This window comes from Clupea harengus, chromosome 25 (genome assembly GCF_900700415.2).
Source record: "Clupea harengus chromosome 25, Ch_v2.0.2, whole genome shotgun sequence".
NCBI lineage: Eukaryota > Metazoa > Chordata > Actinopteri > Clupeiformes > Clupeidae > Clupea > Clupea harengus.
The window spans coordinates 9,441,752-9,502,699 of record NC_045176.1 but is presented as its reverse complement, the minus strand read 5'-3'; the positions used below and the strand labels follow the sequence as shown (position 1 = coordinate 9,502,699).

General features: G+C 42.1%; 5 protein-coding genes and 1 long non-coding RNA gene across 8 annotated transcripts in view; 1 reads left to right on the top strand and 5 right to left on the bottom strand.

Moving 5' to 3' along the window:
* Positions 1-487: 487 nt before the first annotated feature.
* urod (uroporphyrinogen decarboxylase) lies at positions 488-5,748 on the bottom strand. Its single transcript, XM_012828006.3, has 10 exons — positions 5,589-5,748; positions 4,632-4,744; positions 4,285-4,364; positions 4,049-4,111; positions 3,612-3,809; positions 2,993-3,154; positions 2,448-2,585; positions 1,889-1,989; positions 1,617-1,683; positions 488-1,019 (listed from the first exon to the last, which is right to left on the bottom strand). Exons 1-10 carry the CDS (start codon positions 5,603-5,605, stop codon positions 855-857), a joined length of 1,104 nt encoding a protein of 367 aa, XP_012683460.1. The 5' UTR covers positions 5,606-5,748; the 3' UTR covers positions 488-854.
* A 1,873-nt stretch (positions 5,749-7,621) lies between these two features.
* Positions 7,622-18,483, bottom strand: lyn (LYN proto-oncogene, Src family tyrosine kinase). Of its 2 annotated transcripts, none has more exons than XM_031562815.2 (13): positions 18,334-18,483; positions 14,793-14,866; positions 14,364-14,415; positions 14,153-14,258; positions 13,922-14,020; positions 13,723-13,826; positions 13,211-13,360; positions 12,909-13,061; positions 10,872-11,054; positions 10,686-10,762; positions 10,071-10,224; positions 9,804-9,935; positions 7,622-9,166 (listed from the first exon to the last, which is right to left on the bottom strand). In XM_031562815.2, exons 2-13 carry the CDS (start codon positions 14,859-14,861, stop codon positions 8,964-8,966), a joined length of 1,482 nt encoding a protein of 493 aa, XP_031418675.1. In that variant the 5' UTR covers positions 14,862-14,866; positions 18,334-18,483; the 3' UTR covers positions 7,622-8,963. The 2 variants fall into 2 exon arrangements, with proteins under 2 accessions (XP_031418675.1, XP_012683286.1); XM_012827832.3 differs by having other exon boundaries at positions 14,733-14,866; positions 18,334-18,482.
* A 784-nt stretch (positions 18,484-19,267) lies between these two features.
* Positions 19,268-32,877, bottom strand: tgs1 (trimethylguanosine synthase 1). 2 transcript variants are annotated; one of them, XM_031562814.1, is made up of 13 exons: positions 32,556-32,877; positions 32,375-32,442; positions 32,079-32,224; positions 31,125-31,881; positions 29,229-29,368; positions 28,900-28,988; positions 28,336-28,510; positions 26,484-26,913; positions 25,983-26,147; positions 21,684-21,827; positions 21,085-21,301; positions 20,805-20,883; positions 19,268-19,542 (listed from the first exon to the last, which is right to left on the bottom strand). In XM_031562814.1, the coding sequence occupies exons 1-13, from the start codon at positions 32,663-32,665 to the stop codon at positions 19,429-19,431; spliced, it is 2,634 nt and encodes an 877-aa protein (XP_031418674.1). In that variant the 5' UTR covers positions 32,666-32,877; the 3' UTR covers positions 19,268-19,428. The 2 variants fall into 2 exon arrangements, with proteins under 2 accessions (XP_031418674.1, XP_012683298.2); XM_012827844.2 differs by having other exon boundaries at positions 28,900-28,986; positions 29,242-29,368; positions 32,556-32,876.
* A 36-nt stretch (positions 32,878-32,913) lies between these two features.
* On the top strand, positions 32,914-38,448 carry tmem68 (transmembrane protein 68). The gene is made up of 8 exons (XM_012828007.3): positions 32,914-33,027; positions 33,685-33,739; positions 34,362-34,759; positions 35,077-35,244; positions 35,970-36,163; positions 36,259-36,319; positions 36,421-36,560; positions 36,648-38,448. The coding sequence occupies exons 3-8, from the start codon at positions 34,432-34,434 to the stop codon at positions 36,750-36,752; spliced, it is 996 nt and encodes a 331-aa protein (XP_012683461.1). The 5' UTR covers positions 32,914-33,027; positions 33,685-33,739; positions 34,362-34,431; the 3' UTR covers positions 36,753-38,448.
* Positions 38,449-41,909: 3,461 nt separating this feature from the next.
* Positions 41,910-42,415, bottom strand: LOC122128834. The gene is made up of 3 exons (XR_006151644.1): positions 42,372-42,415; positions 42,036-42,127; positions 41,910-41,947 (listed from the first exon to the last, which is right to left on the bottom strand). It is a non-coding gene; the product is annotated as an uncharacterized LOC122128834 (long non-coding RNA).
* An 8,614-nt stretch (positions 42,416-51,029) lies between these two features.
* Positions 51,030-60,948, bottom strand: part of xkr4 (XK related 4) — a 36,217-nt gene continuing 26,298 nt past the window's right edge. The window contains exon 3 of the mRNA XM_012827886.3: positions 51,030-54,226. Within this exon, the coding sequence (XP_012683340.1) occupies positions 53,247-54,226 (980 nt within the window). The 3' untranslated portion in view covers positions 51,030-53,246. The remainder of the gene's footprint in view (positions 54,227-60,948) is intronic.

Genomic DNA, 60,948 nt, shown 5'->3' with positions numbered 1-60,948 from the left:
AGACTGACTAAAGCGTGCTTTTCCTGGAATCAAAATAAAGTGATCAAAGGGCTGCTTAAAGAGGAACCAAACCAATCAGCAGCACAGAGCTTTGCATTAGACTAAAACCATCACCCTCCCCATCTCTAATTCCACCTCATGTGTGTGTTTTTGTGGAATCCCATCCCTACTAGAAAGACAAAAAAATACAAAAACAACTGCATTTTGAGATTTGCTCATCTAGGATGCTTAGAGCCTCCAGGGGAAAAACACCAGTTGGGATTAATGTCTGAATTCCACTTAAGGAAAGACATAGAAATGGAAATAATCATCATGAAAATTTCATTTTAACAGTATGTTATAAACCCTTTAATCATTAACCCTTCATTTTCATTTCAAAAGTGTTATTTTTTTTCTCAACCCAAAACCCAGATAAATTAAAATGATGGAAGATTACATCTTATCTTCATCCAGCGAATGTATTATTCTACTCCAAAACAGTCCGACCTCCATAAAACAACAGCTCTTTATTTGCATTTAGAAATCATCCAGCATTATATACACACATACACACATGATCACATATCCTAGTGCTGAAATATATCAATAGTTGTAGCAGTTGCTTGACCAATGAGTCATAAAAAGACAATATGTTATCACCTCCCGTCACAAACAGCTTATCACCTCCTCCTTCCTTGTTCACAGCCAAGACAAAATGCAGATTATAATTGGGCTAGCAGTTAGCATGCTAGCCTTGGTTAGCGCTACGCTACATAGCCTGGTATGGAGCTGTTGTGTGAACTCATTGGCCTTAGTTTTCTGTTTATTCAACCTATGTGATGGATGGATGTTATTGGATGGATGGAGGGAAGAGTTCACTTGAGCTTGAGGAGTTGACGGGAATGGCTATGGACGGCTTCCACGAAGGCACCCACACTCTCAGGGTCCATGTCTGGGTAGAGACCGTGGCCCAAGTTGGCGATGTAGCCTCGCGTGCCGAACCCTTCCAGCATCTTCTTCACGATCTCTGATATACGCTCCTGAGACACAGAAGAGACAGTTAGGCCTGACTCGCGTCACCACAGCGCGATTACATTCAGATGGCCTGTGTGAAAACTCAGAGCCATGTCTCCATTAGAAAACAAAAAAGCCTCACAAGAAGACTTTGATCGCTTGGGAAGTTGGCTTCTCTGTGTGCGTAAATGTCTATACCAATGAGTCAGGGAAAGGAATAGAATCCTACATCTGCCACTGTGAAGAACAGCAACTGCGCTGTCCAAGCGCGTTGAAACACTTCGCAATTGGCCACCGGGGGGCTTAGCTAGGCCTCACCGAGTTCCGGGAATCATGTTTTAAATGCAGAAAAAAAAAAAAGCCCTTCTTGAACTTTCTGAGAACCTCATCAACTGACTCTGACGTGGAGTGAATCAAACTGCAGTCATGAGCAGATGGATTTGATTCAGAGGACCTTCTGCTCCCCCCCCCCCCCACCCCCCAGACACACTAAATAAATCAACTGATCTATGTACACCCCCACCATGTTTGTGACTCATTGAGTTCATTGCTACAAAACCTAGCATTTTCCAGACGACACAGTGCTATACTTTTTTCCCAATAATGACAACAGTAATCCTCACCTTCGGGGCGTAGAGAGCACAGGGGTCCATGTTGCCTTGGAGACTAACTTTGCCATCAGTCCTCAACCTGCGTAGGGACAGGAAATGTTCATTAGCTAATGCTAATGCTCAGCATGGACTCAGTGAAAAACAATGAGGAGGCAATGGAGAGCGTTCATCACTGCCCCGAGGGGGAAATTAACCCATCCCTCATGGCTAGACGGCAGCTCAGGAGCGTGAGAGAGGCTCCATCCATTACGGTTAGGCAAACAGGGGGAGGGGGGAAATCTCACCGTGCCGACTGTGGGTCAATGGTCCAGTCCAAACCCACAACCTCATAATGAGACTGGGAAAGATCCTCCAAGGCATAATGTCCATCCTTGGCAAACACAATCTAAAGCATGTGAAGAGGAGACAAAGAGTGAGTCGATGGGGTGTACAACAGAACAAAGAGTCTACAGGAACAACGCTACAAAAAAGTGTGAGAGGGTGATTTATGCCTGGAATATGTCACAGACATGGAGGTAGTAGTGTCATAAATGAACTAATGGAAACAAATGGTAAAGCAAATTTATGAATGAGAACAAATGTGCCGTGTAGAGATGATTGTTGCGAGGACAACTATCCTTAACTTTTCACACAAACAAGCTACATACTGCCATCTGCTGGTGTAAAATAAAACTACAAGAATGACTAAGCTCTGTTCAGTACTTAGCACTTTGAACACCCTCCTTTGTCCATTATTCTTATTTAAAGCAACAGCATTTGAATTTTTGTCAGGGATAATAGGTTAACAAAATTCATTTTGATACTCAGTTTATAAGTAAAAGCTTTGAACGTGAAAGTTCTTACCATGGGCACTTTCTCAAGGCCAGAATCCTTCAAACGTTCCTTCACCCTCTTAGAGATGTCTCTGAGGTACGGTAGGGAAAACTCCCCAAACTCCACCGGCCCCAAGCAACCAGCATGGGAGTCAAACACCTGCAAGGCCTGAAGCAATACAGAACAAAGGTCCTCTGTGCTTAGGAACAGTGCTTGTATGCATCTAAATCTCTTAATGACACCAGCAGTTCAGAATATATAAAATTGTTCTCAAATATTCATTACAATGAGCACAGTCAAACATAACCATTACATTTTAGATAACTTTCCTTAAAACCTCTAACACCTGGATAACGTAATCATCAACACTGTCACATCACTGAATATCTAATGAATTATGAATTCTGATAGGGTATGACATCTGTCATGACATGTTTATGACACGGGCACGTTACGACACCCTATAACTGAGGGGTCAAGTGAAGTATAACCCAAAGGAGAGCCAGTGTCTCCTTAGCGAACGCATGAGCCTGGCGTTTGTGAACTCCAGGTGTTCCCCTCCTCCCCCTGCTTGCCTGTGCCCCTGCGGCCACCTGGCCCACCAGGTACTCCACGATGACATCTGTGAGCTGCTTCAGCAGCCGATGGCTGGCCTCGGGGTGCCGATAGAGCCAGCGCTTGGCCTTGGAGTGGGTGGGGGAGCCTCCGCCCTCGATCATGTAGGCCATCAGGGTCCACTGCACGGGAACAAACACAGACAACAGCATCATGTGTACTGACGCCCATTTAATTGCTCACTGAATTAGGCCATTAAGGTTTTGGTCCAATCAGGTGCATGATCAGAGTTTTCCCACCTTCAACTATTACAACTAACCCTGTTTAGACACCCTACTGCCTGTACTGTTGCTTAGAAACAGTACTACTCCACAAATAAATTAGATTTCTACATACTACGTTTTCACTGTGTCTGAGAAAGGTATGGGCAATATAGATTTCTTTAATTTATTGAAATGTATTGTTCTGTTCTCATTGTTCTTTTCTTGGTTTCTGGTTGGGCATAGACAACTGTAAAATGGTCCAAACTCTCCAACTTCACTTTCAAGTGACTACAAGCAACATTGCTGATATTTTTTCTGAGGTCTGGTTGGTACTGATGACGGACAACAAATGTGGGTGTTGAGAGATGCCACTCACCGGAGCTCCAGTGAAACCGATGAGGGGCACCTTGCCCTCCAGCCGGTGGCGTGTGAGTGTGATGGCCTTGAAGACGTAGCCCAGCTCAGCATGCACGTCCACCTTGCTCCTCAAAGTCTGGAGGTCCTCTGGCTCCTTCAGAGGCTCTGGGAAAGTAGGCCCTTTGCCTGGAACCATCTGAACATCCATACCCAAGGCCTAGAAGAATGGATATGCGAAACATACACAGACACACAGAGAGATGTTAGGTACTGACACATACTGTAAATCTGCTTGAGTCTATAGTGTCGGTGAGTAATCATTAGACCACACTTGTGAGGCATTGGTTAATGCGTGGCGCAGTATTAAGCCGTTGCTCTATGAAAACAGGGCCATGTGCATGATTACCCTGTTAACAATGACTAATGGGGGATTCAGACGACTCCATCATTCCTTACCTGGGGAATAACGAGGATGTCGGAGAAAATAATGGCGGCATCAAATGGGAAACGTCTGAGAGGCTAAAAGTAGAAAACAGAAATGAGGTTTTTTTTAATGAATACAGTGTAGTGCCTTCAACCATCTGGAGCCCATGACTCCAGTGTTCAGAGAGAGCTCCATCTCCTGAGTCAAAGAGCATCAAACACAATTTGATCAAGTCCCGAGGTGAAGTAGTACATAATACTGTCCTTACCTGCAGGGTGAGCTCACAGCAAGCTTCAGGTGAACGGCATGTCTCAAAGAAGTCTTTACCAGCCCGTGCTTCTCTGAACTCTGTACAAATAAACTATGTGTGAGAAATACAACAGTAGCACAGAGGAAAGAAGAGAGGCATTCTGATCCACTATTTTCTGCCAACACACAATTCCTACAGGCCTAACTGCAATGCAGTAATTCCAAATCCTAAACCTAATCTAGTTTTGCATAGTAAATTCACTCCATCTGAGAATTCTACATTGCTATACCCAAGCATTGCTGCTAGGTAGTCTTTAGGTCTTCATTTGATAAGAGGGACAGAGGGACATGACAGCTTTAGGCTACCTGGTAAATACCGGCCAGCTTGTCTCATACACCAGACAGGGACATGCTCAACCTCTTCACCAGCCGCTGCACGTAGAAATGTGTCATTCTTCAGTTCAGGAAAGTCTTTGGGTCTATGAAACCAAATATAAAACGTTTCAAACAGGTTGTGGTGGAGAAATATCCCAGGACTAGAACACTTCCCTCCTGGTATGACAGCCATTTCTGATACAATTAAGATACCACTCCCTTTTCTTTATCAAGACAGTTGCTCTTGTTAGCAGCAAGTGAACATCATAGATAAGCCTTGGTGCTGTCTCCTAAAACAGACCAACGGTTCCCTCTGCTTCGGTAATGATAATGTAGTGTGCGACCAAGAGTATAAGGCAGTTAGGATAGGTATGTGATTGTACATTAATATATAACGGTACTCACACCAATGTAAAAACGTGAAATTGATTGTCTGATACCATGGTAGTTTAATAGTCGATGCTGTGGTATAATGTTGTATACAGTCTAGCCTATACCTTACTAGGTGCAAGGGTGTCACTAGTTACTTTTAGCTGTAGGTGCAATGAACTATCGTTAAACGTCTAACCACCTAGCCAGTCATAGCATATCATCTGGTGATCTTTGTGAAAAATAATGAACTATAATCTTGATCGTGCGTTCAATAATGGTAGGAAACATTGCAGCGTTATCTAACGTTAACTGACTTGTTTCGCAACAAGATCGTAACATTAGCAGGCTGACTAGCATGCCAAGATCAAACATTACTTGCTTCTCATTAACTTAGCTATCGTAACCTGGCATTGGAAAATGAACAGTGTTTTAAGAGAAGAGTATGTCATTTCTAAATAATGTAACGTTACAGGTCCTCGACAGATGGATGTTGTACAGAATGTTTTGTTTAACATAACTACCAGCTACCTCAATGTACTGTTTCAAAACAATCAAAATAATATCATAATAACTCACATAATATGATTATTCATGACCAATGGAAAACTGTAGTTTGACACGCAGAACTGTCAACTGTCCACAACGAAGGCACTCTCTAACTGCCTTACTGCAACTTGAATGAGCCTATGGAGCGAACGTGTCTTATAACGATATGAACTTCTCCGGGCGCGGCCATCTTTGGCAGGTCACATGACATTAACATTCAATGAAAGGGCGGGGGTTAGAGAAAACTTAAACGTAACTGCACCATGAAAGGTGTTTTTTGAGTTTTTGAGTAAACTAAATTATATGATTGTGATGGAACACACGTTGCATTTCTACGTCGTGAAATGGGAAGCCCATATCCTCCAGCCCCCACCCATGAGCGTGAGTCTCATTTTCATTTGAGGACCATTGGAGTCATTATTCAAAAGAGTTAACACAATTTACTACATTCTCACCCATTAGATTTGATCAAACAAGAGAGCTCAGACTCAGATGGTGTTGGAAAAGGCTTTCCTGCCTGATGGGTGCAAATGAGCAGAACAGTTCTATTTACTCACACACCTTCCTATCCCCAGTAGTTACAAAAAAAACCAGTTGGTACATTGAAGTAGGCCATTTCTAGTCCTCCTTAGGTCGTGTTTAGTTTAGTTTGCTTGGTGGCAAATGAAATCAATGATTCACAAATTCAGAGTTAGTGAATTATATAAAAATCTACAGTTTCTTAGCTTATGATGTCCATCTGCTGTCTGCTGTATTTTCTTATTTCCTGCTAACATAATGAACACATATGCTACAGCACACAGGCCGTAGCCATAATCATCATGCCGAGCGCAAATAGCAACTCAACTGTGGGCATATGATAAAGACATTAAGACAACAATTATTTTCAACATGTGAATTTTAGAAATACATTGCATCAACAAACTGCAAAATGAACAAAGGCAAAACGTTTTTAACAGTTTAAGGCCACTTTAAAAACATGCTGCCAGTGCGCTACTCACAGGAATTGTGAGATATATTTGGTATAGGGCAGCTAGATTTGGGAATGTCATTGGGTATAAGAAAGGCTAAGCCTGTCCAGTGGGAAGCTCACCCATCTCCAGGCTTCTGTACATTTTGCAACAGGAGAACATTCCGAAACTCGAGCTTTCATTGTTTGCTTACAGGCTAGAACATATAATACAGGTGTGTGTGTGTTTAAGAGGGGACTATTGACTAAAATTTAATTTAATAAAAAAATAAAACCAGAAACTGTGGTTAAAGGTGCCATAGAATGCAAAACTGAATTAACATTTGCATAAATAAGGAGTTCTGTGCATGGAACTGACACACCGTGAATCTCAAACACTTGTGTCGTCCTTCACATGCAAATCCCTTATATGCAAAAGAGGATGGTAAAACGGGCCAATTCCAACAATCCTGTGTGGTAACTGTGGTTTCTCATTAATATTTATGCCCCCAATCTGAACATACTCATGCCCCTTTTAGCCCAGGCAATATGGATCTGCACAGCTTCAGCAGTTCTACAGGTGTTGTGAACATATTATTATGATAGTGTATACCCCTGTCCTGTTATAAATTACGGCATTTGTACACCTTTATTACCTTATATGTATATGTATGGGGGCGACAGGGGGGCGACAGGAGGTAGAGAAGTCGGTTGCTAGTTTGATTCTCTGTCGAAGCGTCCTTGAGCAAGACACTGAACCCCTAATTGCTCCTGATGTGCAGTGTGCCATCAGTGTAAATGTAAAATGTGTATACATCCTTGTAAGTCGCTTTGGATAAAAGCGTCTGCGAAATGTAAATGTAATATATATATATGCAGATTTCTCAAAACTTCACTAGATAAGTCGCAAAACCGCAGAAATATCTCACAGGTACTGTTTCACAACTATAGTAATAGTAATACTATAGTTCCGTAAATTTTCACTCAGAATAAGATTTGCAACAAACTTTTTGTCTATTATTGCCAGTAATGTAATCATTCAAGAATAAGTCTGGAATAAGACTTTTGTGTATAGTGTCCTTATGGTGTAATATAGGAATGAATTAACATGATGTTAGATTTTACAGTGCTGTACATTTTAATTAATTTAATTTCCGAAATGTATTAAACATCAGCAAAAATCGAATTGTTAGATAAACAGTTAGACAAACTAGCTCCTGCAGTTTTCTGCTTGTAGCAAAGCATCTCTGATGTATTCACCTAAACAAAATTACACTGAACCCTAGACCCAAGAGCTTAAATCAGGTTAATCAACTTACATAAAATAAAATCATTACAGTTACAGTACAGTACTATAGTACAAGACATACACAGACATGTACCGAGGCATAAAGTTCAAGGCCTAATAGGACAGTGATGATATATATTATGTACATTTCACTCTACACACAGTAAAAAATGACATGTTTACAAAGTGCTATTAATTCAATTACATATTAAACAATACGTTTAAATATGTGTGAGTGAAACTAAATTAATACAAGCTGAATTAACTTCCTTTAAGACCAATACACCAATAGCTGTCATGCAAACATGACTATTTTTAATATATACTTACAGCTACATTATGCAGGTTTTTACTTTTTTTTTAAGGAAAGTTCAATTGACAGCTAGTTTGCAAAACATCCCAACATTAATTTTGAAGATACATGGTTATCTGAAGGAGACATAAACACACCTGGCCTTCCCGTTGGCTGCCCAGGCTATTCTGGTTCAGGTTGAAACATTTTAAAGCATTATGTCACTGATTAAACTGTCAAAATCCCATTAGCACATCAGTTAGCAAGCTAGATAGCGCCAATTGTGCTGTTGTTGGCGTTTGCAGTGCAAGTCTGTTGGCTGTTAGCTTTTTATTTCAATATGTTCTTAGCCATACCTCTGCTATGTCTCCTTAACTTTGCATACTGCAGCATTTGTAGAACTAAAGCTGCCATTCACAGTTTGAAGGTGACAAATATGCTTAAGAAGTCATTGGAAAACTCATTAAAGTCTTACCTCTCATATAAAAATGTAGCTAATGAATATGATGCTGTGTATTCAGATTTTATTTTTTGTTCTAGGCAAAGATGACAATACCATCGATCCACAGTCTTTTGGGAGTGATGTTCCACAGATGCTTTCAAGGTTGGTCTGGAACAAGGCACTATTTCTCACTTGTGTCCTGAGGGCTTTGCAACGACCACACATACAGACTCCAGAAAATCTTCAATTTGAAGAACAAGAGACAATATATTAAAGCTTGATTTTGAAAAAAACAAACAAGCAGCTGTATCGGCACCCACAAAGCTCTCAACACCTCTTGTCACGTTCGGGTCATGTTTGTTCTTTTCAGTCTGGGTGGGTTATTCTTGCCCCTTCTAGAGAGTTCCGCTGCCCTGAAGCTCCACTCCTCCTCACTAAGGCTGCTGCTGGTACTGCCCCTCAGTGGCTGTGTAGAAGTCATCCAGAACACTCTGCATGTAGTCGAAGGTGGGCCGGTCGTCAGGCTTGTCCTTCCAACAGGTCATCATGATCTCATAGAGCTCGGCTGGGCAGTTCTCGGGTTTGGGCATACGGTAACCTCTTTGCATAGATGTCATGACCTCTCCATTACTCATGCCTGTGGATGTGATGTGGCAGAATTACTACACTAATAAGATGACAATATTATGGACATTCCCTGTAATTATGCATATTCCCTTTCCTGTGTCAAAACAAAGTACACGGCAGTAATATAATTCACCAGCAGGTGGCAATATTTCTCTGGAAAGAATTTGCAGCCTTGTGATCTCATAAAAGGTTCTTATAAAATATGCTGTAACACAACCACCTGCCCCTCAAATCTAAATTTCTGATGAAAACAAAAAATGTGGAAACTGCTAAATCTTTTAAAGTTCGTGAACAAACTGTTCTCTGTATACAAATATCAGGGAACAGAAATACAAGATCTTCACAAAATGACTACGTCCCAAAAAGACATGTTCATTATTCCTTCTAAATAATATAATCTTTTATTTAAAATGTGATAAAGCTTGCACTCTTTTAATAGCACAAAATTTAAAGAGTCATCTAGACCATGTCAGGTTCAATGGAAATGTAGGGAAAATCTACATCATACCACATTCACATTGAAAGCCTTTATCGTCATTGTATTTGCATACAAGGAAATTTGGGATGGTTAATAATACCATTCCAATATATTTAATGCAAAAAAAAAGATGTTGAATATTATTCAAATGTTCTTAAAATGGTATTACCTGGGTAGGGGATCTTTCCAAATGTAATGATTTCGTACAGGAGGACGCCAAATGACCACATGTCAGACTTGATTGTGAAGGAGCCATAGTTAATGGCCTCAGGTGCTGTCCACTTAATGGGGAACTTGGCTCCTGACAGAGGGGAGAAAATGATCTGTGTCTACTGCTTCTCATATCTGTATAAACATGTGTCACTTATCATTATCAAATATAGAAAGCAGAAGGGAAGCCATGAAAGAAATCCATGTATGGGTATGGAGATTATACCTTCTCTGGCAGTATACTGGTCATCCTCTATTACCCTGGCCAGACCGAAATCAGCTATTTTACAGAGCAGGCTGTCCGAAACCAACACATTGGCAGCCCTCAGGTCCCGATGGATGTAGTTCTTCTTCTCAATGTAAGCCATGCCTTCAGCAATCTGAGACCACAGGAGCAGAAGCAGAGACACATTGTCACATTCCCCTCATAATGCACTGGTTCCTTTTTAACAGGTGAACTAAAAAGTGAAAATGAAAATGTCGGCTTCTCTCAATGTCACTTTTTGACTAAATGTAAACCCAACATGCGGATAATATTAATTCTAGTTTTTACTACTTCTTCCCCTAAATCTTAAATGTGTGAAATGTTTCGATTATCAAAGGAAAGAAAGGAAAGAAAATACATATACAATAATGCTAAAATACACGAATAACTAAACTCTATTGTGCCTGCATGACTGAGTTTGTTACACAACAGGTTTTAATAGACCAACTGCTGAAGTTCTTGTTTCCTCTTTCCATTCAACCACTGGAAAAAATGACAACTGCTATTTTTTGTCACGTAACAGACATCCAAGATCAGAACGTAGGATAAAAAGTTTAAAAGAAGACATTTTTCTACCTGAGCAGAGAAGTCTATGAGCTTAGGCAACTGTTGTTTGCAGCCAGTATCACTTTTTAAGAAATCCAAAAGGCTCCCTTTAAAAAGAGTAAAAAATAAATGAAAAATTACAAAGCATGAACAAATCCACACAAAAATGGGCTTTCAATAGGTCCGCACATTGCAGTATGAAAGGGTTGTAATTACCATTGGACATATACTCAGTGATGATGTAGATAGGCTGGATTTTGGTGACCACGGCGTAGAGGCGCACCAGTCGTTCGTGCTGCAGAGTCTTCATCAGGTTGGCTTCCTCCATGAAGGCCTCTACAGACATGGTGCCTTGCTTTAGGGTCTTCACCGCCACTTTAGTGCTGTTATTGTAATATGCTGAAAGCACAAGAGAGAGAAAGTTTGACAGTTTATTTCACTCCCCAGTTTAAGTCTGTATGACATGCAAGGCATGCAACTGCTGCATGATCATACCTACAGTAGAATTTAAAAGAAAAGTCTTACTTCAGCACACTTTCATATGACCTCAGCACATTTTCATATCAGGACACACTGACAAAAACCTTGACTGACAACAAAACTACGTACATCTATTCATTTTGTGGCCAGAATTTTGTTCTTGTGGCCAGCACTCCATACTGAAAATGGCAGTCTGGCTGTTGATGAGCTCAGCTCTTAACAAGAAACCCAACACTTCTGTGAAACGTTTCCCAGTCGTTTGCTGCTGTTTGTCAGAGCTGTGACAATGGGAATTTCTTATGAATTGAAGAGAAATGAACTCATATAGAAAGAGCTCACTTCTCCTTTGGCTAACACTTCATCTCAGGTAGAGAAGGCCATGTGAGAAGGGACGATAAGAGACAGGCTGGACCGCCTGCTGTGGCTAGGTCCCAGGGTGAAGTGGGAATTGAGAGCATGGCTCATCCGTGACATTTGTGCTTTCAAAGGCTATCACTTTAGAGAGGTCGTCATTCTTTTGGGGCTTTCACAGTTTTGAAGCACGGAACAATTTTCCAAAGTTCAGAGCAAATGATGAATGCTCTGCTTCGGTATGACCGAGAGGAACCCTATGGGCAAACAACCTCCAGGTTTACCTCTCACAGTATTTCATGAATGCTACTTTTCAGCTACTCAAAGTAGAAATCATTAAAAGATGTGTAGAATCCATGGGCAAACTGAGAAGGGCCCATTTCATTTTATTGTGCCCAGTAGTACTCTACATTAACATCCACTGCTGCAGGTTTAGGGAAAACTCCCTTCTGACAACAAAAATGACATACTGCAGCTATTCAACGCTTACGCCTTAGGCATACATGAGAAGGGACAGGGACAAGGAAACATCGGCCTAAATGCTCAACTCGAATTTCAGCATCAAATCACATGGATGCCTTCATTTCTCTTCTCTTCTCTGCCCTACACAAGACTGTATAGGCTTTTGTGGACAGTGCCAGGTAAACAGACAACAAAAGTAATTCATCAGATTTATTAAAGAAGTTATTACTTAGTGCCAATGTTACTGATTTGGAACCCAGAAGGAGACAGTTCATCTCACTAAAGGTAGAGTGGTATTTTCCAAGCATGGTCAGATATGATTTAACTTTTTCCCTGGCTTCATGATAGGCAAAGCAGTGCGGGTCCATTAAACATGAGAGAGGAAAAACCACTGGTGAGACATAACAAGCAAAGCCAGGAGCTCAATAGAAGGAAATGTTTATTGTCGAGTGGAGTCTCTTGGTTGCTACGCTGCTCGTTGCCGCTCAAGTCAGTCGGGTCAGGGGAAGCTGAAGGAAACGGCTTGAATGTGCGAGGCCTCCCACAACATTTGTATATTTGCAAAAAAAAAGCCTGACAGCTTCCTGCAATTCATCAGTTCTCACCACAGCATGGGGGTAGTATGAAGAGAAGCAAAAATCGCATGCAAATCTGGCCTTAGATGCATCAACATTTCCGCCACTGATCTAGTGGATAAGGCCCATGCTATCAATCCTCACTATAAAGTGCTCATTGATGCTGGCAAATCCCGACTGGAGCAGGAAGTGACAGCATTTGAATACAGCTGTCTGTCTGCTCCATTGTGTGAAAGTTCAAAGCATAGGGTGTGAGCATGCAGTTTGGCCAGTCCACGTGGCCTTTTAAAGTACCTTTACACTTATGGTGCCCACAGAACTTTGAAAGGCACACGAATCAACAAACTAAACACTCAACCGAAAAGTCAATGATTTCCTTCCTTACCCATCCACACCTCCCCAAACTGCCCAGCTCCGAGTTTCTTCACCATCTTGATTGATTCCTTGGAGATTTCCCAAGCATCTTTATCCCATGGTTTCTGAGCTTTGGGTTTATCGCAGGACTTCTCCAGCTTCCGACATAGTCCATCCGATTGCTCTGTAATGGGAGCACATCAACAATCTCAAGCCTACTGATCAATGACATGGAGCGCAACAGTGATCAATCTATCTTCACTAGCTTCATAAACATTGATGAAAACATATGGTACAATAAATAAGTCAGCATTCATTGCTTATTAATCTTACTGTGGTAATGTTTTATCATGCTGCCAATATCTGTGAAGGTGATTTTAGGAGAGATGTAATGGCCTCCGTTATCCAGGCTGCGGATCTTGTAGTGCTTGACTGCATCCATGCCCTGGCTGTCCACGTCTCTGATGGAGAGGGAATAACTTCCTGTCCAGAAGGAAGTGGGATGCAAACAATTAATCATTATGTGACATTAGATACAAATCAAGGTTATTTACTTAAATAAGTAGATAGCCCATTAAGAGATGATATCGATCCATGATAACACCCTACAACCATAAGCACTGTTATTACACAGATGGAGATCTGTGTATTTTGACTCCTCCATCCTCTACACCACGCTCCTCAGACCACATCATTTAACAAAACATGGCCACACAGGGCACTTTACTTGGATTGCTCCACATTCAGTGTAACTACAAAACACAAAGATGGAATAGCACTAGTGATGTAATGTAACCATTGTAAAATCAAAATGGCCGAGGACTGCATGGCTCCAAAGCACCTACCCTTTGAGGTTTCACTCTCGCGGATGAGGTAAGCTCCTGGTCTGTTTGCCGGGGCCAGAAGTTGCCTTTCTGCGTCCTTTCTCGTGAGGTCCTTAAAGAACCATCTTTTGAATTGAAAAAAAACAAAATTTAAAATGCTTTATTGAAACCCAAAGGTGGACAACAGTGATGAAGGGCAAGCTGTAAGTTACACACTTACTCTTCGGTTTCCATGGTGTCCGCTTGTGCAACATAATTGGACGGGATGAAGCCCTCTTTTCTGGTGGCTATAGAGGCAGCCTTCCACCACTCTCCATGTCTACAAAAACAGGCAGTGGCTTGGTGTCATTTCAACCCTTGTGTGGTCTTTACGCATATTCTTTGGGTTGTTTTGACTAATTTGAAGACATTCGAGAGACTTTGAGTGTAGTCGCATGCATTGTGTACTCACTCCTCAAGTACCCGCAGTTTTTCTCCCTTTTTAAAGCCCAGATCGTCTGCATGTATAGCCTCATATGGATACAAGGCTATGACTATTTTATCCCTCTCCTTTTGTTCTGTTTGGGTGAAGACAGATTTGTTATGCATGTGCAATGCAATGCAATGCACTGTTGCTCATGAATGAGGAAATCATGTGACAAATCTAAAATGGACAAACCCACCTTCTATCTGGAAAACCTGACCAGGTAGCAAGCCAGATGCGGCAGGATCATTCTGAAAGGAAATGTGCTATGTTACACGGCTACAGAGGAATCATTAACTGCACTGTTGTGGACAGCACAAAAGCCAGTATTGTAGACAGGGAGATACCGTACTTCATATCATTTTGTTAGACGCAAATTTAACCACAAGACTTACACATCAACATGCAGCCTTGTTGTAATGCGTGTGACATACATGCTTGAGACACAATGACATACATACCAAACCAACATAAACATTATATTGATTCGCTAGTTAAATGTAACGCAGCCTGAGGAACTAATGGGAACATGCTGATTTTGTGTCTTATCCTGTTTACTACTACTTACTATAGTCTGTGGCTTACTGGAGGTGGGATCTCTCACATAAACAGTTTGGTCAGTACGTACTGGCTGGTGTGTCTTATCAATCACGCCACCATTCTGGCCCTCTGTCAGCTTGGATTTTTTACAACCCATGATTCCTGAGGAAGGAGGGAAAACAAATACATTCAGTTGCAAGTACCTAACAAACAGATCTAGGATGTTATCCTAAAGCAGGACATAGGCACATAGGCAGGAGCAAAGGTTTCAAACCCTTGGTCATGACCCTCAGCTAAGTGCAGTAGCCTATATAAGATGTAGCATATGGTTAGCTTGGCTCCACCTAACTATTGCTGCCAGCTCAGTTTTAGTTGGAGTGCATGTAGATGTGGATCTACCAGGCAACTCTATGGCAGTGGTTCCCAAAGGTGGATCTACCAGGCAACTCTATGGCAGTGGTTCCTAAAGGTGGATCTACAAGGCAACTCTATGGCAGTGGTTCCTAAAGGTGGATCTACCAGGCAACTCTATGGCAGTGGTTCCTAAAGGTGGATCTACCAGGCAACTCTATGGTAGTGGTTCCTAAAGGTGGATCTACCAGGCAACTCTCAGGCAGCAGATATAAAATACAAACTTCTTTGAGTATCATCTACTTGTTTAGTAGAAGGTTGTAAAGATAGTAATTCGGCTTAAGTTTTATAGTTTACTGTAAATATTATATGTATAATATTGTATTGTCCTTTTATTGGGCATGTGTTTGGCACTTTGACACTTAATGTGAAGATATCGGCCTGACTCTCATATGGTTCCTAAAGATTTTACTGCAGGCCCCTATTTGACAGTGAAAAAATCTGAGAGCCTCTGCCTCCTGCAGGGGCCACCCCTCACTCTGGGAACCACTGCCCTACGGTATCCAGTAATGGAACACATTTAGAGATATCTGTATGGCATGCATGAACTACCCCTGTGGAATATACTATGGCTAAATGATTATTAAATGTTTGATTATTAATTATGTTATTGCTAGTTTTTCCTCAAGATATTGTAATTGTGATTTTCAACTTATACATAGGTACAGAGAAATCACGCCACCATAGACTGGCTCAGGCTTTTCCGCCTTTATGGTTCACAAGCCGGGTTCACAATCGTTCAAAGTCCTCATTATCACAATGCTGGTCTTGTTCCTTCAGTCTAATGACACACGAGATGAATCAACACTTAGAGCATGGCCCTCTGTTAAACTATACAATATAATGTCTATGCTAAATTATATATATTGAACTTGGATTACATACACACAAGTGTGATAGATCATGTGAAATGAGTGCAGGGTAAATACAACAGTTTAAAAAAAATCTTCTGGCTAGTCAATTACCTGTCTCTTCCCAGCCAACGTAAGCAATGATTAAAAGCTACAAGCTTCTTTAGAATGTAGCTATTTGTATCATTCTAAGGTTGTTGACTTCCGTTCTTTGGTAAAACACAATATTAAACAATATAAAAAAAAAAACAACAGAGGAAGTTTTTGCAATACACAATCATGCTAGTTCTAGGGGGCCCTTGCACATGTTGTAAATTATAAGCAGCAATGCTAACTTTTACAGATATATTGTTTCGAGTTTAATTAAGGTGTTGTTTTACCAATGAAAATATGGCAGAGAAACGAAGTCAGCAGAAAAAAAAAACTTGACTAGCTGGTTTGATGTATTTATGCACCTGAGAGTGCAATATGCCGGTCACTCTTATTACTCTCTTTTGTACCCTGCTCAGGCATGTCTTATTGGGTTTAATCAGGCAATGGAGCATGAGATCCCTCTGTTCTCCATCAGGCCTGTGGATGCTGGCAATGAGGCATGATTTGCAAGCGGAGTTGTACTTATCTTATTTATTTTATTTTATTGTATTTTTGTTTTTATTGATAATTTTTTTATTTGTATGTATATATTTGATTCCTATTACCTTGCTGCTATTACACCTGAATTTCCCTAACGAGATTAATACAAGTTTATTTTATCTCATGATGTCCCTCAGTTCTCTATCAGGCCTGTTAATGCTGGGAAATGTCTTCATCATTAATCATTGATCTAATGCAATGCTGATTACTTGGGACTGCAACAACCCTGAAGGCAGTAAACACTGTAGATGACAGCTACTCTCAAAGTATCCGCTGGTCAACAAAACGCTACAAAAAACACCCCCTTCATGTTGCAGCTTGACTGATATCTTTCCATACTGTTTTTAGGTTAATCTTGCTGCATATTGACCTTGGTATGGTGGAACTGTGTAACTATTATTTCCTCATTCCTCATACTTGAGGAAATGTTTAACAGTTAAACTTTCTGGACAATTAAGGTTTACAACTGCAGCTTCCTGGTAGGATCACAATCCACAATCTCTTCACAATGTGAACGCGCACGCACACACACCTCAACCCAAACAAGCACACACAGAGAGCCCACTCCTGTCTAATCCAACATTAATTCTGTAATGATCTATTTCACCTGACATTCTCTAAGCTTTTCATTCTTACCTACATATCTATGTGTGTCCCTATCCCTGACTATCTTACCTACATATCTATGCATATCCCTATCTGAGGGCATAGCATAATAAAATAATAATAAAACACTAAGCAAAAAAGCACTTAAACAACAAGAGCCCTTCGCCTTGCACAGGGCTTCTGCTTTGAGAGCCTCTAGCTGTTGGATCACACCTTATGTATTCTGTATTTTTAGATGAAATTCAGGGGAATAGAGCTGGGCAAAGGGCAGTTCAGAACATGAAGTGTGTGCAAGATGTGGCTACACTTCCTCCTTTGACCAGCCAGAAGCCTTAACCAACACAGGAAGCTTAGGAGTGGTCTGCATTAGTCTGCGACAACCACACACAGTACACAGCAAGGTAACTAACATTTGCAATCAAAACCACTCAGCACTCAAGGACTTATAACAAATATAAAAGTATGTTTAAGACGTAACAAATATTTAGATAGTTGTTTTGAGATTATGAATGACATTTATGCCTAAGAAAAAGTGAGTAATGAGTGGTTATCCACTAACTACCCAATAATAACTCAAAGTTATTTCAGCTATCTCTTTGTCTTTGGTAGTGTGGTGGAAAACATAAGTCAACATAGAACCCTACACCCAAGAGACTGAAGTATTTGCCTGAATTAGAAATACGACAGGGAAGCAGTTCCGTTAGTCACTTAAGAAATGTGAAACAGTTTAGCCTTTGATTAGTAGATCACGTCAATCCGACTCTTGGGAACAACACAGAAGCAAAACATGCAGGATTAACTGAATGCCCCCCCCATGATGGTCTGCAAACCTGATTGGCAAATATTTCGAATATTGTGTATTATCGCAGAGGCAGGCTAGGTGATAACCCCACATGGCAAGGACCTTAAATGGAAATTGAATATAGGCTACCAATAGTTCACGAAATCCTCGATCCTCTACTCGTTTTAATTTATGAATTTCAACACAATAGGGTGGACTTTGACGATGTTGCAGAAATCTTCAAAAAATAGCTTAACTTTTAGAATACTTTCAGAAGAGACCAGCATTTAAAAGACGGACGGAGTAATTAAGTTACACCTTAACAAAGAGTTTAGGAAGTCACCTACCTGTCAAATATTACCCTACTGCGTAAAACTTCCAGCACAATTGGTTGTTAGGATAATTCCCGTTACAGTGTTGTCGCCTTCATTTGTCTCCTGATGCTTCAGCCAAGCAGCAGAATGAGGAACCAGACCCTTTTGGCTGGACGAACGTTCTCTCGGTTCATCAACCACTTCCTGGTACAATGTTCAATGCGTCTAACATTTTATTTGCATATACAGCGACCGTACAGTTGGAGGTGTGTAGGTCATCGAAGAGAATTGCTGTTATTTGCCTGGAACAATGATGCCATGGTCATTGTGTGGGAAGGGATGTCAGCGTTCAGCAGGATGGTGTACCTCTCCTTAATTCAGAGTGAGCTACTCTTCATATTGCATAGCCTTCATGACCACTACAGTCAAAATATCACACTACTGTGCAGATACTGAAGGATGCTCCTGCTAAGGTCTTAAACAGCAAGGCATGATAAGAAAATCCCTCCATGAAATTTTATCTTAAAGCCATGGAAAGAAATCAGTAAAAAAAAAAAAAAAAGAGATAATGTTAACAAACACATGTATGTAGTTTATGAACGACAGCCACTGCATAGACATACGACCATTACAGGCCACAGAACTAGTATAGGACTACCAGACATCTTTGCAACAAAGCCCTGGAAAATAAGGGCATCTTGTTGTCTAATAAAGTCACGGCTGTAGTCCAAAGCATTTGATTACCAAATGGCTCTAATGTGAAGGCAACACTGCATATGATTACAGTTCAAACATTACATCATAAATGCAAAATATACAATAAACGTAAGGTGTGGTGGTAATGTATAGGTTCAAGACTGCAACTGATAAATGTGACATATGGATGACAAGTGAATAGTGAGGAACTATTCTGAGGCCCATTAGCAAATATAAAAAAAGGATTAAAAAGTCCCACCCAGATTCAATGTAACCACCAAGAACAAGTCGCAAGTTTAATTTGAATATAAAATACTGGTATGAAGTACAAATTCAATATTGAAAAATGGGACAATAAAATAAATTAAAAAACAGACCAACAGAGAGCATGATGGAAAAGATGAACTGTTAAAAGAAACTGTTAAACAGAAACTAAGAGTCAGATTTGATTAAATGACCAAAGTAGGCTGTTATCGTTTTTAGTTTGTTGTTGAGAAAGTTTTGTTCCACCTCCACTCTTCCTCCAGGACCAGCCAGAGAGGCAATCTAAAACAAAAATGACATATTATACTGTTATAAACCATATTGAATCGTATGTCAATAAAACATGACCTGAACTGGCAAGTCCACAAATATATTATTGCTTAAAGAACCCTAAAAGTATTTCTTAAGGAGAACAGAATGTATTGCATTGTGTGTGTGTGTGAGTGTCAATGTGAGTGTGAGTGCGAGAGAGTCAATGGCCAACATTTCATAGATCTTGAACATTAGCAAAGACCTTTTTTTTTAATTATGGTCTTTGCTGTAAGCCGAGGTAAAGTCATGCAGGCCCTTTACACAGACACAGGTGGCCAGTATACGGTCTACATACAGGCCGTGTGCGTGACCACAGAAGTCAGCTGACAAAACCATGGAGGGTGAAATGACATTAACATGAGTGTGCAAACACACACCCACCCACACACACACACACACGCCACACACACACACACACACACACACACACACACACACACACACTCTGAAAGGAAGCAAAGGTATAATTCACACGGTTTACTTTTTCAGCCATTGAAAGCTGCACATCCTATCTATGGGAATCGAGGACCTCTCTGTGCTGTATGAACTGAGAGAAATAAGCTCAAACATGTTCAAAAGTTCAAACATGGAATTTGCTTGTTTAACTAACAATGTAACCAATGAACAGACTAGATACGGTTTCTGATGCGAAAAGATAACACGCATATCAAGGTAAATGAGCCACTGTATTAATCTGATGTAGACAGTCACCTAACACACTGTAGAATATAGGCCTACCTCTACCCACAGCTCTCTTATGGCTACGCTGCAGAGCTCAGACTGCTGTGAACTGACTACAGGAACACAACCAGCACCAGGCCTCACCTCAGAGGTGCGAAAACCACAGACACAGATACAGATACACACACACGCTACACACATGCTACACACACAGCGAATCAATCAGTGTGAGTGAGAGAGTCAATGGTCAACATTTCATAGATCTTGAACATTAGCAAAGACCTTTTTTTTATTAAATTGTCTTTGCTGTAAGCCGAGGTAAAGTCATGCAGGCCCTTTACACAGACACAGGTGGCCAGTATACGGTCTACATACAGACCACAGTGTGCATGACCACAGAAGTCAGCTGACGAAACCATGGAGGGTGAAATGACATTAACGTAAGCGTGCAAACACACACCCACACACACACACACAAGAGCATGGTAATAAGTGTGATGCACACAGAATTCCCAGAATGCTTTTGAAAATAGAGGAAGTTTGTAACTCACTTGCTCCATGTCGGCGTTTCGAGGGAGAAAATACACAATATTCTCAGATATCAACTTCGACAACCTGAAAATTTCAAATGTAGAGACAGTTAAGGAAAAAAGACATGAAAAGCCAGCGATGCTCAATCAACAAGAGCAGCAAGAAGGACAACAAAAGGGTTCTATTCCTAAACCGATCCACTGAACACTGCTGACTACATGGAACCGACGGAACACTGACATCTGAGAAACACATCGAAGAACCCTGAACGGTGCGAAGAGAATCAAAATAAAAGGATATCCGTCCGGCGACATCATGGTCTTGATGTCGAACACGTCTGCGCTGAGGTACTCTGGGCCGCCCCATGGCGGACTGAGGAAGACCACGTCGGCCTGGAGGCTGGGGGCCAGCTGCATGAAGTCACCCTGCAGGAACTCGATCTGATCGGCCACCCCGTATACCTGCGCATTGTGCTGGGCCAGAGCCAGCCGGCCTCCATCAATGTCGATGGCTATCACTGAGAGAGAGAGACAGAGAGAGAGAGAGAGAGAGAGAGAGAGAGAATATGAGCTAGGTCTGAACAGACAGTAAAACAGACTACGCTTGAGGCTGACAATGTTTTGTGCATCATATGTATCTGTTTGAGGACTAGATGATACACAACCCAAATACCCCAAAGGACCACTTTCTTAGACAATTGGTCCTGGCCTGTATAAACTGTGATCTAAATTCCTTTTTTTTTTTAAAGCACAACACTGTCAAAGTGTCTTCTTTTTATATATTTTTTTTTATGAATTTGTATGCTCAACTATAAAACTAAGAAAATAAATCATTTGAAACACTGAACCGACAGTGCTAGACATCTTACAAAAACTTTCTGCAACCAGCGTGAGCCTTACCTCTTTTTCCAGTGAGGGCAAACTGAATAGCATTGCCTCCCACCCCACAGAATGCGTCGACGATCAGCTCACACTGAAAGCTGGCCTGCACCCTCAGAGCGATGTGCTCAGCAATCCTCTCTGGGGTCACGGAAAACCAGCCCTCTGTCGAAGGAGAGAAAGATATTCAGTCGATGCCTCATGGCCAAAGCACTCACCTAGACTCACACAGGGTGATGCGTCTGTAGGCAGCAGTGCTCAGGGGCTCACACCAATAGGGGGCAAGCAGTTTATCAAGGCTGAAACGGTGCCGATGCGGAATTGTAATGCAAAGCATATAATGGCCACAAGGGGGCATTGTACCTCTGCGATCCCATTTGCCACAGAGCGACCAAAGCAATTACCTCATCTGCTTGACACCATCCCCCTGGCTCCTCCCCAGTTTTTGGGTACTGTACATTGCGTCAGTATTTTGACACAGTGAAGATTGCCACCGGTGGTGTCTGGACTGATTTTACCCCTCTCTACTTGGATGAAGCAATTAAAAAAGTCTGTATTTTTACATTGCAAAAAGTATGACTTTTCAGTCATTTAGATAAATGTAATACTAACACATGAATTAATAATTAAACACTTCTCCCCAGTTATCTATTTCTTAAAGTCACATCTAGGCATGTGAAATGAAAAAAAAAAAAAAAAAACATTTCCAGCTCAGTTTCTACACTGAGACTTCTTTTTCCATTCTTTTCGGAGGTTTAATAGACCATATCCTCCTCCCCTCCTCCCCTCCTCTCCTCCGTGGAGTTCAGCGCCATCTGCTTTGGGCTACAGCAACACATTTGACGCTTTCACGCCTCCTGCATCTCCCTCTCCACCGAGAATAAAACACCTGCCCAAGTAACGCTCACTGGGCAGGAACCAAAATGTATAGTAATTCAGCCTCCAGTTTGGTCGCACCGTTTCAATCTAGCACAGCGCCGATGTTAAAATGATACCCGGAAGAACGTTATCAATGTTCATCCTTGTGAAAAAAATCACAGCCCTTGAAATCAAATTTCACCAATGCCCTGTGAATTGCACTCCCTATAAATATGTAGATGGGTAAATGTGGTAATAGATTAGTGTCAACAAACCCGACTTGGTAAGGGTCCACTGTTAAAATACTATTACTAGAGTTCTGTTATCTGTTATAGGAGAAAAATGATCTATTGGAGTACTCACTGCTAAACAGAAGTAGGAATGAATAAACCACATCTAACAGAGCACATAAAGATTAATCTATGTAAATAGCTGACCTATACAATTGTACAAAAAACGTCTACTTGGAGCACAAAGTCACTTGACTGAAATCATTTCTCAAGCCCCTAAGAGATCAGCGAGGTTAGCCCCGAATGGGCAAAAATATGACGAGCTGTTGTCTGAGAGTAGAGATGTTAATACCACTGTAGATGAGTATGAGGCTCATGACGAGCTGTTGTCTGAGAGTAGAGATGTTAATACCACTGTAGATGAGTATGAGGCTCATGACGAGCTGTTGTCTGAGAGTAGAGATGTTAATACCACTGTAGATGAGTATGAGGCTCATGACGAGCTGTTGTCTGAGAGTAGAGATGTTAATACCACTGTAGATGAGTATGAGGCTCATGACGAGCTGTTGTCTGAGAGTAGAGATGTTAATACCACTGTAGATGAGTATGAAGCTCATCACAAAAGCCCTATTGCACTACTGCCTGTTGGGCTGTCCACCCGTCCGCCCCTCTGCACTATCGCTGGTGTGAGTCTTTTAAGAGTCTTTTAGCTAACTATGGTTAGCCTAACATAACAAGAAACGTGAATTTCTTTCTTTGTTGTTTTTCAGTTGTTCAAGGTTACTTTGTGATTGATATTTCAGGGGAAAAAACAAACACATATTTGAAAGAATGTTTCAGGGTGACTCTGGACAAGTCGCAGTCGGTTTGACATTCCAACCAGCTCAAAGCTGTTATGCACTCACTCCTTTTGAGCTCCATAGACAAAATCATTTGCATTATGTACCTTTGTACTTTCCATGTTGCAAAGCAGCCCTTCTATATTACAAGGCAATATTCCTGATCGAGCATGAGTTACCCCTAGCCTCGTGTTTAGATATGACTGCACTCAGGCCGTCTGCTTCCTCATGTTACTGATGTTGAAGTCAGAGGGTCTCATGGTTATAAAATGGCTGTTTAAAGCTACTCATGCAGCACGGTCAGCACTGCTCAGAAATGTAACTCTGTGCCTTCTCTCATTACACCACTCCTACACACTGGGAAAAACAGTGGTGAAAGAAAAGAAAAAAGAGAGAGAGAGAGAGACCATGAAAACGACTAGCATCTCTGTTGGTATGAATAAGTGAGTAGTTATGAAGGCTCAGATCTCCCTTTTTCAAACAGAATTTCAAATGCTCTGAGAATGACTTATACTGTGAGAGAGAGATAGAGACAGAAAAATTCATTAAAAACACATTAGGCTTAACATGGAGGAGAATCCAGACAGAGATTCCTGGGAAAATATTTCATGGTACTGATTTGCAGACACATCAGGGTATCTGTGTGATTTGTTTCACATGCCCTAATCTCTTACAAATAAGCAAAGCCTAAAGACATGATCAAAACAATGATCTTACATTATTGCTCATATTATTATTAGATTATTTATAAGGCTTCACCCTCTCTGCATATAGATTATGACATATAACTGACTACCAACTATATACACCACTCAGCAATTCAGTTGAGTCAAAAACACAAATGAAGTTGTTTTTTGAATACACTGAATACAAAACAAGGCCTGTACAAGAAAAGACAACATAGGAGACAGAAGACCAATGTTGCACATTTACAGTATTACTGCTGGACGTCAACCAAGACCGCTCAGCTATCTGACAAGAACAAAGTTTTGTACACTTAATTTTTTATATAAAACTGCAATATGTGTATTAGAACTTTTGTTTCTGAATATGAACAAGGTCTAGATCATAGTTCAGTACAGAAGTGAACTATCAAATGACATTTATCAAAAAAACATCTTGGACCACTAGAATAGATAAATTCACCTCTTATGCCTGGATGAAGCTTAACTTGGTAGTAGTTTTTAGCAGTATCTATTAGTAGCGAATTTGCAACCTCACCACTAGATTTCACTCAAAACTACACACTGTACCTTTAAAATCATCAGAGAACAGCTCCACAGAGGGCAGTATATGACCCCTACTCTGGAGGTCACTGTTCCCCCACTGCATCAGAGAAGAAAAGAAGCAAGAACACCGAAAAACATCTTCCAGAAAAGAGACGCTGACTCCAGTGGGAATGTGCTGTCATGCAAGGGCCGAAAGAGCGAGCGTTCACTGATGTCAGCACATTTCTCCCCCACAGACAGCAAGACAGGACACACACACACACACACACACACACACACACACACACACACACACACACACACACACACACACACACACACACACACACACACACACACACACACACACACACACACACACAACGTGCCTGCCAACAAGCCAACAAGCCAACAAGCCAGGCTCTCTCAGACCCGTCCTAACACATGCGGCCGCCTCACTCTGACAACAACATTATGTTGAGCCTCTCCCTTTCGGAAACGGCACCATTTACATTTACCCTGACGTACCCTTCAGAGTTCTGATACACAGGTACGTTGTTTTGGTCAAATTGAATATAAAAAAAACTATTAATCAAGCATATATCTGACATCTTGCGGAGAGGATTCTGAACACAATATGTCAGCAATTTATTTTCACTCCTTCTATCTAAAACTTCACCAGTAATGTCAACAGGGTCAAGGAAGTAACACGTACATGACAACGCAGAACATTTACCACTGGTGGACCACAGGACCTTTCTTAGAAGGTCAACTGCACTATGAAGCTTTCTCTTCCAGGTAAAACCATGTTAGCAGGGACATTTTCACTGCATTTACTGTGGTGTAGGAAACCCCTATTAGAATTGCTATGTAGACCAAAGTAAGCACACAAAACATGAGAACAGCTTGTGGTATAACATCTTGTAGGGAACAACAAAGTCACAGGCTTTAAGAGGACAGCATCAACTTTAGCTGCGTGTTCTCCTTTTTGTCATCACCAAAACCACTCCCCTTTTTGTCATCACCAAAACCACTCCCCAAATCTTTTTTAGAATCCAGAATTTTCAGAAGACGGTTTTGAGATGATCTCTTTAGGGTAGAAAACTGTAGCTCCCTAGTTAAAAAGCTGGTGCCACCGAGCTAGGCCAGGGTGTAAGTGCAATACCAAGGCAAGAGACGACTCACCGTGGTCCAGCTTGATGCCTTCATCAAACCTGGCGAACAGCCGGTAGCGCTGAGCCCAGTACTTGGCTAGTTCCGGTTCTGCTGCAATCTCAGGAGGCATGTCAGCATCTGCCCGTCTTTTCCTCGCCTTCCTCTTTTTCTTTTTATTAGGCTTCACTTTCTCCGCTGTGGAAATGTAGGTCAAGGTGATGAAAAAATACAAAGCTCACATGAACACAAAAAATACAGAGCAAATCCATTTTGGATTAATCTTGTTTGGATATATATGTGTAGGTCTCCTCTCAGGCCTCGAAGGACTTGAACAGTCATTCAATGGGAAACACCATTTGCTAGGCAGGCTGCTGCAGATTGAGTTCCTAGCTTGAGGGCACCCCTGACATGCAAAAAAAGGATGCCAGGATCTCTCCAGAAACCCTGGTAACCCTAGATGGCTGGTCCACCTCATTCAGGCCTTGCCAAGCTCTCAAACAGTATAGCATTTCAGAGTAAGGTGAAACTTACCACCGCCAGGAGTGCCCCACTCTTCTTCACTGTTGGCAGCAGGATCAGGGAGTAGGTAATCTGGGATGTCCAGGCTGTAGAACTCTCTCATGGGCTGGGCGTTCTCATCTCTCTGCATCCTGCCTTCAACCACCCCCGCTTCTTCTTCTTCCTCCTCCTCCTCCTCCTCTTCCTCTTCCGCCGCCTCCTCCTCCTCCTCCTGTTCTGGTTCACTGAAGTTCTGAATGGTCTTGTGAAGATGTGGGTCAGAGTGGCTGTCTTCCAGCCTTGAGCTGGGGGCATTGTGCTGTTGCTCTTCCCCAGGATGTTGAGCCGGAGGGGGGCAGGGGGCAGGATGCTGCTGGAGCTCCTCGGGTAGAGCTTCAGGTTTTGAGGAAACTCTGTTATCTTCTTCAGTTCCACTCTGAACTAGTTTTAAGAAGTTCTGAACCTGAAACATAAATTGAGAGAGACCGAGAGAGAGAGAGAAGCTAAATATTATTCTCACAAAAATTCAACATGAGAATGAATGAGAGAAAGGATCATGTTTCTATTCTGAAAAGATAATAGCTCTCCCGGGAAACTATTCTTACACCAGATGATTAATTTGATGCCCATGTTCTACACAATTCCTACACAGCCGCAATTTGATTTCACTTGAGCTTAGTAGAATCACTTCTTAGTATTAAACCCCAGTTAAACACCTGACAAATATGAAAAGTATGTTAATAACAAATGTGTGATCAATCTTTACCTAAACATTTAAATAAACCTCCCCCCGGAAAGGTAGCATCCATTTACCCTCATCCTTCACTGAGAAGACAAGGTGGCCTTTCATTATTTTTTTTTACTCCTCTGGTGTGAATAATGTGTTTTTAAAGACCAGGTAGCTGACTACATTCTGACAGCTCTGACCAATGTAGCCAAGGTGTTTTGAGAAACAAAGTGTCTTTGGGACTCTGGGCTCCGGAATCAATAACTTCAACACGCCCGACTGTGTTAACCAATCACAGCAGACCGTTAGAGATGGGTATCCCTGTCAGCCAATTATTTTGCAAGTGCACCGCATATTAAAATAGCACTGGGTTTTGCAGTAAATAACTAAATCTTTTGGAAGTTTGCAAGAAATGCTGACATCGCCTCCAGCAGCTTAAAGCACTGGTGTGTTTGTACAATCCTGTCTGATATTTGTTAGGTGATGGGTCTCCCCATTCAATGGAGCAGTGCGTGGAGCAGATGCAGTGTGACAGGCTGTGGGAGTGATAGTGGGAGAGCAGCTGTGTGAGTAGAGGCAGTTGGCTTCTCTCCCACTCCACTGCCCATCCACTCCTCCTGGAGGGGGGGGGGCACACACAGGCCTTAACGTCTCTGACGCTCAAGTTGTCTTCAAGGCAGCCCCATGGGCTACTGTTTGACGCACTGGTCTCCGTGCACAAACGGCAACAAACACACACACACACACACACACACACACGAATATTGTGTACAACACTGACACAGCATTTCATCTAAATTTGACACACGCCCTTACACACAGACAGACACATGTGAGCAATTAGACCTGCGAGCAACATACCGAATGTTGATGATGACTGGTGAGACACCGTTCAGACAATTACAACTAAAAGCACACACATTCTGCTTGAATGTTCTGTTCTGACTGTCATGACAGCGCAACCAAACACTTGCCCTCTCAAATTTAACTGAATAGAACAGAATAAAAACAAGAGACTTAATCACATCTAACATTGAACCTGCGAATTGACCTGATTGTTGTACTGTTTATATAAATACAACAAACACAATAAAAAGACAGAAAAACAATAATAAAAACATAGAGTCATAGTTTAAATCATTGAGCATCAGGACTTACTTTATGCAAGGCCTTGCTCCTGGAGGGTGGGCAGGCCTCTCCTGCCTCGGGGAAGTAGGTGTGCTTGTTGATCTTACAGGCTGCTTTCTTCCTCCTGGGATGCTTCCTGCTTCCCTCCGTCTTCCAGCCTGCATGGCCTTCCTGGCCTCGTTTGAACTTCAGCACGCTCTCAAACCTAATTCACAGAGAGAGAAAGAGAGAGAGAGAGAGAGAGAGAGAGAGAGAGAGAGGTGGGGGAGAGAGAGAGAGGTGGGAGAGAGAGAGAGAGAGAGAGGTGGGAGAGAGAGAGGTGGGAGAGAGTGAGAGAGAGAGAGAGAGGTGGGAGAAAGAGAGAGAGGTGGGAGAAAGAGAGAGAGGGAGAGAGAGAGAGAGAGAGAGAGGTGGGGAGAGATAGAGAGAGAGGTGGGGAGGGATAGAGAGAGAGAGTGAGAAATTAAAGAAAGGCTGGAGGGTAGAGCCATTATTCCCAAAGCCTGCCACATGGAATCCCACAATCCCAAATACTCATGGAGGGGAGGGAGAGTGTGTGAGAGTGTGTGCCGTTCCTCCGCTGGTTGGCGTTACCTGTGCTCTGCGCTGCGTTTCAGACCCAGCAGGGCCCAGGCCTCCTCGGCCGTCGCGGGGGGATTCTCCTCCACGTCCAGCTCATGGCTGTGGGAGGATTACAATCAGTTTACCAGGCTGAGACAAACACACACGGCTACACAACTCACATCAATCAAAGAACTCCCTATTGAAGTGTATGGATGTAGAAAAGGGAAGAAGATCATGTGCGTGAGTGAATAAAAACTCTTCGATTGAGCATCACAGAAATGCACCTAGATAATTATGAAAGTGGATCACCAAGAAAGATCTTATGAAATGCAGTTGTGAGGGGACGACTTCTCTTCTCTCCTGCTAACCAACCTCCTCTTCAGTTTGGCACATTTGCTCTCTGGAGGATCATCATCACCGTCTCCATCCTCGCCGTTTGGTGGATGTGGCGTTCGCGGTGCTGGGCGGTCAGATGAATGACTCGAGTGTCCTTGGCGGTCTGCAACAGCACAGCGTGTTCTAGAGTTAACATTAGTCTCCATCTCACCAGTGCAACATACATTTAGACCGTTTTTTTTTTTTTCAATGGAATGGAAGCATGGACCGTGAGGAGCCGGTCTGTATTGCAAAGCATCAGGTTTCACAAACAGAAGGAAAATGTATACCAATTCATGAGGTTGCCATCTTCGCCTTACAAACACATGCTCACAACACCCTCCCACACACACACACACACACACACACACACACAGAGAGGGACTCATCAAAAATACATGGGCTTGTGTCACATCTCTCTTTCGTTCAAAGGCAGACATTGTTTGATGTGGAGCTTAAACTATGCTGACAGAACCGAGCTTGACTGGAAGGGAAAAAAACACACACACTTGGGGGTGGGGGGCATGAAAAACAAGTGCAAGAACATATTAATGCTACTTAATGGCTTACAACCAGGTAATACTACACCTGTCACTGGTGGCTACTGATTATTGTCAGAAGTACTGACGTCCTAAGATAGTTCTATTTGGAAGTCCTTTGAGAGTAGCCTGTCTCAACTGATTGAATATTAAAGTATGTCTTTATGAATCTGTATAAATTATGAATAACATCAACACTGTGAAAATGTGCTCTAATAATTCTTCAGCAAAATAAAAAGGCTGGTGTTTTGGACATTTGTCAGAGTCTGTGCAATGCACTGGAAGAATACCAATTACACAAGCATTTATGAAGACTATGGATGCAATATTAATGTCACAACACCACAAAAACACTGATGATGACTTCCATCAATTCTGTAGCAAAAATATTTCACTCTGTCCTGAATTTGTCATAAATAAATAACAAAGGAAACAAACTTTGGCTGTAAATCAAGGCCATGGCTCAGAGACCTGTGTCCTTTTAGAGCACCAACTCCCCATCAACTGTCTGTACACTTCAGACTGAAGAGCCAGGCGAGGAAAAATTACTAGTCTAAATAGGACACTAGGCCACCACATATGGCACGGAGACAATGAGTTATCAGCAGTGCTCCGTCCACCTCCAATGGAGAAAACACAGACTAAACACAGACTAAACACGGACTTCATCCGAGATGGCTGCAAACAGCTCAGGCTATGAAGGAGAAGGCACACTCCACCCAGTGAACCTCACAAATATTCCATTACGAAGCAGTTGGCATCCAGCAAGAACGACATCAGTACAAATCTTGTAATGATAAAATCGAACATGTAACTAACTTACTGGTTATGCTTTAGCGCATATTATTCTATGAAACAATTCTCAAAAACTCGTTTTTTTTTTTTAACATTCACATGGGATTCTGTTTTGTCATATGACTTATTTTAGTTGTTTTATGTTATATCATTCAGTACTAGAAACATACCTCTACTATCTTTTGCAGTAGTCCAGTAGGTTCTAAAAGTTAACCTGTTATAGATTTAGATATGTAAAAGAGACTAACAGCCAACAGATTCTCCACTGACAAAAGCAAGCTAACTGATGGAGCTCTGCTTTACATTTGGCAACCAGTGCTGTGGAGGCAGTTACATTTAGATACATTTTATGACCTTGAGCACAAAACTACACGGTGAGGAGCCTTGGTGGCTAGAGGGATCAACAAGTGGATGTACCTCCCCTTTAAATGACTATACTATCAAAAGGAATTTTTGAGAAGGTTAAAACTAGCCATCTGCCAAACAGTGCAGCTTGGATTTTTCTCTCAGGGATGCTTTTGTGGAGGACACCACATCTGTACTCACCTGTTGCCTCAGGACCGCCACTGCTTGATACAGACTGGCTCTTGTCATCACCCCTGTCCTTGGCGCACTCGTCTCCTGAGGGCATCCTACCCTGTCTGACATCCCCGCCCGTCTGCCCCACCTGTAAGCTCAGCCCCCCCACCAGCTGTGTCACATCTCCCATACCTAGATCTCCCTGCTCTAAACCACTGCAACAAGTGTCCCCAGTGTCCTGGCCTAAAGGCTCCAGCCCTTCAATCGCGGCTTCTGCTTCGGCTGCTAGCTGCTCTCCATCCAGTGGAGGTTCACTGGCAGAAGGCACAGCGCTGCAGGAGTCCCCCTCCGCAGTCCAGCCCTGAGCAGCCCAGTAGCAGAACTGTTCCCAGTAGTAGAGGTAGGTCTGGCTGGTGTGCAGCTCCCACTCCTCCCTCGTTTCGGGGCAGTCCCAGGGGCCCACTGCTGGGGAGCCGTCGCTCTCTGGGTGCTTCTCCAGCCAGCTCTGCCAGAGCAGGCCCTCCCCCTGCCCAGCCCAGTACTTCTCCCAGGCTTCCAGGTTCACTGGACTCTCGGACTCTTCGGGAGCATCAGAAAGAGCAAGGGTCTCGACACGATCCTCAACACAGAGTTTGGGGTCCTCGGGTTCAGACTGAGCATCAGAGAGAGCACGGGTCTCAAGACAATCCTCAACACAGACTTCGGGGTCCTCGGGTTCAGACTGGACATCAGAGAGCACTTCTGGCTGGCTGGCAGGCATTGACTTCCGAACATGTTTTCTCCCCTGAAATGCAAGGTGTTCAAACAAATTCTCTTCAGCAAGCGCCATTTATAAATATCCACAATAAATAAATTCCCATGAATGAAAATATAAGTCCATGAAAGAGGCTAGGCTTGGCTATATTGATGAATGTGTCAATCTATAAGGAATTCAATAAAAACATATTAAAAAAAATCTCCAAAGCTGTCTTGAAAACTTACTTTTCCTTTCTTGGCAGAAGAGGTGCCAAACTCAACTGGAAGTCCCATGCTTGCCATAAGTTTGCTCTCCTCGTCCATTTCATTGCTTCCCTCACCCTCTGACAAATCCTCATGGACGGAGGATTCTCCATCATAATCCTCGGGGTCTGGAAGAAAAACAATGCAGAAAATCTTAGCTCTTCGACACATCTGAATAAAACTGGTTTATTTCAAGTAATTTACTAAATATGCACAATACATATTTGGACATACATGCATACCATCACCGCGCAGCTTGGAGATATGTGAACACATACCTTCAAATGTATCGTCAATCAAGTCTTCTTGGATAGACTTGAAATCTGAACGGTACAATTCTCGGTCACTGAAAGCAGGACAAGAAATCTCAACACCGTTGTAATGTAGTCACATAAGGTGCGTTACTTATACAGCTCAGATCAAGGAATGGGGGTTTTGCAAGACAAAAATTCAACTTACTTTACAAACGCTCTTGAGCATAAACAATGTATAGACTTGACCTCCTCTGAATCATGGTGGAAAAATATGTCAGCTACTGCCACTACATCCCATTTTCTACAGTAAATCATGCTGCAACACCAGAAAGTCTAATCCAGAGTCGGTAATTTGACACATTCATAAAAGAGGAGGTTGACTGAGACCCTGTATTCACCAAAACACCAATACTCCAACCTCATTCAGATAACAAAGATTGTGTAGAGTTGTTGGGCATCCCTAACTTAAGCAAACGTTCAGTCTACTTTGCAACCCAGTTATTTCTTCACATGCAACACCAAGAAACGGAAGTTGCGTATATAATAATATATGCGTCTGTTTCCTGTTTGTGTCACATGCATAGAGAACCGACTAATAAACCAGGGAAATAGGAGAAAATTGCCGTTGACGTTGACTGTCTAATAAACGGAGAACGACTTCGCCACGACAGCAATATGTATGTAAATTCTATACATAGATAGTCATATGTACGTGCTGCTCTGACTGTCACATATATATAAACGTTATTTTGATGGCATATTGATCTCCACCTTTTCATGGATGTGGCACTCCTGCAAAAATGTTTCCATAGCTATGTTATGCTAGCTAGCTTGAAAGACTACTTTCAGTGTTTTTGGGTTAGGTAACTGTTGGCTGGAGTTAGCAGTGGGGAATTATATCGGATGACAGGTACCTAGGCTAGCCATCTACTAATGTTACCGAGCACAAAATGCGATTGCTAGCTAGGTCATTTGCAACACACCACTGGCTGTAAGAAACTCACCAAGGTCCCTGAAAATGCTATCAGCAAACATCATTATAACATCAACATGCTGCTTATATTCTATTTTTGGTTTGTCCTTTGACAAAGGTTATGTTTGACATCCTGCGTTAGTAAGCTATCTATAGCTGGCTAGCAAATGGATATCAACGTTAGTCACGATATCTAACATTAACCTACACTTGCACACTCTAATAGTTGGCTCAGTCTAAATTTTAATTGGGATACCATGAATGCCTTCCCATTCCGCTGAAATACATTCTGACATTTTGCATCACTGCCGGTCTCAAGGTGCTTTTGGAACTGAATATTATCCCATGTCTGTCCTTCTAGGGTCAAGGTGTGAGACTGGCATGTATTGTCCAACAATACGGTCATTCCGGAAAAGGTTTGTAAACCAGATGTTAATTCTCTTAATTAAACCTGTTCACTTTTAATTCAAATGTGATAAAAGGTGTACTTAAACGTGTTGTCTATTTGGCTATATGCTTATTGAATTCCTCAAGTCATATTGGCTTAATCAGGTATGAAACCTCCTCTTATAAGATTAAATAACCAATAATAATAATGCACTAACCAATAAATATAAATAATACATCCTGCGTTTTTGTATTAAAAATGCGATCCAACCCATAACTCACCACTGACGTTGATGGGAACTTTCGATCTTTAACTTTTGCAGTAAGGATTAGGCAGACTTACCCTGATCAAGCCTATTTGGCACAGTATGTTTCCTGTTTATTACTATTAACAAAATCAGTGGTGTGGACTGTACTGTAGCTACAGCACTTTTAGTGGTCAAAGACACACTTTCCTCCCGAACCTCAAATCAGTGTTAGAACTTTCAGTAACAAATGATATCATGTTTTTTGTTGCTATGTGTTCCAAGTGTCATAAATTCATTTGTATTCGAAATCCAAACTCCGTTGACTCTGATTTGACACCATCGCCCAGCATATGGTCCGCAGAAAACACTTGTACACCTTACTTACCTCATTGTGAAATTTCAGGTCTGCCCGGTGGCAGATGGTAATCTTGCTCAACCCAGCATCTATCGGGAGCGGCTAACCGTGAAGCAGCATGTCCAATGGGAACGAATCCTGCCTGTCAGGGAATGGCACCATCGGCTTCATATCGTGTATGATTCGCGTCTGGGAGGAGTGGGCCGGGCTGGGACACCTGGAGGACTACCTCAGCTACCTGGAGTACCTAGTGTGGGTGTTCACGCCTCTGGCCATCGTCTTCATCTTACCGTTCCTCATCGTTATCCTCGTGTATCTCTCCATACTCTTCCTGCATATATACAAGCGCAAGATCCAACTCAGGGAGGCCTATTCCAACAACCTGTGGGATGGCGCAAGGAAAACCCTGGCCACTCTGTGGGATGGACACGGAGCCATATGGCATGGTATTTACTGTGTGTGTTTGTGTGTGTGTGTGTGTGTGTGTGTGTGTGTGTGTGTGTGTGTGTGTGTGTGTGTGTGTGTGTGTGTGTGTGTGTGTGTGTGTGTGAATGTGTGTACACTCATGATAACAGGACATGTTGTGATATGTAGTAGGTTCTACAAGAATAAAGACAGAAATAATCTGGATGTTATTACAGTTGACCATATTATACCATATATGTACTGTTTAAAATCCCATAACGGTCAACAGATATGTTAATGTATCACTGAGCTTCCTTATACATTTCTGAATGATTAATAATTGAATTGATCCCTCCAGGTTATGAGATACATGGATTAGAAAAGATTCCAGATGAAGGGCCTGCCCTTATAGTCTACTACCACGGGGCTATTCCCATTGATTATTATTACTTCCTGGCAAGTTTAATCATTCGAAAGGGACGGACCTGTCATTCTGTGGCAGATCACTTCTTGTTCAATGTTCCTGGTAAGTATCAAACGTCTGTCTTCTTAGAGAGTGTTGGGGATGAAATTCCAATATCCACGTGGTCCTCATAGGACAATTGTTTTCATGCATTTGTCCCGAAAATTCACTTGAATAACTTTCTTCTTGTTATCATTGCCATTACTAAGTATACATATTAATGTAGGACACTACCTAAACTTTTGGATTAATCTATTTCTAAGAAAGAATGCACAGCAATAATACATTATAGCAAGACAAGTTGAAACGATCTAGTGTCAATTTTATTGTTTTGTCGCTATATAAATTAAAGCTGTCAAAAGTGGCAAATTTCATTTAAGTGTGCATCATGCACATAATATGAATAAGAGGCAGGAGCAGTTCATGTTGGGGAAGAGAAGAACCACCTGGTTATATGGCTTTTCCATATCTACTCAAAGATTTCCACACTCATGTTAGTTTTCTCCCTCTCTGAATGAAGCATTGCCGTTTCACACCTGTGTGTTTGTGTGTGTTTGTTTATGTGTGTGTGTTTATGTGTGGGTTTGTGTGTGTGCGTTTGTGTGTGTGTTTGTGCGTTTGTGTGTGTGTTTGTGCGTGTGTTTGTGCGTGTGTGTGTGTGTGTGTGTGTGTGTGTGTGTGTGTGTGTGTGTGTGTGTGTGTGTGTGTGTGTGTGTGTGTGTGTGTGTGTGTGTGTGTGTGTGTGTGTGTGTGTGTGTTTATATGTGTGTGTGTGTCTCTGCTTTCAGGCTTCAAGTTGCTGCTGGAGGTGTTCAGCGTGATCCACGGGCCGCAGGAGGAGTGTGTGAAGGCCCTGCGCAGCGGCCACCTGCTGGGCATCTCCCCTGGCGGCGTGCGGGAGGCGCTCCTCAGTGACGAGACCTACCCCCTGATTTGGGGCAAGCGCAAGGGTTTCGCTCAAGTGGCCATCGACTCCAAAGTGGTAGGTGAAGTTCTTTACTCGTATGATTTTAACCATTTATTTTTAGAATCTGTATTTAGTTTTTTTCATTCCTGCTCTCGTTTTTCTCTCCGCAGCCAATAATTCCTATGTTTACACAGAATGTACGAGAAGGATTTCGCTCTCTAGGAACACTAAGTGAGTCAATTATCTTTCTGTCAATCACATTGTCTTTCATCATTACAAATAAATGGATTTGCACCAGAGATGATGAGTTTTCTTTTTAATGTGTGTTTCAGGATTGTTCAGATGGTTGTATGAAAGATTTCGCTTTCCCTGCGCTCCTGTGTATGGAGGTTTCCCAGTAAAATTTCGCACCTTCCTCGGTGACCCAATTCCATATGACCCCAGACTTACCGCGGCAGAGTTGGCAGAAAAGGCGAGTGGCTTTCTCTTATTTTTTGAAATTAATATAAATCAGAAATTGCTTGTGTTTTGAACATTTTTGAACATTTATGTCTTGCAGGTGCAAGAGGCTGTGCAAGCACTTATAGATCAACACCAAAAAATCCCGGGTAACATCCTTCGAGCTCTTTTAGAGCGATTCCACAGACGGACGAAAGAAGCCTAGTCACTTTCTATGTATCAGATCAATGTTAATTCAGTACTAAGAGTGGGCATCGTTACTAAGGATTGATAAGTTACTGATATGGCACAGGAGCCCTAACGTGTAGCTGTCTATGCGTCACAAACCCACATATCTAATAAGGTGTGTCTACAGACCACAATGACTGATTCTATTTGTCACATGCAGTGAAATTGAGCCTCTGCATTTGACCCATCCTTTACTAGAGCAATAAACACACACACACACACACACTAGGAGCAGGGGCCAGCAGCAGTGCCCTGCCTGGGGAGCAGTTGAGGGGTTAGGTGGGCTTAGGTGAGGGGCACTTCAGCCGTGGACCTTGAGGAAGGGGGAAGTGCTCTGTATCCACTCCCCCTGACAGACCAGGGGATCAGACTCTGGCGCCCTTTCGGTCACGAGCCCGCTTCTCTAACCTTTAGGGCCACGGCTGCCCCGAGTCTAGTGTGCATGGCCTAAGTAATTTAAGCAATCGTGTGTGTGTGTGTGTGTGTGTGTGTGTGTGTGCGCGCGCGCGCGCGCGTGCGTGTGTGTGTGTTTGTCGTCATTTGGAGATCGGTCTTTAATTTATTTGCACACTTTGATCTGTTCAGGACCACTGCCAAATCAGTTTATTTTGTGAAGAGCCTTATGTTTATTTTATAAATGTCCAACTTCAAAAAAGAGGTCAGTGTTTTTTAAATGGGTCTGTCTGAATGACTGAATTGGTGAAAAACAGACCTGTACTCTACCAGTGTGAAATGTATTGTAAAATACAGTGTACTGAGTCAACCTGTTAGTTAAATTCATGTTGAGCTTGATTCACCCCCTCCCTCCACCCCAAATAATTAAGTAATAAATGCACTATTTTATATCTGTTAGAAAGCACTCAATCTCAATGATTCCCAGTCAGGTGATGCATACAACATTTGAATACATTTATATTTTACAAAAATCAGCTGTTTGATGAGGTTTGCATGTGGTGTATTTGTAAAGTTGTCAGTTCTATAACAAATGCTACCAATTTTGTCCCCTTTTCAAAAATATTGTCACATCTGTAAATGCTTGGGAAATAACCATTTGTATCACTGTGTCACTGACTAGTGCAATACAGTGGGGAACTAGTCAACTGCCATGGTTTTATGAAGCTCTGAGCTGGCCATTGTGGCACTGTGGTACAATGATGATTCAAGTATATTCTGCTCTGCTGTCAGAATTTGCATTCCTACTGCACATTCAGAGTGCAGTGAAGTATATTCTAATGAGGGAAATGCTTTTTTAGAGAAATCCTGTTTTAAATATTTTTTGAATGAAGCCTAGCCACTTTCTGTGTTCACAATTTACTGTGAATCGCCTGGTAACAACAGTGCAGAAGACCGACTAGTAAAAGGACCACGTTAAGCAAGCTGACTCTAACACTGTTTGGCCTCTTGTGAGAAGCATATCTCCCCTCACATGCTCTGAAGGACGATGAGATGTTTGTGATTTTATTTTAAGTTATACATATGTGACTCAGAAGCACACACTCATTACACTGGCTAGATGGTCACACTTCAATGTGCATATCGTGGAGTTAACGATGTGTTTATGTACGATGAGAACTTGGTATTGGCCCCTTATGAATCTCTGCTATTTACTGAGGACCTCAGTGCATTAACTGTAAATCAAGAAATGTTGAATAATTAAAACCTATTTTTATACATCTTTTGAGTGTGTTGTTTCATTAACAGTTGTGGTGTGATGTAATGGATCAGAACATTTGTGTTAATTATAAGACAACATGTACTGGGGTATGTGCCATCACGGCTACATTATAAGACATCATGTACTGGGATATGTGCCATCACGGCTACATTATAAGACAACATGTACTGGGGTATGTGATCACGGCTACATTATAAGACAACATGTACTGGGGTATGTGATCACGGCTACATTATAAGACAACATGTACTAGGGTATGTGCCATCACGTCTACATTATAAGACATCATGTAATGGGGTACTCAGGAAAAACAACCTGGAATGTAAACTGATGGTGGCCTTCTACCGCACCACTATCGAAAGTGTACTAACCTACTGCATCTCGGCGTGGTACTCCGGTTGCACTGCAGCAGACAAGAGAGCCCTCCAAAGGGTCATCAACACAGCACAAAAAATCACTGGCTGCTCACTGCCCTCCCTGGAATCCATTGCCCGCTCCCGCTACCTTAGCAGGGCCAATAACATCTTTAAAGACTCCTCTCACCCAGGCCACCACCTGTTTACTCTCCTGCCCTCAGGCAGACGGTACAGATCCTTTAGAGCAGGGGTGTCAAACATCCGGCCCACCAGGGGGTCCAGCTCGGCCCGCCGGATGACTTTGCTAAGTGTGAAAATTACTGAAAGACATAAATTGCATTTCTATAAAAGTAGCTTTTCTTAATAAATTTCAAGGGTTGTGAATCAGAATATCTCTTAAGGATATTGAGGTTTATGAGTACAAAGGTTTTGTAATTTTTTTTAATCGATCCAGTAATTGCTTGCGAGGGAATCTGCAGAGGAGAGCCCAGGCAGATAAACAGTGGGCTGATGTCTGAGTTTTTGGTCTTTATGTTTCTAGTTTATTGTAGAAAGACCTTAAAATAGGGTTTAATCATCCAAAAACCTTCACCAATGATTTAAACATGTATGTATGTATACGTTATTATGCTATGATTTTACTGGTCTGGCCCACTTGAGATCAAAGTGGGCAGTATGTGGCCCCTTAACTAAAATTAGTTTGACACCCCTGCTTTAGACGGCCATCAGAACTCTAAATACCGACATGCACTAAACACTAAGCACTTTATTGACTACAAGTCACATACCATCTCAGTCACCTTACACATGTGCATAAACAAAGCTGTATTAATTGATGTATTTATTGAAGTACTTTAGTCTATGCCACCGCACTTTGTTCTACTCTTAATGTATATATTTATTTATTTTTGGGCTGTTCCTACTGTTTTTGGATAGTTGTAGTATTGTTATGTTATATGTTGTTGTTGTGTTATATGTTGTCCCTCGTCACACCAATAGGAGAAGTACCTAAAATTCCGTTGTATAAATACAATGACAATAAAGGCTTTTCTATTCTATTCTATTCTTTTCTATTCTATGTGCCATCACAGCTACATTATGGAAATGCTTCCCGTAGCCTGAACAATAGTTCAATCATTTGTTCAAAGTGTGTTCAAGATAAATATTGGAAATGCTGAACTGTTGATTTACCCTCCTGCAATTGCTCAAAGGCACACAGTGTTGCCAGTAGGATCCAAACTGTGTGTGTGTGGTATTGAAATGCTCAACTCCCAAGGCCATCCTATTGTAAGTTTCTTGTGCCTGAGGAGAGTGGCCCTCATTTATAAAACGTTCTTACGCACAGATTTGATCTTAGGAGTGTTCGTGCGATCAAATCCACGTCAAAGTACAGATTTATTAAAAACCATCTTTGACGTGGAAAAGTACGTATCTCGTCATTCAACTTGGCGTAAGCATGTTTCCTTGTGGCAATACTGGAGTACTGCAGGAATTCGGAACTCTCAGAGCGCCGACACGCAGTTTCGTCATCATCGTCACCACCACCGTCACCATTAGGGCTAATGGTGAAAGGCCAAATTAATGTTTCGCTCAATAAAATCACGTAAACAATTTGAATAATTCACACATGAGTGAAATCCACGTCTGAACTGTCAGACCATTATTTTAATTTTCTATATAATGCACTGAAAAAGCAATTTATTTTGCACTTTTGCAATTCCGCAAAAATAAAAAAGTTCAAAGGGACTTGACTTCTGTTCAGTGTGATCTGGTGCTTATTTTGTACATTTGTAGACATTTAAGGAATTTTGTGTTTATTGTAAAACTGATATAATATTGATATTCATACCATACCACTTAAATTAGAGATGTCAATTTAACACATTCTGAATGAATATAGTACATTAAACATGAAAAATACATTGAATCATATGGCCCTAGCATAAAAACTACATATACAGATTGTTTGTTGAACATGAAAACTGTTAGGTGAAAATTCACTCTTGTTACCTCAGGGTCCGGAGCTGCATATAAGTATATTTATCAGACAAACAACAACAATTGCAATCGGGCTCACTCACAGCACAAGGCAGAAAGTGAAGCCATGATAAACACATCACACAAGGTTTATATAGACAGAAGTTTAGCATTCAGCTGGGATAACCACGTGGTGGATCTCTGACGTCCGAGGCTCCCTGTCTTGCAACGATGGATGTTTTGCACAAGCCCCTTCTTATCACCTCTGGTCTAAACATGCTACTGTACATATGCAGACTAAGTGGCACCTAATAATCTAAGTTACACACACGCAGAAACACAGAAAAGCCATGTTCCTGCTTACATAAGCATATGATTCATACAAGGTATATAGTAATACAAGGCACTTGATTAATATATTCTGAAGTCATTAACAGTGTTTTGAAGTTATCTCCATCAGCTTTGTGATTAAATTGTGTAATAAAATCATGTGTGTCTAATGTAAAATTGTTCAGTATATTTCAATGAAAGATTCATGTTGGCAAAACTGATTTTATTGCGTGCAACCGACGTACATACTTAATTTATGTAAATTCAACAGACTTGTTCTTTCAGTGGGTAAAAGAAGCAGACAGTGCCATCAATAGGGGCTATGAACCAGGTAGGGGAATCGCTCAGATCAAGCTTTTCACCTGCAGCCACTGACTCCTCCCCAATTAACCTGTGTGGTCATATCAAGGGCACCGCACACTCAACACACATGTCACTGGTGCCTGGTAACATTATGAAAAGATCTAGTTCCACAGTTCAAGAAGATTCATAGTCCAACTTGTGATCCTCAGTTTACTCCTTCCAAACCTTTGGAATCCTCACTGATGATTACATGTTCAGTGAATGATGTTTATATAGGAAGTTTATCATCTACAGTACTTGGCAGGCACTTTGCCATTTATCATCTGCGTGACATTTTAGAACACTAGTTATTGGAAGTCATACTACTGTTCTGTCAGAATATGATTAATGCCAGAATAAGGCATACTTATGCGTGGGATATCTCTCCCTAATGCGGGAGATGAGCATCTTCTCCTACCTCTGGTCTGTTTCTGTCACCAAGTCAGCCGGGGAGCTCACATCTTTTTTTGCTCTAAATGCCTCCAGAATGACCTATAATATCGTGGTGCATAAGTCATTACACCAAACACAGACACTTATAACAGTCTGAACACCATATTAAGGGAATGTGACCTCCTACCTTGCTGGCTTGCCTGGCAATAGTAATGCCAAAATTCATGCACTCTGTCCATTCAGCCATGGCGATGATGAGGGGAATGATGCTGATTGTGCCTACAGAACAAATGCCCATCGTTAATTTCATAGTAAAAGTCCATCATTCATTTAACACATTCCAGTTCCTACCCTCATGCTGGATAAAGCATACATTAATCAATTCTAAAATATGTGATCTTGTTAATGCTATTAGAGGAAGTAAGTAGTATAATACTTAGTTACTAGTATAATACTGCATTTACTGATGAGAAATGAAGAGTACAAGATCTATAGATTCAAGAAGCACTGAAAGCATACTTACTACTGAAATGTTGAGATGTTTTGAAGTCCTCAGAGGAGTTGAAGTCGCTCGGTATAAGATGACATGTGTCTATTTATAAGAAAGTGAAACTTGCCCAGACCATACATCTATGAACATATCTGACCAATCACACGATGAAAAGCAGTTTCACCCCGGAGTGTTTATTTCCAGTTCATGATGTGCTGTATAATTAGTGGTGGAATGTAACGAAGTATTTTTACTTTTTACGTATCTGTACTTTACTTAAGTAAAAATAATAGTGCATACATTTACTTTTACTCCATTACATTTTTTTGCTATTATCTATACTTTTACTCCGCTACATTTCTACAATATGTGCTGTTACTCGTTACATTTTATGAACATAGTTTCGCCAAAATGTTGCCTACACAAAACTATGGATTGCGTTGCTGTTTTGGAAGTTTAAACCAATCAGGTGGCTCTATCAACTCCAATGATATCAGAGTGCGCGTTTGGCAGCAGCACTAGCGGTAGCTTTGCCTGTTATAGTTGAACATTCAGCCTGACTACTGCCTATTCAACATGGATCCAGAGTCGGCCTGAACTGAGCCCTCTGATATGAGCCACCCTTGGCCCTATTTAAAAGATATGTTCGAGTTCAAAGGCCCCAAGAATGACTCCTGGAGGTTTCAATGCGTTTCCTGTCTCCCTCAAAAAAAGGAGTTGCTAGCCTTCAATAATTCGCCCTCAAATTTAAAGTATACATATCGAGGTAAGCAGAGTGATTGCTAGGCTAAGTTAATGTCCCTGACTTTTGAATATTGATATATGTATTTAATTCGTTTACTGACATGATATTATAATGTTATCTAGCGAAAAGCATAAAAAAAACATGATTGGACCTTCATTATATATTTAACGTAGTGGTAAGATAAAGCTGGTAGGTTAGCTATGTCAAGCTAGCGTGCCTTGTTCTGTCCAGTTTTACAATCACATTTGTTTTTTATGTTCCATCTTTCCCTTTTTTACACGTTTATAATTAAATAAAAGATTTAAAGATATCACATGGTGTCTTTATTGGTTTGGCTTAATGGTATTAACATTGCAAATAATCCCTGGTAGATAACTTGTCATCCGCAGAATTGTAAGATATAGTGTGAACAGTATTACAGATGGTAGGCACAATAAGTAGCCTACACCAACCTTTCCAATTAACAAATGTTGTTGCTTATAATTATTACTAGTAGTGACATCTGTAGATGCATTTATTACCAGTAGCTATTTCTTTATCAAAATGGCACAGCCTAGACATTGAGAGACAACCCATTGCGTGAGTACTTTTACTTTTAATACTTAAAGTAAATTTAAAAGTAAGTACTTTTTACTTTTACTTGAGTAGGATTGTTGATGTAGTAATTTTACTTTTACTTTTATCTTCCTGGGTACTTGTACTTTTACTTAAGTACTAAACTTCAGTACTTCCTCCACCACTGTGTATAATGTAGCCAATTTTTCAGACGTCAACAAACGAAACATGATTGTTCAGATAGGAAAAGCCTCTTCTCCAGCTTCTTATCACTGTTAACTAAGATAATACAGACTACAAGATGAACCGTCGCCTACTCGTCACTATATGATAAAGTGAGACAACTATGATAACATGGTGCTCGGCAAACGGACGCACAAGACAAGTCAATTAAAATGTGAAGGTTTCCGATGCACATCTCAGTAATAGTCAGGAGAACTTTAATGCAATGATTGATTTACTGTGGTATGACATTTCAATGTGACGCACGTGATAACCTATCCCGAAAGTATCCACTGCATCAGTAAGGTCATGTGTCCCCTCATAGGTTCTTCCTGCGACACTTTCACTGAGGGCAGAATGAGTACGCTGCTCTCAATGCGGGTTTGCGTGAAAGTCGCTATCTTCAGGAGCAGGCGGGTGTGGTTAGGGTGTATGCACTGCGGATGCAGGTTCTCGTTACGCACAGCCGAAAAATCCGATAGACCAAAACCTGATGTTTTCATTTTCATGTTTCATTTCATTTTTATTAACAGCACTTTGGCTCCCAAGTAACTTAATTGCAGGTAATAGCAACAGACAGCCTGGGAAACCAGCATTAAGAAATAGACCTGGAGGTCTTATTTTGAGTAACATTCACAGATTTTTGTTTTAATTTTCAGTGTACACTCCCAACTGTATGTTTGGCAGAACTGCAAACTTTTGTGGCTAAAAACACAATGTAATGTAACCACCAAGATCACATAATGTTCTGAATATCCATAAAATCGGGATCTTTTTAACCAATGACATGAACACTAACATGTCATATATGTACAGAAAATGCTAATCAAAATGACAAAACAAGAGTGGTGCTTTCTATGTCATCCACAAGGAATGTAATTAGGTCTTTAAAGATGCAAACGGAACATCAACTTTGTTTTTAACCAGTTAAATTAAGTCAATTAACCATAATCCTTTGCATTCATCACCCCTCACCACACGCGGGTATTGCACATGGTGCTCATACCTTTTCAAGACAGGTAAGAATATCGCTTCTTTATTATTGTGATGATTTGCAGTTCACTGTTGACTGTACAACCCTTTGTATCAAAGGCATTTCAAGGCAGAATTTAAAGAGTTCTTCCTGGCTGGTAGAGGCCTGGTAAGTGGAATGTGATTTAAATCAATTTCCTTCTCATTCTTTCATGTGTAGAACATTATTCACTGATGTTGTCAGTCTTCAACACAACACCCCTGATAGTGGACTAACACAGTTATTCCTGTCTACAACCTCTCAGGTGTTAAGGTCAGTTACTGCTTTGGAATGAGTCCAGATTGAAAGGCCTTTGTTTTGCACCTGTACATATAGGATACCTCACGTTTTAGGATTGATTAGGATGAATCCTGTACGTCCTACTCTGTATAGACAGGTTTCCAGTAAATAGGAGACACAAGGATTTTATTCTTGGTGATACTGTCCAGACATATACTGGATATGTTAGCTGGGTAGCCTGCCTAAATTAGCTATCTAGCAATGACGATGATGAGTTCTAGTGGTCAAATTAAGATGCTAAAAAAGGCTTGCCTTGAAGCTGCCTGAAAATCTTAAGGCCAGAGTTTTTTGCAGTCCTTTAACTAAATCGTTCTGTCCCAGGTCTAAGGTGTAATTGACTATTTCAGATTCTAATGCCCAATAACTAAGAATAACTTTAACATTTTAAAAAGGCCTTTAGCCTGAACAAATGGGTGTCCTTGCGAGAGCCCTGTGATGTTTCTCTCTGCAGTGTCTCTCCATCTCTCTTGTGGCTCTCTCCAGAGTTTCCGAGAAACCTGCAATTATACCACTGAAGGGACTTAGATGGTGTATCTCAGTTTCACACAGCAACTACAAATTCAGAAAAAGACCATTTTAGGACTAGTGAAAACAACAGCACAAGAGATATGATGTTCTATTCTGAAGGTCAGGCAAGCTGTAGTGCAAGGCTACAGGGAGAAACATTGCCTTAACCTATCTGGATCCCTTCTATGGTATCCACTGACGCACACAGCGTTTGCAAAACACATTTTAAAGATTGATTAACATTCCTGATGGGTTGTAGCGATGATCTTACCAGAAAACTCTTAGACAGAGTGGCAGTCACATAATGAGAGGTAGCAATGTTGTCACTCAAACCCTTCCCATGAAATATGGAGTGTCATCTGAACTTTCACCAAAATCTCACACCAATATACAAATGTCATCTACTCAGAGTAAGTAAACAGTTGACAAAGATATTTTCTGTCCACATTCAACTTCACACAAAGCATTCACATTCATTTAACAACTAGGTACATTTACAGTTATCAAGCCATGTAACTTCCAAAGCAAATGTGCCAATGTTTTCACCTATTTTGAATTAGCATTAACATGCTGAATGTGGAGGACAATTTGAGAAAGGAGGAAGATAAATGCTTCGAATATGCAAACTTCTACCTCTTTCTTGTGGGAAAAGGTCCCTGTCCCTTACCCTGAATAGCCTGAACCGATGGTTTGGATATGTCTAGTTCATATGGTGACACACGCACACGCACACACACACACACACACACACACACACACACACAGACACAGACACACACACACACACACACACACACACACACACACACACACACACACACTGTGTTGTCCCCTCTTTCCTGTGTCTATCATCATGGCAGGTATAAGAACATCATAACTTATCGCTATCGTGGTAGAAACACCTGTTTTCCCATTTAAGTGTTTGGATATTATTTTTTTTTTCTTTTTGCAGTCAAGCTAGTCTGCTAATAGAAGAATTTGAGACAACTGCTGTGAGTATGGATTTGTTTTTACAGTTTTTTCCAATCATTTTAACTCTTGTATCAATACCATGTACACATTCCCTTAACACATCGAGCATACCAGTAGACCATGTGAACCAAACTGTGGATACTTGCCCCTATGCTAAGATACAAATGTAGTCAATGACACCTTATTCCAAAATTCATGGATACCTGTCCCAGTCAATGTTCACTACCAGCAAAACGCTGTGCAACTACAGCATTTTTTCGCAATGTTTAGAATCTAAACTTTAGATACTCTGTTCAAAACAGTTAACTTTCAGTTCAAAACCTAACTTACAGTAATTTAGATCACTGTAGATAGAAATATGCTGTATTTGGACAGACAAATGAAGTTATATGCTTGAATAAGAAAAGTATTCTTATAGAAGGCATACATAGATGTTACTGTTCCTGAAGAGTTGTTTCCACTATTACAGTACTGCTCTATATGAACTGTAAGTCATAGGCTATCAGTGAAAGACAGTGATTGAAGAATGCAATTACATCGCTGGGGCTTCGGTCTACTTCGTGTCTACTACCATGTCACATACTTTGCTTTTGCCATTACGCCACCAGACAGGCTTTCGAAACAATGTTTTGGCCCGCATCTGCTCTTCCAGCAGAAGGTCGATTTCAGCCTCACTATAATGCTTCTTTTTACGTGTTTCTTTCCCAGTGTTCCCAGCTGACCTCCTGTCTCCCAAATAAAGCTTCTCTCTGCCCAATGGCTCAAGCACAAAACTTCACGCAAGGTTTGCACTGTACTTCGACCGCATAGCAGCATTACTCTGCAGGTATACATGGCACAGCATCCAGGAAGCCTTTCCAGCGTAACAGCGTGGAACCTCAATGAACTGGGCAGGAGTCTGAGAAAATGACCACAGTGTACTTTTATTCAATGAATTTTGGTACTTTGTGTTGCATTAGAATCAAATAAAAATTTACAAAAATCCAATATATACAAAAATGTCATGTTCTTTTTGATTTTACTTAATTTACAATAAAATTCGATTAACATATTTGAATGCATTTGAAGCACTTCAGACTTTCATCACACAATGCAACTTACTCGAAAGACCAATAATAAACAGTTTTTTTTATATTTTTGCATTTTTTTTCGTCTTTTAGGTACATCACATACACCACACTATTTTAATCTGTATTACATCATATGTAACTGCCATCTTGTGGCGCTGATCTCTAGTCAATAGACACCCTTCACAATCAGGACTTAGAGAGGAATGTTCTTTTTTTAACATGTACATTTGCATACATTTATTTACAGTTAAATAGCCATTTTTCAATTTGTTATTGTGAGTTTCCATTGCAACTGAAATACCAAGTACGTCTGTACATTATGCTATTACCGTAGATCAGAAAGTACAGAAAACCATCACTCCCAAATGTATGAATTACTGTGCTTTTACTAATGCAGTGTTCAAGCTAGCATAGCCATCAGTTAACCATAATCTTCTATGGAAATAAGCAAATAATGACAATGTAGCAATGTTGTCTTTTAGGGTTTTTCTCATGAACATTATTCTATTACCATTATATCATAACATATATGAAAATGAAATTTCAAAATCGTCTGAATAAATAAGAATGTACCAACACAGTAAATGTTTCATTCTGCTTTCAGTGTGAATAGTGCATGGCTCTATTTTTAGACACGACTGTGACCGATGCCAAACTGTGACTAAAAGCTCAAATTGGTTGAAAATGTGTTTGTGGGCTCTGCGTACAGTCAACGCTGATCAGATGGTCATTATCCCAGGGGAAGGACCATAGCATGAGCACAGTGACTAAGCAACTCTATTAGAGGATAAAGCAAGAGTGGACTAAGACCAGGGATATCATTGTCACACCACTTTTGACTCTAAACCTACTGGCCTCGGAAGGTCATGCAGTCCCTGTAAATCAGACAACACAAGTGCAGACACATTTCTTAAGGCAAACTAAACTTGGATAAGCAGCTCAGATGGTTACAATGTTAATCAGTGCTCTCCCCCCCACAATGTTAATCAGTGCTCTCCCCCTGACTTTGATTCAGTGAGGGGGGGTCTCCTCTCATCGATATCGGTTTCACTGATGCCCACCTGATCATAAAATGGGATCCCTCAACACCACTGCACGCTTGAAGCCTTTACCACGTACTCTCCCCTTGAAGTATACTCTCCATCACAGAAGAGAGATATGCTATGATCACACATATACACAGTCATCTGAAGGTGAACAGTGTTCTGCTGAACAAACCATACTGAGGTAGGTATATGCACCAATTTTGCACTGGAATGGAAATGATAGATAACCATGAAACGTGACAGAAATATGGCAACACACACAAAAAAAAAAAACACAAAGAAGACTTAGCATGAACATCAACTGAACCCATTTGTACATTTCTGTGATTTCTTGACCTATTGAAATATGGGTCGCCCAGTCTGTTATCAGGGTACCTTATCATTTCTGTCAGCAGTGCACAGAGCAGCAGCCTTACTACAGACTCGGGTGAGCACGCTCACATATTCCTGTCACTGATGGTGCATCAATTTATGGTTCATATCTTGAGTGAATACAAAATCCTAGACTGACTGTGAACACTTGTGCACATTTAACCATCCACCAGTGATTATACTTGACTACTTTAACTCAACAAACCGACATCACAAACTGGTTGAAAAAGGCTGAATTTCACAGAACACTGAATACACTGCATCACCATGGATCCAAAACAAAAGCCCAGGCTATCTTTGGCCTTGGCATCGTGACACGCAGTCCAGCAGGATCAGCAGGAGTGTGTGAGGCAGGGCTCACAGGATGACACTGGAAATGAGATTTCAGTGCATTATGTATGAGATGTTGTGCTTGGAGAGGCAATGCCGAGATCGCAGTAATGACATTCAGAAGCAGATCCAGAGCGCAGTGGTGCCAATGCTAAACCTTCCAACACAAATATACCACTGGCCACAGCAAAAAAAAATCAGTACAACATTCTTACATGGTAAACTGATTAATGATCATAGGTTCGTAGGAGTCATATTCTTGCTGAATATCTGATTTTCTAAGATAAATGTGTGGCATAAATTGTGTATTTTAAAATGTTCTATTATTACAGTAGTACTGTATGCTACACAAATGAAATGAACCCAATATTCATTATATAAAAGCAGTGATAGTCCATGCTAGTCCATGGTATGCAATTTCGTTTCTTTCACCACTCAATCCAGTTCGTTCAACACTCAAATTTGTGTTTTTTTCAGGATTATCAGGACTGCTTTGGTGTCTGTGCTACAGTTGGAAGCTTCAGTGGGGAAACCTTAACAAATAAGACAAGACGTAACAATCTGACACAAAAACACGATGATCCAAATATGCAGTCAAGACAAGATCATTCCTACTTGAGTCTAAAACACTAACCCCAATTTGCATCCAGCTGGTTACTCTTGCATCACCCCCCCACCCCACCCCACCACCCAACCCCTTCCATGCAATGAGCGTTGGCAGACAGTGGTAGTATCAACTGACCTCTGACCGGCTGCTAGTGAGTAATCCTCGTTAAAGGAAGAGATCAAATGACTCCTTTCACACCAACCGCTCCAAGTCAACATCTTCTCCTGCATGTTCCTGTGCGCAGTAGTACCACATTATTTACGAGGCCACGGCACTGTCTATCTTGAGAAACAACTTTTTAAGTCCACTGAAACAAACAAATGAGAATAAATGTAAAAAAAAGAATTGAAATTAAAGCAAATTACTGATAACATTTGAATTATCTGTGCTTGGGTCAATCTGATTGACGAAGTGCAGCAATCCTGGGTGTCTAGATTAATGTGCCTGATCTGGACAATTGATTGTTGTAGGGATAAAAACATGAACAAAAGACTACACCAAACACTATTTATATGAATAAGTAAAGTAAATAAGCTTGTTTTTTTTACTAATTGCACATCTAGTAAAAGATATGTCTTTTGTAAAGTTCAATGGCACAGCGGGATTTAAACTGAAACGGTCTACCTCATATGAAAAGGCAAAGGACTTGAGTTAACAGTGAAGTACATTTTGGTTGCAGACTTCAGTCAGAAGCATCTGAGCCTGAAGTAACATCTGTCCGATCTTTCTCTAAACCATGTAATGGTGATAGAATCCACAGACCACAACAGGCACATCTAGCTGCTTTTTACAGTACCATTTAAACCCCACCCCTCCCCATACACACACACACACATCTCCTGCTTGTAAAAGTTGCAGTACAAGTCACCGCAGGACATTTACAGGATCACTGTGGCCTAATGTCTTTCATGCCACCAACATTGTGCTTCTTTTTTTTTCTCTCCCTCATCTTTTGTGTTTTCTACCCTTCACACTGGAATCACATAATAAAGCGCTACTAACTTGCAAAGGAAAGAGAGAAGCATACACACTTTAGATACTTTGGCAGACTGAAAGAGGATGGACTTTCACCTCCTCAGCAGAGTGGGTCAGACTGGCGCCAGCGATTTGTGACATGGGAACTGGCTATGTGTTGGTGTGAACGATGAAGGCAGAGGAACAGATGAAGGCTGTAGGGTAACTGCTGAACATTTGGATGAAGTGAAGTCAGTATCCACTATGAGGGGCATTTGCATGTGTTTTCTCTGTCTCTCTCTCTCTCTCACACACACACACACACACACTACACACACCACACACACACACACACACACACACACACACACACACACACACACATACATGTGTATGTGTCCCGAGAGTAACCAGAGTAGCACTCCAAGAACAGAGGACACTATCTTTTATCTCAGGGACACAACGGCTGCACCTGACACTTCAGTGAAGTGTAGTGTAAGTGTGGTGTAGTTTAGTTTTTGCCATCCGAGCTTGTTGCCTTGGTCCGGCTGGCTGTCCAGTCATCTGCTTGCCTGTGATTAACTGTCCACATCCACTCCTATTCTTAGTCCACCTGTGTGTGCGCGTCTGTGTCATGGTCCAGATCGGTAGACATAACCAGTGGTCAGATGGCAGCCGTCAGCTCGGAGGCTGGACCGGGAGTGGGAGCTGCCTGTGAGTGTTTTTGCGTTGGTTAAGTGAAGTTCTTGGCCTGTTGCCTTCCCCCAGGCGAGATTAAGACGAGGTGTCTCTCCTCCAGCCTTTTTTCTCCACTCACATTCCACCTCTTCTTGTTCCATGTTTTTACTTTCCCCGTTTTAGTTTTTTTTTCTTTTCTTTTGATGTTGTTGCTTGATATGAGGTGGGAAACGACCACACCCTTTCACACGTCGTTTGTTTGTTTGTTTGTTTGTTTTGTACAGGATTCAAGTAGAAATTCTGCCCTGTCTTTTCCTATGTACAGTGCAGTCAGTGGCAGGAACCCCACACAGCAGGAGTTCACAAGGGTCCAGTGAAGAGTTCACAAGGGTCCAGTGAAGAGACCGAGAGCATTTGGCACTGGGATGAGGTTGCTGATGACACGTGGGCTCAGTTTGCCAGTTTCACCTGTCAGGACATCTCATTCACATTTACCAGTAGTCACACACACACACACACTGATGCACACTCACAGGAGTCAAACACACACACACACACACACACTTATGCACACTCACAGGAGTCAAACACACACACACACACACTGTACCAAGAACATAACATTTTTGGTCCTCTGTTCCCTCCAAACAACAGGTGGCCATAGTAAATCAACATTCTGATGTTTTTGGTATGCATGTTGGTAAGTGCACACAGAATGATGAGGGGAAAGGCCTGTGTGTGTGTGTGTCTGTGTATTTGCGTGGGTTAGTGTATCTATGTGCGTGAGTGTGAGCATGCATGGAAGTTGAGCCAAAATGTCTCTGGGCAGAATCTGGAAATGGTGCTGGAGGCTGTTTAGCATAGTTAAAATGCACACTGTGTCAGTTAGTCCGTTTTCGCTTGCATTGGGCATTAGAGCGAAACAGTACATAACTGCACGACTGACACTTTATACTCTGTTCACTTGTGGAGAGTGGATGTTGTTTACAACACTGAGGATGATTGTGGTTTTTTTCTGTAGTCTATCAGCGCAATGGCCATTTAGAAAACAAGGTATTCCCTGACCAGTAAAAAAAGAAAAGTAGAAACTAAGTATACACACAAACACACACACACACACACACACACACACACACACACACACACACACACACACACACACACACACACACAGACACATCCACACAGACACATCCACGCCAATCAAGTAAACCAAACAAAATATCTGCTTAGAAAATATTGATATTTTTTGTCAATTAATAAGTTCTGCCCCGTTTTTTGTTTTCTTTTTTCTTCTTCCTGTTGTTGAGTTCCCCTCCATGACAATCAACGTCATGGATGAACGCTGGAGTGACCTGTATTGGGAAAAGCAAGTACCTTTTATTGCCACACAGTCCTGCTGTAAATCCCAGTGTGCTCCATCCTAATTGTAATCCTGTCGGGGGAGGGTGAGGAGGGAGGAGGTTGGGAGAAGGTGGTTGAGGGAGAGAGCCTCAGAGAAGGGTAAATGGAGAGAGAGGGGAGAGGAGAGTGCGGGGCTACAACGTGGTCTCGTATTCTAGCCTCTCCTGCACCATCATGTCGTCCTTGTACTGGAGCCGAGGGGGCACGGGCGAGCAGTCCACGGCCAGGATGGCCCTGCGTATGCTGCGGTCCAGCACGTGCCGCTCCCAGGCCGGGTAGCGGTTGCGGCACAGGTCTATTTTGATGACGTGCTCGTCGATGCGCGGCGCGCGGGACGAGGGCGTGGAGGGGGCGGTGGGCCGCACCTGGAACACGGGCACGCAGCCGTCCCGCTCGCTGTACTTGCCGTCCCTGTCGCCCCCGGCTAGCAGCGTCTGGCCACCGGCACCGGCGACGCCACCGCGGTTGGAGCGCAGCGAGTTGGTGGCGCCCTCCGTGGGCAGCGTCGAGAAGGCGCCCACGCCCGCCGGGTCGTCCAGGCTCAGGCTGGCGGAGCGGCCGAAGCGCGGGCCGTTGGGGTGGAAGAAGGCGTAGTACATGAGCATGAAGACCACGCCGGTGAGGAAGCTGGAGAAGATGACGCAGAGGGCCGGCACGGCGAAGGCGTCGGTGCTGGCCGGCAGCCGGTACAGGTACCAGAGCGTGCTGAGCGCCGTGTTCTCCAGCAGGATCACCAGGTAGTAGATGAGCAGGCGGCAGCGCGTGCGACCCTCCTTCACGTTGAACCAGCTGAAGATGTAGATGATGCCCACCACCATGTCGAACACGATCTCCTCCCACTTGGTGATGCAGAACTCCGTCTCGCAGTGCACGATCCAGAAGGTCATGATGCACCAGTGGAGCACGATGAAGATGCCGAAGTAGAGCTGGAACACCGAGGCGAACAGGGCGAAGGTCACCACGCGCGCCGCGATGGTGAAGAAGTGCCAGCAGAACTGGATGATGACCGCCAGGTAGCTGATGGGCTTCTTGTCATCGCGGGAGTCGCGCAGAGCCTTCTGGTAGGAGGCCAGGGCCCAGGCCAGGGAGACCAGGGAGGCCGCCGCTGTCATACCTGCATGGAGAACATTAAGTCATTAAGGAGACACTTTTATCCAAGGGGAATACAGTACAGATATGCAGTGCTATCAGTAGCCTATGTTGTGTTTCCTAGGAATCAAACTCATGATCTTGGTTTGCACCTTGCTCTACCAGTTGAGCCACAAGAGAAGAGAAATACACACATACAGACCCCAACTGTCTTTTGTCGTTTTTGTTGATCTTGATTGGTTTTATATCTCAACCTTTTTATTAGGCAAATAGGCAAATAGACAGATGCCTTTGGAATGGAGCAAATAATAGGAATGGCTGATTTCAGCCCAGAAATAACCTTGCCTTATAACTCAGCCTCCATGTATTCATGACTCCGTGGGGGTGCTGGTTTGAATAAGGCTAATAGAAAAGAGCAGTGCATAGGATTGTCAATCAGTGTCCCTGCTTCCTGCATGCATTTCACGCAGGCCACATGGTAATTAAGATTATGTTGGGTTTTTTTTCTCCTCCGGCCCCCTGATGTTCTGAGTGTGCTGAGTCACCACACAGAGCGCATTCACTGCAGTTTGAAACCGGAGTAGGACTCAAGCATCATACTGTATCTTAGAGGAGTAACCTCAATAGCATGCAGATACTTCTTTTATCTTGTTAGTTTTGTCTTGTGTTGTTTCCTGGTTTACCCTCCCCTTCCAGAACTCAGTCCATAAAACCACACGACTGCTCTTGTGTTGTCGGTGACAACAGAATGGGGGAGGGGTGGGTGGGTGCCTGTTAATAGCAGCTTGCACTTGAGGTGGAGTGTTAAAGAGGGGGAGTTATGGCTGGGCCCAGGAGATACCACACACACACGCACGCACACACACATACACACACACACACACATATCCATAGACACGCCGGGCTTCTTTGAGGGATCGGCTGCCATGGTTACTAAGTGCAGGCAGCGATGATTGAGTGATGGCTCTCTAGTAGGGAATGAGCGAGCCATTTTCCTGCTGTATCACAGGAAGAGGACGCACAGATTACTCACAGTGGCAGTCACACACTCCCACACCCTGCCATTTCAACGGGAAAACACACTCTTTCTCCGGCTACTACACACACAAGTTGGGGAACAGTGATATTAAGAGGTATGTGACGTCGGTAGAGAAGAGCTCCAGTATTTCAGACAGCCGAATACAAAGATATTTTGCATGGTACACAGCAGTGTGTTTTTATCAAGAGACTTCTCAGCACTGCGTTGTGATGAATAAAACCACAGTTATTTCAGACGGTCAGGACGTGTAAGAAGACCCTGAATCGATAACGTTACTACTCTGTCTGGAGTAGCGCACAATAAACAGACAATGAGCAGGCACAATGAGAGCATCACCAAGACTCCATTGATTCCCAAGATCCTTTCATCTCACAGAGAACAAGCATAGTAAAAACAGCCTCCCCCTCACTGCATCGCAGTCTGACTCAGACATTAATAAGGACTCAGAGTACGTTCCCTGAACTGAAGAACAAGCCTCAGTTTATGTTGTGGCAAAGGTAAAGTTGTTATTAAACTACTTATTTAAGCACTGCTTATCAAATTCTCAATTTAGCTAGCTCTGCCAATAAGTTTGTGAAAAAGTTGCTTTTTTGCACTTTTCAACTCATTTAGCAAAATAGCTCCTCAGAACACAGGAAAACATGTACTTTTTTCACTGTATATTATCTTTCTTGTGTCTTTATTGGTTGCAATAGTAAAATAATGTCCTACATGAAAAGAGAAGCCATAAGAAAGAGATGATGTAGTGACCCTTTAAATGGTGACAGGGACATAACTATGCTAAAAACAAACATGAATAGTGAGGGAGTTTGGTAGTGGATTTCAACATCATTCAATATAGTCTGTGAAGTTAGAGGCATCATATTAGTAGAGGCCTTTGTGAGATGCTGATACTCTGAAACAATATGAACGATATTCAATTATTCCCTTGCCAAAGTACCCTGTCTTTGGAGCTCGATTTGTGTGTAATGTCCTCCAAATGTGGCGGAATACAACAGGGGGCCTTGTGAGCCAGAGTCAATAGTCTGCACAGGCTAAACTTTAACTTCATTTACAGTTATTGCCTCCCTCCTGCCCTTTCAAAATCTGAGACCATTACAGTCAATTACATTTGCTATCAGCCTTAAACATATGGCTGACTCTCATGCTTTCTAATTACTTTGACTTCAAAGCTCACGCCAAATAGGTTTTGGCGGAAATCTCTCTCTCTCTCTTTCTCCCTGTCTTTGCCTCTGCCTTGTGCTTCTGTCTGTCTGTCTGTCTGTCTGTCTGTGTCTGTCTGTCTGTCTGTCTGTCTGTCTGTCTGTCTGTCTGTCTGTCTGTCTCTTCCCCTCTCTCTTCCTGTGCCTCTCATTCTTATCTTGTGTGTCTTTCTCTGCCCTCTCCCTCTCCCTCTTATTGTGCCTCTTATCTCTGCCCTCTCTCTCTCCCTCTCTCTTCCTCTCTGTCTGTCTCTCTCTCCTGATACCCTCCTTGTCTCTATGTTGGAGGACAGCAGAGCCAGACAGGAATGACTGGGCAGGCAGTTCATTGCAGATGACATGAAATCAGTCTTGATTAGTGTCTGAGTGGCTGCAGCCATAGAATTGAGTTGAAATCAGCAAAGTCACGCTTAAGATCAAGATGACTTTCTGCCGACCTACCTCTATTAGGCCTCTATTCTAACGTACTTGCATCTCTGTGACATGAATCTATATGTGTACGTGTATGCATTCATAATCTATACATACTGCACATTGGCACATACCTGTATGTAGGTGTATGCTAAGTATTGTGTGTTTTTATGATGATGATATGATTTTATGATAATGATAATGATAATCATATGTCTGAATCTATATGTGTACGTGTATGCATTCATAATCTATACATACTGTACATGGGCACATATTTGTATGTAGGTGTACTGTATGCTAAGTATTGTGTGTTTTTATGATAAAGATATGATTTTATGATAATGATAATGATTATCATAATATGTCTGTGTGTATCTTTCATACTCACACACATACACATAGCATGCAAAGTTAATTTATGTGTTCCCCTTTCTCCCAGTGATGTATTTATATGTTTGTTTAACTCACTTAGGTTGAATTCAGCCTATTAGGTGGTAGATGGTGAGGAGGGCGTTTTAATGACTGCTTTGTGAAGTGGGATAATTAACTGGCAGAGGCACGCTGTAATTCTTATTTCAGCGGCTGCTTTGCCCACAGCTCCATTCAGCCCTTTTCTCCACACTCCCTGTCAACATGAGAATGGGCGCATCTTTACTCCCCCCCCCTCTCTCTGTTTCATTTCCTCCTTTTCTGTCTGTTTTGCTCTCTCCCACTCTCTCCCTCCCTCCATCCCTCCCTCTCTCTTCCTTTCTCTCCCACTCTCTCCCTCCCTCCATCCCTCTTACACGTGCACTGTATCCTGAGGAGACAGTCACCCTGGGAACCTGTCGTGGATCCAGTGCTGCTCGCTCGCTCTCTCTCTCCCTCCCTCCCTCCCTCTCTATATATGTGTGTGTGTGTGTGTGTGTGTGTGTGTGTGCGCGTGTGTGTGAATGTGTACTGGGCTGTGTGATACACAGCCGATGATGTCATTCCCCTACTGCTCAGAGAGGCTGCAGTAATTTCGGGGAAGGTGGGGGTGGGGTGGGGTGGGGTGGGGTGGGGAAGAGCACAGAAGGAGGGGGGAGGAGAGGGAAAAGACAGGGAGCGGGAGAGAGGAAGGAGGGAGCAGAGTGACAGGGAGAAGTAAAACAGCCAGAGAGAGAGAGAGAGCGTGAGAGAGAAAGAGAGAGACAGAGTGAGAGAGAGAGAGAGGTGTGGAGACATGGAGGTGGCGGAGGAAGAGAGGTGACATGGGAAGAAGGAGGGCTTACGTAAACCACAGCAGCTCCACCTCCAGCTCCTCCCTCCTCCTCCCTCCTCCTACCTCCTCCTGCACGTGGTCTGTGCACTAGTCACCGGGGGACACCTGTCTGGTTAGGGTCCCCGTCACAAGCGCTAACGGGACGGTGAACGGGGACACGCACTGCCGCCGCCGCCACCGCTTCTCGCTGCCGCAGCCCAGCGCTCACATGGCTACTGCAGTGTGGCCCACAGGCCCTTCACCTGGGGGATTCAGCCTTAACAGGTCCTTTAGAGCAGCGCATTCAGAGCCTGACACCCACTAGAGAGCAGTTTGGAGGCAGCAACACAGCAGAGACTTTTATGGAGCCAGATGACTGTAGGACGTTAGGGGCGTATGGGGAATAGCGTTAGGGGAAATCCATTTTTTGACTCTTACTGACATACCTGAACCTCTTAAACAAGTCTGTGGAATCCCTTGCATTTGACTGTGGGCTTTTTTTCTACTGATTCAAAGGCTGAATCATGACATCAATAGCTTCAGCTCTGCCCTCTGATGTCCACAGATGGCTCATCTGATCTCCTCCTGTGACGTCATGGCCTTGAGTGAGCCACAGTTTACAGTACACGAGTATAGAAGTTACCACGGTTTTTTTTTTGTTCTGACTTTTCAAACGGGAAGCACCTATATTCGCCGATCCCAGAAGAAACCCTCAGCGGCTCTCTTTGACAGGAATGGGAAATAATGAACCATTTCAAGTCCGTCCAACAAAGTCCCTCAAAGGGGTTATTTGACAAATGGAGACAAATCAAAGCTTAGGTACCAATAAGACTTTAAGTGCTACGGGTAGGGGGTGATGTACGGGTGCCAAAGACAGGTGGCAGTTCAGAGGGGCAGTGCTATCCTGCATGGTATAGACGCTATAGGCACTATAGTCTCCTATAGGCGATCACAAGGCTGCAATAAAGGAAACGTCGGGACAGCTCTGCTCCAAATGATCTGATCATGTGTCATTTTTAACAGCACTAAAACAACGTTCATGTGGGTTCCTTCTTAGTGTATAAGAGTGAAGGATGGAAGCTTGGGATCTTGGGACCCCCCCCCCATCCCACCCCAAATCTACTCATAGAGACACCGTGGAGTAAGCTTATTAGACAAACCACAGTTAATTATAAGCTCCTTTCATGAATCAAGCACATAAGCGACAGTCAGACAAAAATGTGCCTATCCTAATTAGGGATGCTTTAAAAATATGATTGCTGAGATAAATAGCTAATTATCCACAGCAAAATGGTGATTACAGATCTTTCATATCATAATTTACTCTTAATTGAATTCATGATCAATTTGCAGGAATAAATATAGAAGCTAACTCCAATCAGCAGGCTAAGAAGTAGCGCTGACCGACAGCAGCTCAAGACATCCCACAGATTGGCATTACTTTTCTTAATAGAAAAATAATAATAATAATAATAATAATAGTGATCTTTATTGTGTGTGTGTGATCTTCACAGCATACTAGGTTCTCACTCAAAGAGATCACCCAGTAGTAGAGCTGAGGTTTTTCCAATTCCAATAGCCTTTCACATCAAGCGCTGTGTATGATTGGGCCTGTGTACGCTTTTTTAGGAGAAAACTTGCTGGAGGAAATAGTCAGGCTGAGAAATAGCCCACTTATAAGAAATGGTAGTGGGACTCTGGTAGAGCAGTTTGGCTTCCTGGCAGGCCAGTAGAGAAGAGCGTTACAGAGAGAGAGAGAGAGAGAGGATTGATGAGGTCCAACTGACTGTCAGTGCGTGTGCTAAAACCACTGTAACTATGGCAACCTCAGCTGCTAAGAGGAGAAAGAGAACTGAAGGAATGGAGAGTGTAAAAGAGAAGGGAGGGGAGAGGAGAGGAGGGAAGACTTTGACCTGACTTAACCTGTCAAAGTAACTGTTGCTGTCACTTCTGTAACTAGGTTTCACTGGTGTCATGGAGCATGTCCAAGAGGAGAATACGATGAAAATAAAATAAAAAAATGATCAGGGACAAAAATGGCATTCCATGGCATTTACAGATATTACAAACCAAACCTACATTTCAGCAATTTCAAAAACAATATGTTTTTTTACATTTTAAATATAAATAAGGTAATTAATTATTATGGAGAACAATGCAGTGTTGAAAACATTCTCTAAGAAGCTATTACCGCCATCAAATCCTTTTGTTAACATAATGTACTTTTTCTCATTTTAGAGTCTTTGGATTGAAAACTGGATTTTTTAATGTGGCTGCTTCCTGCCCAATCATCCTGAGTAATTAAACAAACCCAGACAGGTGAGACTGTCATACGGTGGTCATTGAAGACAGGTAATGATGAGCAGCTCACGATTCCCCCAGCTAAGACAAAGGAGTGTGTGGTGGGCCAGAGAAGATCAATTTCCGTTTATTATCAATCTCCGTCTATTAATCTGTGCTGTCTGCACTTTTCAGGAGACGGTAAGGGATCATCAGGGCATTATTTTTAAATGAATTCATATGAATCATTTATCTCTTATAATTGATCTATTAACATTTAACACATTCTAATTTTGTATGAGCTCATTTGAAAGATATCCCCCCCCCCCCCAAAAAAAACACACTTATACACACACACATACAGTACATAACCACACAAACTCCCTATTTTTTTCACAAGCACACATCCATACATAAGCACACACACACACGCACACACACACACACACACAGCAGAGACTTAGTGGTTGACAGAGGCAGCCAGAGGAGTCCAAATCCCCTTACAACTGTGAGAAAGTGGGACTGTCACATAAGCACATTAAGCACCGGAGGAGCCTGCCTTGTTGCAGGCAGACAGAGGATAAGATGCA

Excerpts from the sequence above, each read along its gene's own strand:
- tmem68 (XM_012828007.3), top strand. The coding sequence starts at position 34,432 with ATGTCCAATGGGAACGAATCCTGCCTGTCAGGGAATGGCACCATCGGC. Across the intron at positions 35,245-35,969 it reads CTTCTTGTTCAATGTTCCTG|GCTTCAAGTTGCTGCTGGAG; the intron begins GTAAGTATCAAA and ends CTCTGCTTTCAG. Across the intron at positions 36,320-36,420 it reads TCGCTCTCTAGGAACACTAA|GATTGTTCAGATGGTTGTAT; the intron begins GTGAGTCAATTA and ends TGTGTGTTTCAG.
- lyn (XM_012827832.3), bottom strand. The coding sequence starts at position 14,861 with ATGGGTTGTAAAAAATCCAAGCTGACAGAGGGCCAGAATGGTGGCGTG. Across the intron at positions 13,827-13,921 it reads GACACCATGGAAACCGAAGA|ATGGTTCTTTAAGGACCTCA; the intron begins GTAAGTGTGTAA and ends TCAATTCAAAAG. Across the intron at positions 13,062-13,210 it reads CATGATAAAACATTACCACA|AGCAATCGGATGGACTATGT; the intron begins GTAAGATTAATA and ends CTCCCATTACAG.
- urod (XM_012828006.3), bottom strand. Across the intron at positions 4,365-4,631 it reads AGCTGGCCGGTATTTACCAG|AGTTCAGAGAAGCACGGGCT; the intron begins GTAGCCTAAAGC and ends TTATTTGTACAG. Across the intron at positions 2,586-2,992 it reads AGGTGGCCGCAGGGGCACAG|GCCTTGCAGGTGTTTGACTC; the intron begins GCAAGCAGGGGG and ends GTATTGCTTCAG.
- tgs1 (XM_031562814.1), bottom strand. The coding sequence starts at position 32,665 with ATGATTTACTGTAGAAAATGGGATGTAGTGGCAGTAGCTGACATATTT. Across the intron at positions 28,989-29,228 it reads AGAGGAGGTTGGTTAGCAGG|AGCCATGAGCTGGACGTGGA; the intron begins AGAGAAGAGAAG and ends TAATCCTCCCAC. Across the intron at positions 26,914-28,335 it reads GGAGCAAGGCCTTGCATAAA|GTTCAGAACTTCTTAAAACT; the intron begins GTAAGTCCTGAT and ends TTTATGTTTCAG.